This window comes from Citrus sinensis, chromosome 1, assembly GCF_022201045.2.
Source record: "Citrus sinensis cultivar Valencia sweet orange chromosome 1, DVS_A1.0, whole genome shotgun sequence".
In the NCBI taxonomy this organism is placed as follows: Eukaryota; Viridiplantae; Streptophyta; class Magnoliopsida; order Sapindales; family Rutaceae; genus Citrus; species Citrus sinensis.
The window spans coordinates 5,486,279-5,537,670 of NC_068556.1; the positions used below are offsets into that span (position 1 = coordinate 5,486,279).

The following is a 51,392-nucleotide window of genomic DNA, read 5'->3' on the forward strand; positions in this document are numbered from 1 at the left end:
ACGCACTCTTGTCGTTATTTAACCACGTTTTCCTTTTCGGCACAAGCTTCTAGGTTGGCTGCCCGACTGCTCAAATTCGACTTATCTTCCTCTCGTCGTTGTCTCACTCACCATATTAAAAAAATAAAAAGAATTGCTAACACTGTACTTGAACTTAGTGGCGAGTATTAAAGTCGCCAAACTGACACGTTTTTGTAATTACGTAGAGATCCTTACTTCTTCAGAGTTTTTAAATCATTCTTATCCGTTGCAGTTTGCGAGAAAGATTACGTTCAGAGCCGACATTCTAGTAGCAAATGGTAAGCATATGGGAGCCAGGTTTGGTACCAATGAATAGCGTCGACAATATATTACAATACAATTAATATACAAGTAAAAAGTTCAACAATTGTCAACTTATACAGTAGGATTAGGTCTTATCCCGCTAATCAGCTGCAGATGAACTGCTACGTGAGTTTTGCCTAACCGTTATAAGAAATATTTATTTACCATTGTTATCTATTATTAACCCCTCGTTTTTATTCAGAAATCGCATCTTGTTTACGTTTTAAGGTGGTAATATTTGTCGAGTAGCCTCTCAGTGTATTCTCCAAATGTAAGAGCACCATTTGATGGTATCACCTGAAATGAGTCACAGGAATATGGTTAGTTAAATTACAACCACATTCACCTAACACATTCATACTACATTGATAGTCATTGAGGCCTTGACCTACTGGTGGGCTTTTTTCCTCAACAAAGCTGAGTTTAGAGACTCAAAATATTTTTCTTATTACACATGTGATTAGCAATAGATATCTCTCTAAATATTAGTACGGGTAGATGTAGACCTCTAAGTTATAAAACAATTTTTATGGTAATATATCTAAATACAAATGTGAGTAGTAGTAGATATCTCTCTAAATATTAGTAGGAGTAGATGAGGACCTCCAAGCAATAATACATTCATATGGTAATATATCTAAATTGGTTATATTATTGTAGATCATAACCAATCGAAAATATATATATACATTCATAGGTCTTATTAGCAAAAATGAAGCTAGCTACACCATTTTCTTTTAAATGAATGGGGAGGACTCAATAATGGAGGAAGAACAGAGGGAGGGGAGGGGGATGACAGATGAACTACTTCTATCACCTCAGTATATTTCTATAGAGTTTTCAGATAGCAAAGACGGGCCAAACATTCTCAGACCGTCATAAAGGTATAGGGTTTTGACACATACCTCTTTATGAATATGTGCATCCTCTGGAAAATTAAGCTTTTCGTCCCTGTAAAACGAAAGTCTCAAAAATGAGAATTTTAAAAGAAAATACAATCTATAATGCTGTTTTCTCCCATAAAAATTATACTGGCATAAGTGAGGCTAAAAAAATATGTATTATACAAATCAACTTTGTGAATAAACCTACCAGTCAGGTTGCATAAATAATGCAAATGTTGATCGGTCAATACCAGAGGCCTCCTCTCCTCTTGGCGCCTACCAGAAAGCAAGAAATATTATCACAGAATATGGCAATGGAAACGGGATCTAAAATTTAGAACATAAGAAATTTATAGGTGTATCATGATTGTGCCCATAGAAGTTAAACCATTGGCAAAACTTAGATTATGCCTACACACTCTGTAATGAACTTAACTTTGTTGAAGCTATCATTTTGGAAAACATAGTTAAACCTGAGAATATGCAACCTCCCTAAACAGTAAATCAAGTCTGTCTTAAGTCAAAGCACCGGTCCACTGAAAAGAATCAAAGTTCAATACCTTAGAGATAGACTGGTTTATATAAGCTTCAATGTATCAATTCAAGAAAGAAAGGACTCCATAAAACATCTTACATATTATTGGCCTGCTAATTATAAAAATTTTGACATGACAAATATCACATCTACATCAAGAGTGGATTTGAGGACAAAATAAGACCTTACAAGACAAACCAAATTTACATTGTTTGAGTCAGTTTTATGACAGTATATGCATGGTATGGTGAAAATTTTCCAAAATCTTCCCGAAACACAAAATGAATTATAGAAAGTACCCGGACACAGTGAGGTGTTGCACAAAGATAACTTCTTGACAGTATTTCAGTGGTTTCCCCAATTTGGTATGCTATCTCATCTTCTCTAAAGACAACCTTACGGGCAAACAGAACACAAGTTACAATGAAATAGCAAATATATACTTCTAAAGCATATAGCAAAAAAATATTTGAGTTCAATAACTGATAAGAAGGTTGCAATCAACTTATTACAGAGCATCATTCATTTGCTATGAAGAAAACTATGAAACAAGCCAAAGGCGATGTCGATTATCATTAATCCTTTTTATGCATTATTCGAATATCATGATCAAGAATGTATACTTTGACAATTTGATCAGTCCGAGTTCTTATATATAGGCCAGCAGCACTATCAGGGCAAGGTATTACTGTACCGTCTTTCGTAAACATGCCACAGGTCAGACCTGCATATTGAATTGGAAAGATAGATACAAATTGTAAGAAAAGGCAATCTTAAAATTGATATTTCAATACAAAATGAAATTTAAAATTAAAGGCTAGACAAAATCAATGAACTGATTTCTGTGCTGGAGTGGGGAAAACAATACTTTGAGAAATTGCACATTCCTAACTACACATCAATATTGACACAAATTTTGCCAAGATAAATTGCAGGGAGAAATATTAAGTGACATATAAAGGACATGTTTTTAGTGACATTATTATGTTTATGCAATGGAAACCAGTAAATACAGCATCATCATCAAAACCATGAACATTGTAACTTTTGCAAGTACGCAGGGGGTCAGGAAGTTAGAATTCCACAAAAAAATTATCATCGAGCTTGCCCGTGCACTGAGGCAAGAAAGAATGATTAGGGGACCAGAAAAATTCATTACCTGTCAGTGAAGCATGGTCTGTGTGCCATCCACACCAAGAGGACATCGAGTCACCATCTCGGATACAATTGCTGCAAGTCACAGAACTCGTTATAATCATCTGTGGATGCCATAAAAAATTGATTAAATATTGAGAAACAAATACAAAAATACTTTGCTATGTACAGTTGCTTTTTCTTTTTCTTTTGGCAGCTAATAACAAAAAATGTCTTTTATCCTAAACAATAAGTATAGGTCATAGTTATGACAAAAATAAAGGGCTGGAATTCACATGAATCATGCTTAATTACCATGGCTGCTAACTAGGCCAAAATTATCATGACAAGATCAACAGAAAGATAAACGTAGAAGAACTGTCAGATGCGCAATGTTATATGTGTCATTCCATATACCTGAAAGATGATTGCTTATTCATAAAAAATTGTCCAAATAGAAAATGCAAAAATTGAAGAATCCCAACCTAATCTGGTATTAGCCATTGTGCCCACCAATTAGACTTACATCTGAATGATGCTCAGATTTATCACTATAAATACCAAAGCTTGCAGAATCTTGAATGCTTAAGTGATAACCAGTAGGCTTTTTCTTTTTTTTTTACTCTTTTTAATAAGAATTACCATATGTTTGCTTTATATATTGCCTTGGGATGATAATGTCCATCAACAAATTGATATCCAGTTCCATCCATATAGACATGTAGATCTTCTTACTCTGTACCAGAATATCTGTGGAAAGTAAGTAGAATAAATTCAAGACCCAAAGTTTTACACTCTAGGCTCTGGTTTGGTTAAGTCATATAATTTTCGGAGAATACCACATGTACCAAAAGCAACCCTGTCAAGTAAACTCCTCTATTTACATTTCAATTAAACCACATAATTGATCTATACAGGGAAAACTGATAGAATTACCTCTGCTGTGCAGGAAAATAATAAAGAAGACGGCCTTTGTGACACCGGGAGTGAAGAAGTATTTGTTCAAGGCCCTCATTCTCTTTCATTTTCATTCCTTTAGATACTGCTCAAGTGCTCATAAAAAAATATTGTAAGGGTCTTATTCAGCCACATATACATAAATAATTCTAGACTCCGAAAAAGTTGAAACTATTTACTTTTAAGGAATGAAGCATGCATCAACAATATAGTTAGTTGAGACTCATGAATCCTCATTCTAAATCCAGTGAGAAACATTTCCCAAAACTAAGAAAATTATTTTTCTACTTCCAAGAAATCCTTTGAATACTTCTGCAGAATGGTAAGTACTTTTCAGGGCAAAAAGACATGTACCCATAGTCAGCTGTTAGTATAACATATCTAAAATAGAGTCTAGAAATCACAATAATCATTTCCAAAGTATGTAAAAGCCAGAGTGTCATGCCTAAGGAATTTACCATATTGGTCGCAGTGATATGCCAACATCAACCCAACATCTACAATCAGCTTTCCAAGGGCTTTGAAAGCTAGACACCAACAATTAACCTTCAGTAAATGTAGAAAATAATTGAAAAGTGAACTTGAAAAATAAATAAATGAATAAAAAATCCAAAATAGATGAAAACTGTGAAAGGAACACAAGAAGATGGGAGCGGAAAACAAGTGTAGCACCAAACAATAATTACACTCCCACTTATAGCTTCATTTTCAAAAAAATTGGCAGAGACTCATACCAAAAGATTAGATTACTCTGAAAATATGCTCATATAAAGGAAAAAAAATGAAACCAATATCTGCTTCAAAAATTGGCTGAACCTACTGTCAGTTTAAAACAACTATTCCGATATAGAATAGAAGTTGACAACATGAAAAAAGTGTAGACTGCATACAAAGAAGTTTCTTCCCTGCAGTACACACTTGCGCTCACACAAAGACACAAAAATAGAGAATCATAAATTTGTATAACTGTTTAAATACAAGCTCTCAGATCATGAATCCAAGAATCACATAACTATGATAAACAAACCTCTCAAAAGACAATTTCCAGCAAGCAGAATAAGTCTCTCTTAAAAGCCAATAAAGGAATATAGTAATATTTTGTGAGCATACCCACTTCAAGTTCTGGTAGTGCACTATGAGGCCATATATTCGAACCACAATATGATGGATACCTAAAAGACAGAGAACGGGAAATAAATAAAGCAACAAACCACATCAAGATTTTGCATATCTAATCTAAATATGCGCAAATGAACATAAGATGCATATAACACAGATCTTTCAAAAGTAAAAAAATCATCCCAGCAAATGTATTATTGTCTTCCACAGACTGTATCATATGAAGATAGATATAATAAAAAATTTTGTTATCCACTTTATCCACACACTAACAATCAATTTTGCCATCCATAAAATCTCCAGGAACAAGGGAATGACAGTCAACACTACAAGCACTTGAAATGCTGTTAATATCTCTTACCTTTCGATTAAATGAGTCTCTGTTGTAGGCACATCTAACAATGGATTCGCATAGAAGGAGCCCTTCAACATATCTGCACAAGATTAGAATTAAAGAGGTTAAGACCCTACTTGCAGGCATAAGCTGACATCATGAGAAATATAAAAACTAATCATAGTAAGGCATAGAACACCAACACTTCCTAATAATATGTATCAACATGAACCACATCCAAAGGCAGGGGCAGAACAAGCCAATCTTGGCTGGAGGGGCCAAAGAATTTTTTCAAGCCTATAAAATAGGTATTTTATTAATATATGTTTATTTTAATATAAAATATTGAGTATTAAACTTTTTTTTTTTTTTTACAGGGGCCATGGCCCATGCCAGTCCCTTAATAGATCCGCCCGGACCGCCCCTGTCCAAAGGTAAACAAAGCCGATGTGTCATTATAACTGCAATCACGTCTAGCTGCCAGTGTTCAATCCATTTTATGTTTCAAATTCCTCAAAACTTCAAATGACTCCATCCCTCCATGTCCAAACTTAGGAACTCCCACTCTATTCAATCATTTACATAAATATCATGGGAACATGAATCCTGAAAAATATACAGACTGCTCATATTATGCTGTATTTTATTGATTGCAATAATCATGCATCACAACAGGTGAAATATCTCAAGATTGAAATCAGCTTGGCCTGTGTTAGAACAAGATGACCAAACTCAAGAACCTGCATTCAAAAATTTCCATTAGAAATAATAGGGTCTTCTTTATAACATGAAAGCATACCAGGGTTCCCGGATTCAAGCTTCTCTTTACCATGACTCCATCCGAAGTTGTACCTACAAACAGAGAGTGAAAAGAAGAAACAAAGAGTTAGAGCACCTCATATACTGTGAGATTATGAACTTGGAAATATATTTCAATTCCAATGCAAGAATACCAAGCCTTCCACAAACAAAATCACCAGAAAAAAGGTTCTAGTTATTCATGATAAACACAGCATTTCCATGGGCTGCAGGCCATGCTAAGTATTGCTGTTAACAGCTTTAGGTAGGATTTAAGGAAAATATACTGTTCTTTTTTCATCAAATAGTAAATACGGGACATGACCAAAAATAAATAAAATGAGGAAAGAGATACTTAGGTAGGACCATGCTAATCATCTACACCATCAAAAGACCTAATGATCGCAGAGGATAAATGGGTAAACTCCATCACCTGAGTTATGTAGCATATGATGCACTCATGAGGACATAACCATGTGAAGACAGCATTATTCTATTAGTGAGTAGAACTCTGAATGGCATTATCATATGTGTCAGGACCTTCTGGAATCAATGAAGAGTTCAACTGACATAATACCCTTCGAGTATGAAATGAAACCGTTAAGTACCAATAAGGTGAAAGTTTATCTTTTCCAAACAAGCCTAAGGAACCCAATCAGTATAAAGGGAATAGAGGTATAATAAGATCCTTCCCACATAAGTTTAGAGCTACCCAGAGCAATTTAACAAACCTCTATGCTAAGTGGAGGCCAAATACACATCCAAAGCAACCAAAATAAGCCATCAAAGGGAATAAAGTAAATAAAAGAAGATGAACAGTGAAATCAAACAACAATACAGGAGTTATTGGAAAGTAGAATCAGACCTACTGTGATGATCTTCAAGATCCTTTTTCACATCTTCGGGAAGGTTAGCTAATCTGATAAAACAGAATCTTGTGAACAACTTATGTAAAGTTTCTTAGTCCTAAATAATATCTACCCGCAAGCTCAACCTGAGCATTGAAAATCTAGTTTGAATCTTATACCTAGGTGCAAGATGCAGGAGATTTTGACGCAGTGAAGAAAATCCAGGAACCTAAAACAAAAACAGGTCAACTTCAAACAGGTAATACGAGCATATTGAAAGCAAAATGACTGACTAATTCCTGAGCAAAGACACTAGTTGTCCAAATTTCAAATGCAAAGACACATACAAAATACATAAATATAGAGGGGGAAAAAAAGAGTTTCAAAAATGGGAACGGGACTTCATCAAGCTTGCTACTTCATTTTTTGTTACACATTGCCACAGGTTTCATCATATTCAAAAGTTCTATTCGTTATACCATACTTGGCAATGAAACCATACAAAGCCAATGGGCATCTTAGTTCCAATTATGTACTTAAAGTTCACATGTCCACAAAAACTTGGGCATTGTGGATGGTTGTTCGCCAATCATAGCTTTTGAAGTTGGGTAAAGACAAATTGGTAATATAAAATTTTCATCAAACAGCTGTGGGTTAAAATCAACTTAGCTTTCAAAAGTCAAAATGAAATTAAAATGTTTACCAGACACTAAAGCTACTTTGCTTTGAAAGCACAGCTGTTAAACGACAATACCAAATGGAGCCTTAAATGACCTATTAATCTTCCAACATTTTTTTACAAGTTAACACAGAGTGACAGTAATTCTCAGGATATATCAAATTCAGTTATCGCTATAATGATATCTCCTAAAATTTCAGTATCACTTATTTGTCAGCCAAACAGAACATTGAAAGACTAAAATATGATCAGGTATATACATATGTGCAAGTGCAACAAAATGGACAAATATATATGAAAAGAAAAAATAGAAAATTCAACTGCAAAAATTATTTCATACGTCTGTAACAGATAGAATTCCGAGACCGTTGGGACCAAACCCTTGTTCAATCTTCATCGACAAGTCAGCATTCTTGTCCTGTTTCAATCAATTCAAACAACCGCCAGTAAATTTCAAACACGTGTGTTTCACACTCGTATACGCAACGAGAACTAAGGTCTGAAGGTGAGCGAGGGACACAGAGACTTTACCTTGAGCTCCGAGTACGAAATTGTGACGGTTCTGAGAGTGGGGGAAACGGCTGCGGACGCGCAAGTCATCTTCTGACACGTAATCCGGTGGGAAGCACTGCGATTGGAGGGCGGGGCAAGGATGAATTGAGTGCCGAAATGAGTTTTATAGACAAGCGACCCTGAGAGAATCGGATTCATGCGCGAAGTGAGTGTGATGGTCAATTCAAATGAGATGAAAACAAAAGGAAAAACACAAGCAAAAGGAATAAAATAGCAAGCGGTGTGGTTTTGGCTCTTCGCGTTTGTTCTTTAAATTGATTATCGGCCGGCCCAAACCTTTTACGTGAGTTGCGTAAGTCGTTCCTATTCGCCGTCGTTCCCGCTAAACATTACAAATTTATAATTCCCCGCAATTAAAATTACAAAAAAAATTCACAAAAAGACAAGGAAAAAGTGATTTATACTGTTAAAGCTATTATTTTAATATAAAAACTATCATCTAATTCCCTAACTTTTCTTCTTTTAGTGTGATACCAAAAAAATAATAAATAAATTTCGGATTATCCTTAATTATCTATAAGTTACCTTTTATTTTTAAAAGCTTTAAATTATTTTACTTTTTGTTTTAAAAATAAAGAGCAAATAATTGTATATTGACAAAAATTATTTTGTCTTCTTAACAAAAAGTATGCCATATTTAAATTTAAAAAGTAAATAAGTGAATTAAAAATAGCCAACTTCAATATAATAATTCTTTTATTCATTATACGAGAGAAATTTCAACTTGGTTCCTCGTGTTTTTTATACCAATTTACAATCTTTACCAATTGAATTAATAAGTAGAATGACATATGTGTCACGATATAAAAATGAAATAATTTTTTTTATGATTGGATTGACATATTCTGACTTATTAATAATCTTATATTTAATATTTTTTATGTTGAACTATTTATTAGTGTCATATATGTTTTCTCAATTCATTTATGACCAATTTAACAACAATTTCATTATATTTATTATGTATTAAATCCATCTTTATTTTTTTCGGTAGAAAAATGACTGAACAACTTTTTAACCTCTTTTTACTTAGCTTTTAATTATTTAATTCCTAAAAAAATAGACATAATTTCTTATTAAGTTAAGTATATATTGCAGGTCGAATTCGAATCTAAGACTCAAGACTTTTTTTTTTTTTTTGATAAGTAAAACTCAAGACTTTAAAGTTTAAATCTTATGAAAACCGCTTTTTATTTTCTGCTAAAACTAAACAATAACTCCTACTCAACATTACATTTTAAAAAATACAAGTACACACATTAGAAAAAAAAAAAAAAGAACCATGAATGCTAAATCTCAATCACATCAAGGAAGAAAAATGATGAGATGTGATTATATGAACGGTTGAACATGCTCGCAATTCACATAATTTATGTAATTTATTTATTTTTTATTGCTTTTTATTAGAATATACTACAGACGTGGACACTTAAAGTGATGGTTGCCTTATATTTTATTATTTGAATATGTAGTTTATCCAAGTATTTATTTCAATTGAAAAATAATATTATTTCGAAACGGTTTTAGTTCTCAAGTTTTGTTCTAAATTCACACCCCTCTCTCTTGCTGAAAACTCAATGGCGTGCAACTTTCACCACCTCACCCAAACTATCCGACTCTCTTTCCCACCTCTTCACAATTTCAAAGCTTCTGATGCTTTTACGAATAAGAGTTTAATCACCACATTTCCAGTACGTTTCTCTTTTCACAGCTCAGCAAAATTAACTACTTCTATTCGCTCTTTACGAGTCGATACCCCTAGCATTAGCTACAGAAGCAGCTGTACCTTCACTTGGGACGACGTCTTTCGAGTTTCTCAACCAGAATATTCCCCTGACGATTCTTCCGATCTCCGTGGCTACTTCGAGAAAATCAAAATCTGCAATCGTGGCTCAGTTACTATCTCAAATTCCTCATTAAACAAATAAATTTTGTAACCTTTATTTTGCTCCACTTATTTCATTTTCTTATCTTTTTAATTATTATTATTATTTTGTTTTAGGAAATGCAATCCGAGTTTTTTCCTTTTATCATCGAGGACCAAGTTGCTGGTTACACACATAATCGGTACAATTTCTCTATCCTCATAATACAAAGTAGATTATGTCTATTTATTGTTAGGACTTAGTTACGGTGTAATTGTGGTACCGTATAATAATTATTTTCATCCATTAAATATAATTATTATATTTAAAAGTAAGAGATTAAATGGCCGAAAATAACTGTGGTATGATATTACAGTTGCACCATAGCTGCTGTTAAGGATTTTAAATTCTGAATAATTTTTTTTTAAAGAAATTATCATTGCATCATCTTTATTTTACAATATATTCATTCAACTATTACAAAATTTTAATATATTTTCTATACCACCTTTCTTTTTAAAATTTGTATCAATTAGTCATTTTTGTATTAACACCGTTAAATAATTTTAATAAAATGACAAGTTTATCCCTAAATAAATTTTAAAAAATATTTTATTTTATAAAAACTTTGAAAAATAAAAAAATTGTAATTATAGAAATACCCTAATTTAATAAAAATAAATTCTAAAATTAGAATTTTTACTTTTTATAAAAATTATTTTAATATAAAATAATTGCAAAAGTTTGGAATTTAATAAAAATATCCTAAATTTTTAAAATTTTGGGATTTATTTTTTAATAAGTAAATTCAGTTATTTTAATAAAATTTTGTAACGTTATAATTTTTAATAAATAAATTTAATTTTTTATTAAACTTTTATAAAATCTAAATTTAATAAAAATCAACTGAGTACCTTTATTTGAGATTTATTTTTATTAAATTTAGAGGTATTTTTATAATTATAAATTTTTTTATTTTTCAAAGTTTTATAAAATAAAATAATTTTTTAATTTATTTAAAAATAAAATTATTTAACAGTATTAATACAAAAATGACTAATTAATACTATTTAAAAAAAAAAGATAATGCAGAAAACATTAGACTTGGCAAAACCCTCGATCCGGTCCGGGTTTGGTACTGCCCAGGGCCAGATCGGATGAGTAAAACAGCTGCCCGGACACGGGTTTAAGCCCGATTTTTATGTGCGGGCTAGGTTCAAGCCGGAACCTCCAAGGCCCTGGTTTTTTATCTGGTCTTCTAAGCCTGCATGTGAATTAACATATAATATATACTAATGTAAATACAAATTTTACAAAAATAATAAATAAAATTTACTTCAATCTACTTTTTATTACCTACATTCATTTAATTTCTAAGCTGAACTCATTCAATATATATAAAAAAAAATTAAATTCAACAACACAATAATCACTAAATAAATTTAAATAACATCTAATATATCATAAGTTCATAATTATGATACCAATTACCAATACAACATATAAAAATCTTAAAATATTCAACATCTCAAAAAATAGTTCATAAAAAAATCAAAATACTAACAACTCAAAAAATAGTTCATAAAACAGTCAAAATACTCTCATGTGAAATACTCGAGCATAGCATATTAACATTCAAAAAAAAAAATGATAAATACCAAATAATCATAATAATTTCATCATCTTTTTAACTAAATCGGAAAATTATATGAAAGGCAAAATTAAGAAGCAAAAAATCAATAGCCGGGGTTGTGGCTGATCAGCTGATGGTAAGAGTGATGGTGGTTGTGACGACCAACGGGCTGACGACGGTGGAGGTCGAACAACTCACTGTTGTTGGAGATGGAGCAACCGAACAAAGCCGCGTGCCAAGCCAAGTCGGCGACCGAGAAGAGATGATCCCGACGGGTGACGGTGGGTGGTGGTTATTGTTGGGTTGGAGTGTTGGAGGCGTGAGCTACGTGGCAGCACTGCTGCTTAAGCTTTTCAAACTGTCGATGGGGATTAGGGAATTAGGGATTTGGCAATTTGGATTGGGTACTTGGGTATCTAGGCTTTTGGTATTGAGCCCGGAACCGTGCTCGGAAATGTTCTAGTTTGAGAATTTCATGCCCGAATTCGTTTTTTTTTAGTGTATGCGGTTTGGGTTTTGTTTGGACCGGATTAGCTGAGTCTGGTCTGAATCCAGCCTGAGTGGATTTTTTTGACACTTTTAAAAAATATGTTAAAATTTTATGGTGATTAAATGAATATAAGGTAAAATAAAGTTGGTATACTTTTTTTTCCCGTTTTTGAATCTGAGCAGTTTCGCTAGTCACCTAAGGAAATACGACGACGTATTCATTTACTCTGGGAACAACGGAGGTCGATTTGGCAGTCACGTGAAGTTAAACTCAAAGCTGAAAACAGCCGATGAGAGGACGAGAGTTGTTGGAGAAGTGATTAAATGCTTGGCCGAAGAAGAATTGATTCCAGATATACAAAATGAGGTACTGCTAGCTTTACTTTTGATGCTTATATAGGAATTGAATAGATTTTCTTTCACTTTTGAATACATGCTTTGTGCTTCTGACTATGTCCATATAATGTGTAATTTCTAACTGATATTTGATTTTTTTGAGATTGATTCATTTTGGATTTCATTGGTTTATAATCAGCTCTATCCTGTAGCGTCAACCTTTGGTTCTCCGATCTTCTTCTCGCTGGATCGTGCCGCTGCTCCTTACTTTGGGATAAAGGTGAGTTCATGACTTTTGCTTTGCATCAATGATCTTGTATTATTTTTTGTGGAAAAGAAGCTTAGACATGTTGTGCATAAAGTTTGAGATACAATAAGTTATTGATTATGAGATGTTTATTGTGGATATGATCACACGAAACAGTTGTCTTATTGAGTGTCTATGATTGGATCTAGTCACCGTCATACTTTGTCTATTTTATTACTTTGTATATTACTTTGCTTTCTGGTAAATGAATGAATAATAATTTATTTGGCTATTGATGGTTATATGGCTGATCCTTTCTTCCTGAATTTGAAAATAGGCTTATGCAGTTCCCTTGAATGGTTATGTTGAAAAAGATGGGCAAAAATTTCTGTGGATTGGAAAACGAAGTCAAGTCAAATCTACTTATCCAGGAATGCTTGATATTCTAGCTGGTGGAGGATTGGTTTGTAATAGTAACCTTTCATTGCTTTTCTTAGGTTTATAGTATTGGATTCTTCTTTTGAATTGTATTGAGTTTATTTTAGTTTCGAAAAACACTAAAGTTGTCAGCTGATTCTCCCAAGTCCTTTTTGTGATCGGACAAAAGTGCCAAACATGTATTGCATTGGTAGGGCACAGCTGGATCCTCATATACTTGAAATTCACTGATGACCTTCATTTGAAATTGGAATAGGTTGCTTACTAAGAAATAGATTAATAAGGTTTTTCTTCAGCAGATGACTCCAATATGACTGCAGTTGATTATTGTAACAAGATTGGCTTCTGAAGTGCTACTAAGGCTTAAAAATCAATTAGTTCTTAGAAATTCTCAAAATAGTAGGAAGAAGGCACGACATTACCCAATGGTTGTTTGTCATTCTGATTTAGCTTTATGCTTTGCTTCTAGAATAAGAGGGAAGAGGCAAAAGGTCATTCTGAAAAATGCCATTTCTATGGTGCCATTTATAAAGCATGCAAGCAAAAACGTAGGGGGCAAGAGAAACTTTGCGGACATTTGTTTCTTGGTTATTTTTCGGTTGGACTGATTTATCTCTTTACTAGCTATATATGTTTTAAAGTTTAAACTGAGTGGTTTGGGCAGCTTGGAAATATTTGTCCATGTTAGTCTGTAATGAGAAAATGATCTTGAAAAGCCTTTAGTGAACATGGAAACTTGAGCTCAGAACAAATATCACATGGGCAGCAAACCCTGTGCAATTGGAAAACATTAGGCGTTCCTCCTTGTTGCAATACTTGGAGATTCCAGTTCAGTTGCTGCAATTGGACAATAGAATTTATAATAGTGAAAACCAAGGATTCATTTCATTTAAAAATGTGTTCTCTAATCTTTATGCTCAGTTATCCGAGCCAACTCTTCATCTATATAATTGTGATGGTGATTGCAGCCCCATGGTATTGCTTGTGGGGAGAATATTATCAAGGAATGTGAAGAGGAAGCGGGAATCCCTAGATCCATATCCAATAGGTAAGCTTTCCTCATGCCATATTGATTCTAAATTTTAGGATTAATTGCATTAACTATATTATATTGGCTAAAAATGTGAACTTTGCTAAAGTTCCACTCCACATGTCAACATTCTGATTAAACCATGGTTCTTTTGTGGATGATTGGTTGTACTAATGGGTCCAGATATACATCTTTCACAGAGCTAGACCAGTGGGAGCTGTTTCCTATACGGACATTAATGGGTTTAGTTACAAAAGAGATGTTATATTTTGTTACGATTTGAAGCTACCTGAAGATTTTGTTCCTATGAATCAAGGTAACTGTATTAAAGCTTGATCACACTGACGCTCATTTTCTTCCTTCGTGAGAATAAGGTATAAAAGCAATGTTTCTTGATCTACAAACTAATTTTAGCATTCCTACTGTTAAATATTTGTACATTTCAATCTATAACATACATCTGCTGCAGTTTTAGAAGAGAATTATATCTATTCATTGTAATAGCTTTTATTAAACATGTTGCAGACGGAGAGGTAGAAAGCTTCCAGTTGATGCCTGTGGCACATGTTGCAAATGTCATACGGAGAACAGAGTTCTTCAAGCCAAATTGCTCCCTAGCCATCATTGATTTCTTGTTTCGACATGGGTATTAGCACTTTTCTTGATTGCTTCTTGTATCTCTCTCAGTTTGAGACTTTCAGTAATCAGTTAAAAAGATTAAAATAAATAAAGAAAGAAATAAAACTAGCATATGTGACAGCCATATAATAAATAAATAAATAGAAAGCATAATCACTTCTTTCTTTCTTTTTTTATTAACTGTCAAGTTGTGGCAATGGTTGCTGCTTTTCTTATGATAGTGGACTCTTCTGCCCTGTAGAAATGATAAAAGCAATGGTGTGTAATTGTAATGAATCTTAAATGTTTGCTCTCCACTACTGATATTCCCATGTGTTTCTCTTTAGTTTTAGGAATCTTTTAGATGTCTTTGGGTTTTCTTTTTCATGATTTCATACATTTATCATTTATGCTGATTAAAATTGTTACATATTAGGCTTGGCAAATTGCTCCAGGATTTTATTTCTGACACTCATATGCACTTCCAACAATTTCAATGAATCTCGAGATATGTCTTTGATTTTTCTTGTAATGTCCATACATTGATGCTGGTTGATATTAGATATATTTGATGGGATTCATGCTCAAAAGGCGTTGTTGTAGTTCCTTCTTTGCTATTATGAAAAATTCAGCTATAGCATATCAGTCCATCCCAGTTTGATTCTAATCTTTTACCATAATGCTGCAACTTGTAGGTACATTCGTCCTGAATATTTTGGATACTTGGATCTACTACAGAGTTTGAGAAGGGGAGACTTCTCCTAATTATTTGTCTTCGTGCCTGTCTTTTTTCTTTTTCTTTTTTAATCCTCCAAATATATTGGATTGACTGAATGACAACTGGTGTTAATTAAAAGCGTTATTTTCCTGTCGCGAAAGAGATAATTTGGGCATTATACGATGTGAAATCATAGTTCTTAAAATGAGACTTCTGAATGAAACTAAACACATAATATGTAATTTAGGGTTTGAAAAAAAAAAACTGGAATTTACCCCGGTTATACCCGGAATCTTGGCTATTAATCTAGTTATGCCCTCATATTTCGAAATTATCATAATATGCCTTTAGAGATGAGTAATGTCTAAATTACCCTCAAATATCTCCACTTTGTCATTGAATTTCTTCTCCGTTGGCCGCAATAGCTTCATCGAGATTACCCTTATCAAGCAGAATGATTTATGTCTTGTTGGTGGTGACCTAAACAATAAGTATAGGTCATTGTTATGACGAAAATAAAGGGCCAGAATTCACATGAATAATGCTTAATTACCATGGCTGCTAACTAGGCCAAAACTTCATGACAAGATCAACAGAAAGATAAACATAGAAGAACTGTCGGATGCGCAATACTATAAGTGTCATTCCATATACCTGAAAGATGATTGCCTATTCATAAAAAATTGTCCAAATAGAAAATGCAAAAATTGAAGAATCCCAACCTAATCTGGTATTAGCCATTGTGCGCACCAATTAGACTTACGTCTGAATGATGCTCAGATTTATCACTATAAATACCAAAGCTTACAGAATCTTGGATGCTTAAGTGATAACCAGTAGGCTCTTTTTTTTTCTTTTTTTTTTAATAAGATTTACTAAATGTTTGCTTTACATATTGCCATGGGATGATAATATCCATCAACAAACTGATATCCAGTTCCATCCATATGGACATGTAGATCTTCTTACTCTGTACCAGAATATCTGTGGAAAGTGAGTAGAATAAATTCAAGACCCAAAGTTTTACTCTCTAGGCTCTGGTTTGGTTTTCTTTTTTTTTTTTTTTTTAATACTGTTATACAGGACTGTAGGTATTATAATTAATATTTACAAACAGATTTTACAATTGGGACCTTCTTCGTGGCATGTACTCCTCTGAAGCGCTGCCCAAATTCTTCAAATCCTCTCAAATATTCGAGGGTTATCCACTCTACTCACATTTCGTGAGGAATAGACTGGCTCCACTCAATTATTTGATAATTGAGGAAAGATTGTAAATAAGCTCCATAAATACTTTTATGGAGGCTCGAACCCTTGCACTCATTATTTTAAGTGCAAAGGTTCTCCCATTGAACCAAAGGCCCATTGGTAGGCTCTGGTTTGGTTAAGTCATATAATTTCAGAGAATACCACATGTACCAAAAGCAACACTGTCAAGTAAACTGCTCTATTTACATTTCAGTTAAACCACATAATTGATCTACACAGGGAAAATTGATAGAATTACCTCTGCTGTGCAGGAAAATAATAAAGAAGACGGCCTTTGTGACACCGAGAGCGAAGAAGTATTTGTTCAAGGCCCTCATTCTCTTTCATTTTCATTCCTTTACATACTGCTCAAGTGCTCATAAAAAATATTGTAAGGGTCTTATTCAGCCACATATACATGAATAATTCTAGATTGTGAAAAAGTTGAAACTATTTACTTTTAAGGAATGAAGCATGCATCAACAATATAGTTAGTTGAGACTCATGAATCCTCATTCTAAATCCAGTGAGAAACATTTCCCAAAACTAAGAAAATTATTTTTCTACTTCCAAGAAATCCTGTGAATACTTCTACAGAATGATAAGTATTTTTCAGGGCAAAAAGACATGCACCCATAGTCAGCTGTTAGTATGACATATCTAAAATAGAGCCTAGAAATCACAATAATAATTTCCAAAGTATGTAAAAGCCAGAGTGTCATGCCTAAGGAATTTACCATATTGGTCGCAGTAATATGCCAACATCAACCGGACATCTACAATCAGCTTTCCAAGGGCTTTGAAAGCTAGACACCAACAATTAACCTCCAGTAAATGTAGAAAATAATTGAAAAGTGAATTTGAAAAATAAATAAATGAATAAAAAATCCAACATAGACGAAAACTGTGAAAGGAACACAAGAAGATGAGAGTGGAAGACAAGTGTAGCACCAAACAAGAATTTCACTCCCACTTATAGCTTCATTTTCAAAAAAATTGGCAGAGACTCGTACCAAAAGATTAGATTACTCTGAAAATATGCTCATATAAAGGAAAAATAACGAAACCAATATTTGCTTCAAAAATCGGCTGAAACTACTGTCAGTTTAAAACAACTATTCCGATATAGAATAGAAGTTGACAATGTAAAAAAAGTGTAGACTGCATACAAAGAAGTTTCTTCCCTGCAGTACACACTTGCGCTCACACAAAGACACAAAAATAGAGAAGCATAAATTTGTTTAACTGTTTAAATACAAGCTCTCAGATCATGAATCCAAGAAATCACATAACTATGATAAACAAACCTCTCAAGAGACAATTTCCAGCAAGCAGAACAAGTCTCTCTTAAAAGCCAATGAAGGAATAGAGTAATATTTTGTGAGCATACCCACTTCAAGTTCGGGCAGTGCACTATGAGGCCATATATTCGAACCACAATATGATGGATACCTAAAAGACAGAGAATGAGAAATAAATAAAGCAACTAACCACATCCAGATTTTGCATATCTAATCTAAATATGAGCAAATGAACATAGGATGTATATAACACATATCTGTCAAAAGTAAAAAAATCATCCCAGCAAATATATTATAGTCTTCCAAACAATGTATCATATGAAGATAGATATAACACAAATTTTTGTTATCCACTTTATCCACACACTAACAATCAATTTTGCCAGCCATAAAATCTCCAGGAACAAGGGAATGACAGTCAACACTACGAGCACTTGAAATGCTGTTAATATCTTTTACCTTTGGATTAAATGGGTCTCTGTTGTAGGCACGTCTAACAATGGATTCGCATAGAAGGAGCCCTTCAACATATCTGCACAAGATTAGAATTAAAAAGGTTAAGACCCTACTTGCGGGCATAAACTGACATCATGAGAAATATAAAAAATAATCATAGTAAGGCATAGAACACCAACACTTCCTAATAATATGTATCAACATGAACCATATCCGAAGGTAAACAAAGATAATATTGCATTATAACTGCAGTCATGTCTAGCTGCCAGTGTTCAATCCATTTTATGTTTCAAAATTCCTCAAAACTTCAAATGACTCCATCCCTCCATGTCCAAACATAGGAACTCCCACTCTATTCAATCATTTACATAAATATCATGGGAACGTGAATTCTGAAAAATATACAGACTGCTCATATTATGCCGTATTTTATTGATTGCAATAATCATGCATCACAACAGGTGAAATGTCTCAAGATTGAAATCAGATTGGCCTGTGTTAGAACAAGATGACCAAACTCAAGAACCTACATCCGAAGTTGTACCTACAGACAGAGAGTGAGCGGAAGAAACAAAGAGTTAAAGCACCTCATATACTGTGAGATTATGAACTTGGAAATATATTTCAATTCCAATGCAAGAAGTGAGTGTGATGGTCAATTCAAATGAGATGAAAACAAAAGGAAAAACACAAGCAAAAGGAATAAAATAGCAAGCGGTGTGGTTTTGGCTCTTCGCGTTTGTTCTTTAAATTGATTATCGGCCGGCCGAAACCTTTTACGTGAGTTGCGTAAGTCGTTCGTATTCGCCGTCGTTCCCGCTAAACATTACAAATTTATAATTCCCCGCAATTAAAATTACAAAAAAATATTCACAAAAAGACAAGAAAAAAGTGATTTATACAGTTAAAGCTATTATTTTAATATAAAAACTATCATCTAATTCCCTAACTTTTCTTCTTTTAGTGTAATACCAAAAAAATATATAAATTTCGGATTATCCTTGATTATCTTTAAGTTACCTTTTACATTTAAAAGCTTTAAATTATTTTACTTTTTGTTTTAAAAATAAAGAGCAAATAATTGTATATTGACAAAAATTATTTTGTCTTCTTAACAAAAAGTATGCCATATTTAGATTTAAAAGTAAATAAGTGATTTAAAAATAGCAATTTTAATATAATAATTCTTTTATTCATTATACGAGAGAAATTTCAGCTTGATTCCTCGTGTCTGTTATGCTAATTTACGATCTTTACTAGTTGAACTAATTAGTAGAATGGCAATGTGTGTCATGATATAAAAATGAAATAAATTTTTAGGTTATTATCATTTTACTACTTCAAAAATTGCCAAATATCAAATGATTATAACAAATATTGTCTCCTATCATTTTCCTATTATATTTTTATAAAAATATCAGTTTACTACTTTTTCGTTACAACAAACATCATTTTACTACTTTTCCATTACAACCATTAGTTGACCAAACAAAATACCAATTTTACCCTTCATGATTAAAAATAATAATAAGACAAATTTGTAATCCATATAACATAATTCCATTAAAAAGAATTATGTTGGTATTATATATTCATTTTAATAAATATATTACAAATTTATTTTGTAAATAAATTTCAAGTATTTTTTTTTTAATCATGAAAGGTGAAATTGGTATTTTGTTAGTCAACTAACGGTTATAACAAAAAAAGTAGTAAAATGATATTTTTATAAAGATATAGTAAGAAAATGATAGGAGATAATACTTGTTTTAGTCATTTGATATTTGACAATTTTTGAAGTAGTGAAATGATAATAACCCTAAATTTTTTTTTATGATTGAATTGATATAATCTGACTTATTAATAATCTTATATTTAATATTATTTGTGTTGAATTGTTTATTGGTGTCATATATGTTTCTCAATTCATTTTATAACCAATTTAACAATAATTTTGATATATTTATTATGTATTAAATTCATCTTTATTTTTTAGTTGAAAAATGACCGAACAACTTTTTAGCCTCTTTTTACTTAGTTTTTAGTTATTTGATTCCTAAAAAAATAGGCGTAAATGTTATATTTTGATTCTACCCATCCCTAGGTTTTTCTTTCTTATTAAGGGGCAAAACTATCTTACCCCCGATGTACCGAACACCATTTTGGTATTTTCTTTAGCAGTCCCTATAGTTTTTTGTAAATAATAAAAACTATAAGTTTTAAAAATTTTATACAATAAGCCCAAATTAAAATATAATAATTTCAAATTTCTGAAAAATTTATTTGCCATTTTCTTCAACAATCCCTATTGTTTTCTGTAAATAATAAAAACTATAAGTTTTAATAATTTTATGTAATAAACCCAATTAAAATATAATAACTTTAAAATTCTAAAAAAAAATTATCTCTCTATCTTCTTCTCAATCAATTTTAAATTTAATTTTCATTCTTTATAATTTTAAATTTAAGTAATAGAATAAATATTATATAATTTATTTGTTTTTATATTAAATAAACAATTGATCAACTTCATACGTGGGATAAAGTATAAGTAATTTTACATAATCTCAAATTTACTCATAGAATTTTATTATTTTGAAAATATTATTTATAAACTCTATAATAAATTTAAATGACTATCCAGACATTTATTTAATATTTATTTATTTTTCATTTTAATATTGTTAAAATTTATATAAACCTTATCTAATTTTATGTTACACTAAATACAAAATAGTATTATTAAATATAATTGGTATTTTAAGTACATGGAAGTGGAGAGTATTTTAGCAAGTTAAAATAATCCATCCATATTTTTAATATATAAATATGTTCGTTTACTGAATTACTTTTGATAATAAAATATTTAATGGACCAATGTGTCAAAATTTAAAAATTAAACTTTTCTTATTCTTTTAGTAAACATAAGGGACCACATCGTTAATAACCAAATGATAACATCTTAGCCATTAGAATAGCCTTTGCAACTTATGGGTTGGATCAAATAATTGGATCAAAAAGACAAAAAAAAAAAAAAGGTATGAAACAACAGTTGTATTGTAATTGGACCCTAACTTAAGCATATATTGAAAGTCGAATTCAACTCTAAGACTAAGACACTTTTTTTTAGGAGAACTATTACTCATGATATCTACAACCATACAAATTATTGAGACTAGTTTACATGAACTTCAATATGACACCGCTAAGATTTTCTTAACCCTCTTAAATATTCTAGAGACGTTCAACTCCCCTCTTGAGAGAAAAACTGTCTTCACTCAATCTCTGGAGTTCAAAGGAATAATATTTAAATTAAACTCATGCAATACGTCTGCGGGAGTGACTCTAACCACTTGGGCCAAGTCCTAATGGTTCTAAGACTAAGACTTTAAATCTTAGGAAAATAGTTTTTTTATGCACATACTCAACCCTACATTTTAAAAAGCACAACTATACATATTTTTTTTTAGGAGAACTATTGCTCATGATATCTACAACCATACAAATTACTAAGATCAGTTTACATGAACTTTTATATGACACCGCTCAGATTTTTTTAACTATTTTAAATATTCGAGGGACGTCTAACTCCCCTCCTGAGAGAAAAACTGTCTTCACTCAAGCTCTAAAATTCAAAATAATGATATTTAAATTAAACTCCTGCAATAACGTCTGCGGGGGGCTCAAACCACTTCCCTCACACTTGCGAGGGAGTGACTCTAACCACTTGGGCCAAGTCCTAATGGTTCTAAGACTAAGACTTTAAGTCTTAGGAAAATAACTTTTTATAAGCCCACTCAACACTACATTTTAAAAAGCACAACTATACCCATTTAAAAAAAAAAAAACATTAACCATTAATACTAAATCTCAGTGACATATACGATCAAGGAAGAAAAATGATGGGATGTGATTATATGAACAGTTGAACATGTTCGTAATTGACATGATCTGTGTCACTCATTTATATGTTATTGCTTTCTACTATAATATACTACAAATGCGTAGACTTGAAGTGATGGTTGCCTTATATTTTATTATTTCAATATGTAGTTTATTCAAGTTTTCAAGTTTTGTTTTAAATTCACACCCCCTCTCTCATTCTTCTCTCTCTGTGTGTTGCTGAACCCTCAATGGCGAGCAACGTTCAGCACCTCACCCAAACAATCCGACTCTCTTTCCCATCTCTTCACAATTTCAAAGCTTCTGATGCTTTTACGAATAAGAGTTTAATTACCACATTTCCAGTGCGTTTCTCTTTTCACAGCTCAGCAAAATTAACTACTTCTATTCGCTCTTTACCAGTCGCTACCGCTAGCATTAGCTACAGAAGCAGCTGTACCTTCACTTGGGACGACGTCGTTCGAGTTTCTCAACCAGAATATTCCCCTGACGATTCTTCCGATCTCCGTGGCTACTTCGAAAAAATCAAAATCTGCAATCGTGGCTCAGTTACTATTTCAAGTTCCTCATCAAACAAATAAATTTTGTAACCTTTATTTTGCTGCACTTAATTCATTTTCTTATCTTTTAATTATTATTATTTTTAAGGAAATGCAATCCGAGTTTTTTCCTTTTATCATCGAGGACCAAGTTGTTGGTTACACACATAATCGGTACAATTTCTTTATCCTCATAATAGAAAATAGATTATGTCTATTTATTCCTGTTAGGGATTTTAAATTCTGAACAAATTTTTTTTCTTTTTTGATTCATTTTTTAATATGAGCAGTTTCGCTAGCCACCTGAGGAAATACGACGACGTATTCATATACTCTGAAAACAACGGAGGTCGATTTGGCAGTCACCTGAAGTTAAATTCAAAGCTGAAAACAGCCGATGAGAGGACGAGAGTTGTCGGAGAAGTGATTAAATGCTTGGGCGAAGAAGATTTGATTCCAGGTATACGGAATGAGGTACTGCTAGCTTTACTTTTGATGTTTATATAGGAACTGAATCGATTCTCTTTCACTTTTGAATATATGCTTCGTGCTTGTGACTATGTCCATATGATGTGTAATTTGTAATTGATTTTTTTGAGATTGATTCATTTTGGATTTCATTGGCTTATAATCAGCTCTATCCTGTAACATCAACCTTTGGTTCTCCGATCTTTTTCTCGCTGGAACGCGCCGCTGCTCCTTACTTTGGAATAAAGGTGAGTTCATGACTTTTGCTTTGGATCAAGGATACTTGTGCATAAAGTTAGAGATACAATAAGTTAGTGATCATGAGATGTTTATTGCAGATATGATCACATGAAACAGTTGTGTCTTGTTAAGTGTCTATGTTTGGATCTACTCACCGTCGAACTTTGTCTATTTTATTACTTTGCTTTCTGGTAATAGACTGAATGATAATTTACTTGGCTATTGATGGTTATATTGCTGTTCCTTTCTTCCTGAATTTGAAAATAGGCTTATGGAGTTCACATGAATGGTTATGTTGAAAAAGACGGGCAAAAATTTCTATGGATTGGAAAACGAAGTCAAGTCAAACCTACTTATCCAGGAATGCTTGATCATCTAGTTGCTGGAGGATTGGTATGTAATAATAACCTTTCATTGCTTTTCTTTGGTTGATAGTATTGGATTCTTCTTTTGAATTGCATTGAGTTTACTTTTGTTTTGAAAAAAGGACAGTCGTCAGCTGATTCTCCTAAGTCCTTTTTGTGATTGGAAAAAGTGCCAAACATGTATTGCATGAGTAGGGCACAGCTGGATCCTCATATACTTGAAGTTCACTGATGACCTTCATTTGAAATTGGAATAGGTTGCTTACTAAAAAATAGATTAATAAGGTTTTTCTTCAGCAGTGGACTCCAATATGACTGCAGTTGATTAAGATTGACTTCTGAAGTGCTACTAAGGCTTAAGAATCAATTAGTCCTTAGAAATTCTCAAAATAGTAGGAAGAAGGAACAACATTATCCAAGGGCTGTTTGTCATTCTGATGTAGCATAAAAGAATAAGAGGGAAGAGGCAAAAGGTCATTCTGAAAAATGCCATTTCTATGGTGCCATTTGTAAAACATGCAAGCAAAAATGTAGGGGGCAAGAGAAACTTTGCAGGCATTTTTTTCTGTTATTTTTCAGTTGGACTGATTTATCTCTTTACTAGTTATATATGTTTTCAAGTTTAAACTGAGTGGTTTGGGCAGCTGGCAAATATTTGTCCATGTTAGTCTGTAATGAGAAAATGATCTTGAAAAGCCTTTAGTGAACCATGGAAACTTGAGCTCAGAACAAATATCACGTGGGCAACAAACCTTGTGCAATTGGAAAACATTAGGTGTTCTTCCTCGTTGCAAGATCATTTGTTTCTGTTATTTTTCGGTTGGACTGATTTATCTCTTTACTAGTTATATATGTTTTCAAGTTTAAACTGAGTGGTTTGGGCAGCTGGCAAATATTTGTCCATGTTAGTCTGTAATGAGAAAATGATCTTGACAAGCCTTTAATGAACCATGGAAACTTGAGCTCAGAACAAATATCACGTGGGCAACAAACCTTGTGCAATTGGAAAACATTAGGTGTTCTTCCTTGTTGCAATACTTGGAGATTCCAGTTCAGTTACTGCAATTGGAGAAAGAATTTATAATAATGAAAACTATGGATTCATTTCATTTAAAAATGTTTTCTCTAATCTTTATGCTCAGTTATCTGAACCAACTCTTCATCTATATAATCATGATGGTGATTGCAGCCCCATGGTATTGCTTGTGGGGAGAATATAATCAAGGAATGTGAAGAGGAAGCGGGAATACCTAGATCCATATCCAATAGGTAAGCTGTCCCCATGCCACATTGATTCTAAATTTGAGTACTAATTGTATTTAACTATATTATATTGGCTAAAAATGTGAGCCTTGCTAAAGTTCCACTCCACATGTTAAAATTCTGATTAAACCATGCTTCTTTTATGGATGATTGGTTGTACTAATGGGTCCAGATATACATCTTTCACAGAGCTAGACCAGTGGGAGCTGTTTCCTATATGGACATTAATGGGTTTAGTTACAAAAGAGACGTTCTGTTTTGCTACGATTTGAAGCTACCTGAAGATTTTGTTCCTAAGAATCAAGGTAACTGTATTAAAGCTTGATCTCATTGATGCCCATTTTCTTCCCTAGTGAGAATAAGGTATAAAAGCAATATTTCTTGAGCTGCAAACTAGTATTAGCATTCCTACTGTTAAATATTTATACATTTCAATCTATAACATACAGCTGCTGCAGTTTTAGAAGAGAATTATATCTATTCATTGTAATAGCTTTATTGAACATGTTGCAGACGGAGAGGTAGAAAGCTTCCAGTTGATCCCTGTGGCACATGTTGCAAATGTCATAAGGAGGACAGAGTTCTTCAAGCCAAATTGCTCCCTAGTCATCATTGATTTCTTGTTTCGACATGGGTATTAGCACTTTTCTTGATTGCTTCTTGTAACTCTCTCAGTTTGACACTTTCAGTAATCAGTTAAAAAGATTAAAATAAATAAATAAATAGAAAGCATAATCACTTCTTTTTTAAAAAATTTTTTATTAACTGTCAATTTGTGGAATGGGTTCTGTTTTTCTTATGATAGTGGACTCTTCTGCCCTGTAGAAATGATAAAAGCAACGGTGTGTAATTGTAATGAATCTTAAATGCTTGCTCTCTACTACTAATATTCCCGTGTGCTTCTCTTTAGTTTTGGGAATCTTTTAGATGTCTTTGGGTTTTCTTTTTCATGATTTCATACATTTATCGTTTATGCTGATTAAAATTGTTACATATTAGGCTTGGCAAATTGCTCCAGGATTTTATTTTTGACACTCATATGCACTTCCAACGATTTCAATGAATCTCGAGATATGTCCTTGATTTTTCTTGTAATGTCCATACATTGATGCTGGTTGATATTAGATAGATTTGAAGGGATTCATGCTCAAAGGCCTTGTTGTAGTTCCTCCTTTACCATTATGAAAAACTCAGCTGTAGCATATCAATCCATCCCAGTTTGATTCTAATCTTTTACCATAATGCTGCAACTTGCAGGTACATTTGTCCGGAATATTTTGGATACTTGGATCTACTACAGAGTTTGAGAAGCGGGGATTGCTCCTAATTATTTGTCTCCGTGCCTATCTTCTTTTTCTATTTTTTTTAATCCTCCAAATAAATTGGATTGTCTGAATGACGACTGGTGTTAATGAAAAGCTTTATTTTCCTGTCGCGAAAGAGATAATTTGGGTATTACATCAATTGGTTTTAAGATACAGGTTCCTGCGTAAAGATTGAGATATGGTGAAATCACAGTTCTTAAAATGAGACTTCTGAAGGAAACTAAACATATAATTTGCAGTTAAGGGTTTAAAAAGAAGGAAAAAGAAAAAGGATTGGGCGGCGCTCTCATTAGTTTCCCATCACCCACGATTTGGGCCCTATTTGATATTCAGGTTGAGCTTTAAAGGCCGAAACACTAAGGGCAGGCCGGCCCGCCCAGCCCACTTGCCATGCCTGTGGTGCTATTGAGAGAAAAGAAAATCGGTTATCAAGAACAAAAGGCCGCGCAATTAACTGGTGGAATTTTATTTTTACCCAATATTCTTCTGCACTTCAAGACGAATCGAGAGAAAACTAGACAAGAAAACAGTAGGATACCTTAACCGTGCCAAATGGATAAGCATTTGTCTAATGCATAATTATTATATTTCTTGAAGATGTAATTTTTTTTTTCCAGTAATAGATATCTAGGATCCACTTGCTTAAGATGTAAATATTGATCGATAGATATCTATGTTCCAGGCGCGTACTAGGACTGCTCTGTATTAGAGCCTCACACTTTCAATTCTTCAACTCCTGTGCCCAGTGGTTCAAATAAAGCTTCAACTTCACTTTGGTTGACTTCCTCCAAGCTTGCTGGGTTCCACTTAGGATTCTGCCAAAAACATGATAATCCACTGAGAAAACTCCATGCGCATTACCATTATGGGCCTCAACAAGTTTATCCCCTACTATGCATTACCATTACAGGCCTCCATAAATTTATGGACTACTATGTGTTTATGTAATTTAGTTAACACCTATTTAATGATATTTGGAACCTGTTAAGCTTTAGAACGGGAGAAGCATTCTATAAAGGGAAAGATTATTTGCACCATTAGCTAGTATCCTCCTAATTTCATCGATGGAAAGGGATGCAGAATCAGTTCAAAAATTTTATTCAAGTTTTAATTGACTAAGAACCTGATCCTTGTCCACCAAGACTGCTCGAACACCTTCAGCAAAATCACTTCGCAAAGAAGATCTTAAGGCAACTCGATATTCATATTTCATTACCCCGCTTAGCTGAATGGGAACCAAGTGCAGAAGGAAATATATGTTACTTTTGACTGTTTCACCTTTATAGGAGGAAATCACGGAGTAGAACAAACCAAAAAGATGAAAAATAGAATTCCAACTTACCTTTGATAATTCATTGTCAGTTTTTCCATGTGCTGATGCAACTTTAGAGAAGTACTTTTGTGTTAAGCAAAGAGAAAATGGAGCACCTTTCCCCATTCCTTGAAGGGCCTCATCAGCCCATTGTGCCACTGAAGGAAGACAAATGGAATCAGAACTGTGGTGAACATCAATACAAACCTAATCAACCCAGTATAATCAATGCCACTTTAACATCGACCAAAAAATTTCTGAGGACACCGATGTCACTTATTATGTTGTTCTCATTTCCATAGACAAAACGGCTAAATAGCTTACCTGAAGTCTCGGCACTTGATTGATGTTTCTTTAGCTCTTCAATTATCTGCCTAACTGACTTTTCTGAACTGAAGCATGAAGTAATTTGAGGCAAAAGAAGCTTCAGTGGGGCTTCACCCTCAGGGTCACTGCTATATTTTGCCAAAAGTGCTACAATATCCTGATGCGGATCTTCGGAACTGTAACACCAATAATCATTTTGACCTTTTAGTGGCAAATGGAAATCTAAAAATTGCAACAATACGCAGATGTTTTGATAAAAAAACATGAATATATCCCAGATCCAGAAAGTAAATACATTACAAAATTCACTTTGTTAGAACAATTTAGCTTTATACAATAGAGAAACAATGTTCTAGACCTACCACCTACCATGAGAACACTCAGCAAGAACAATACAAAACTAAAAACTTCACAGAGTGATGGATCTCTTATTACCTCACCATTGCTAAAATAAAGGATATCAATAACTGGAATTTGTTTTAATTTAAGCAATCCAAGCACTAAATGTGGATTGATTTCCATTGAAACAAAAGATGGAATATAAGATAGAAAGATAATTAAAGACATACAAGGTAACTGCCAAAAGGGCCTCCTTCAGTGAACCTAAATTCCCCGATGGCACATAATCCGTTCCAAGTCCAGCAAAGAGTGCATCAGAAGGTGTGGAAATTCTCTTTCCCGTCATACCAAGATAAGCACCTGCAATATTTTAGGATTTCAAGTGACTGAACATTCAACAACAGAGCATCAACTAGAGTCACTAGACAATCAGTTTTCTGGAAGAAAGACGAGAAAGAAATCCAGCATGAATGGAGAGGTCCTAATAAATTCACAGAGGCCAAGGTCTCACCCAAACAAGCCAAAATCCCACCCCATTTTTTAGAGCAATTTTTGAAAAAAAGGGAGAAAAGCTAATTAAAACGACTTGCTCACTAGCTAGATATTATCCACTTTGGGCTTCACACATTTGTCCTTCACCCTCATATTTTTGTTCTTGGTATGGGTCCAATCCCACCTGAAAGACCGCTTTCTAGTTTAAGGAAGGTCACCCCTTCTAAGCTCATTACTCAGATCCTCCCAAGCAATGTGGGATGAAACAGTTATGTCAAATGAATTATTAAGGCAACAAAGATATAAGTTTGAAATATTTAGATGAGATGGTCAGATAACAGGTTGGAAGGTAGGAATACATTTAACGTGATGGAAATGCAAAATTGATTTTCAAACTGAGAAAGAATTAGGGGGTTCAAGGAAATTAGAATAGAGGCAATCCCTATGTTAGTCCCCGACCAAAAAAAAAAGGACAATTTACGACAAATAGAGAAAAAAATATCACATTGTTAGGAGATAAAAATCTTAATGAAGAAAGATTCGAAAGTAGCTCGCCTATGATCCCACATCCAATCTAAATAACTAAGAAACCATACGATACATGCAAATTCAATATCAGGCAACAAAAGAAATCTATATGCACCATTCAGATAAGAATAACCATACCAACAGATCCTCCTCCAGGACCTTTTGCTGCTATGTATGAAAATCCAACATCCGGGAACAAGCCAATTCCATTTTCTGGCATGGCTAGAAGAGTTTTCTGAGAAGTATTTATTTAAAAAAAAAGAGCTAAAATGAAAAACTAGTACAGCTTTTAAAAAATGAAATTGACACCACTGTCGACATGTCAACACCATTCATACCTCTGTTACAATTCTGTAGCGACCATGACCGGATATGCCGATTCCAAAACCCATTGTTACACCATCCATTAAGCTTATGTATGGTTTCTTGTACTCAGAAATTTTGCATATTAGAGAATACTCTGCAGTGAACACCTGAGAGAAAATGCACCACAATGAGGCGTATTAAGTTAATTTAATGGAACATATTAAAAAAAAGAGGTTAACATAACATAACAAACTAATTAAGGAGACAGAATAGCAAGCAAACACAAGCCTAAAAAGTCAATTTATGCAAAACCACACACAGTATAAAATGAAACTTGATAAACAATGAGATTGAATCCACGTATTAAGAATGAAATGCATGCATCAAAAATATAAATCTATTAAACTGGTAGACACAAATTGCCTGAAACAAGTCAATGATCCGAATATAACATTTATGCATATGCATGTCAAATTTCAAATAGTCTTATTATCTCATTTAAGAAGAAAAAATACATTAATTCAATGTAAAACTTTAAATCAACAAAAAACATAAAACCATATTTTGATCCTCCTACAAAAACCCAATATTCATCCGAGAGTCTAAAAGCATGTTACATCAGTCTTATGTTATACATAAATGATAAAAAAATAAATAAAAATTCTGCCATTCAAAATTCGAATATAATTATGTCAGGTATCATCAAATAAATTTCTCTTAAAAGAATTTCCACGTCTTATTTTAGGAATACACCTAGGGATACGACATTAAGAGCTGATAATGACTGATTGCAACTGTAAGTGGTTCAAGGGAGATTGACTGCAGGTAACAGTGTTATTTGGAAAAGATGAGATATTGGAATCGAAGCAACAATGATAGGAAAAATAGTTATTTTGAACTTGACTATATTTTTAACAAAGCAAAAATGTGTTAATGGCTTGATGATTTATGGTTAGAAGGACTCTAGAAGACCTCAATCATTTCTGACAGTTGATTTTGGGTTGTGGACTGTAAGTGGTTCAAGGGAGATTGACCACAGATAACGGCGTTATTTGGAAAAGACGAGATATTGGAATCGAAGCAAATATGAAAAATAGTTATTTTGAACTTGACCATATTTTCAACAAAGCAAAAATGTGTTAATGGTTTGATGATTTATAGTTAGAAGGACGCTAGAAGACCTCAATCATTTCTGACAGTTGATTTTGGGTTGAGATCTCCTTCACATCACCACCTGCAGATAAACTAAGATCTAGGTTATGAACTAGACAGGCATTGAACGAGTCAAGTTATAACAGTAGCATAATAAAAAGAACAGCAAAGCAACATTAAAAAAGAATGAAAAGAAGATAAAAAAAAAAAAAAAAGAATGGTGAGCAACAGTTCATTTAAAACAATCAACAACTGTATCTAGCAAGCAAGGGATATTCATAACAAAAGACATGCATTTTAAGGGAACCTTTGGTACAAGAGGTGTGTTCCTGTCTTTTTGAATTTCAGCAACAACCCCCTTGATGTCCATTCCTGCATTTGCCATTAATGGTTACCTTCAAAACCTGCCGTAGCTCTGAATAGCAGATAGCCCAAAAAAATGTATATGTATGCATGCGGACCAATTCACATGCATTTGTAGAATAGCATCAAGCTAACTGAAGCTTAGAAAAGTCCTTTAATAGAAAATGATTAAATAAATGACTGAAAGAAGCTGTCTAAAAGGAAACTTATTTTCGCTAATTACCAGCACAGAAGGCACGGGGCCCACTGCCCTCAATGAGCACACACTTTACCCTTGGATCTGATTCCCATTCGTCAAGAAAACTTTTGTATTTTATGTCCATATCTGCATCACCGAAAGCCTACAAGTTAAAGTAAACAACTAGAGAAAAGCATCAAAGAACACAAGCTAATAGTACATAATTAAACAAAAAAGAGTTACAAATTAGCATACAGTCTGAAATATTTCTGAAATCCAAAAAATTCGCAAGAAGCTTTAATTTTCTACAGAAGATTTTGCATGAATAACGTAAAGTTGTTTAAAACCTCACATCAAAAATTGGTCTCATCCAAAGTCCAACTCAGATAATAAAAAAAGTTAGGAAATTCAACCAAAACTCTTCAACTGAAAATTACCAGCCCTACTAAAGAGTAACAAAAATACAGTCAGTCTTATCATTCTTCTAATGATCTACATTATTCACACTTTTCATTTCAGAACAGAATGACCAGTATTACCCAGGAGCCCCGGGGGGGGGGGGGGGGGGGTGAGATGGGAATGAATCTCGCCTCAGTTAACACATGCATTTAATTAAATCACCGGTTGAAAAATCGAATCATATTCCATATTTGGAAACACATCATTCTTTTCACCCAGTAAATAAGAACCAGCACCGGTCAACATAGTAGAGTAGCAACAGAGAGTTAAAAAAGAAAATTTAAAAAAAAAAAAAGAATATCACCACAGTTAACACATGCATTGGAATAAACCATTGGTTGAAAAAATGAATCACACTTTCATTTTCGGAAACACATCATTGATTTCACTCAATAAATAAGAACTAGCACCAGTCCACATAGTAGACTTAAAACTTTTTTCCTGTGGCACTTTAAAGAATCTCTTCATTCTTGAAATTATTCATTTATTTTACCCAGTAAATATATTATCAAGTAACAAATACATATAGTATATCACACAATTTTTCACAAGTCACATTTGTATCCAAGTTTAAATTCTGGTGTTTAAAAACTAGAATTTTGCCACATGGAAAAATCTCTCTTATTTTCTGTTCAACAATTTTCAGCGCGTACCTTAATTATGTACTAATGGAAATTATTAATTTAGCCTACTATTCTAAGTCGGACCTAAAAATGTTATCTTATAGAGCATTAATTTATATAGGTTATATTGTACGGATAAATAAATAATACTCTAATTTCAAAAAATTTTAAAAGCTTAAGTTACTACATAGTATTGATCGCCCTTAACATACTAAGAAAATCAGTAATTACAATTAATTAAAGTATTGATGATTGATTACACACGGCATCGCAAAGTAAAGCACGCCATTTCACGAATAAAAAAAAAAAAGCGACAAAGTAGAAATGACCACTGAGCAAATCTTATAAAAGGAAAAAAGGAATGACCTAGATTCATGGCGTTGAGAGCTTTGGGACGATCCAGAGTGATGACAGCGACGCCGTTTGGATGAACATTTCCTTTGACGAACTCTTCGGCGCCGGCTGCAGCCATGGTCGCAAACGTTCTGGAATTACCAGAGGTTTGTGGATTGCAGAAAGATAATCTGATGAAACGACACGTTGATTGGTGTCGTTGAGAGCGAGTGATTGTCGTTTGGTTAAAGAGTAGAGTTGATGATTTGGTAAAGATTTGGGAGACTGAGAGTGAGAGTGATAAGCTTCGCATGTTAAATTTTGTGAAACTGTTACTCCCTGAGTAAATGATAGTTTTGGTTGGCGTTGACTGTTGATTGCCCGTCAGATTCTTTTTCCTGTTAAAATTCGTATAAAATCCTTATTTATTTGAGGGTGAGGCGTTGTTTAAATTCATTATAATATTTATTCAATTTTATTCCTCAATAAAATTGTTGATGCGAGATTCCGGTTCTCCTCGTTCTACGATCAGGATCTCTGCTCGATCAACTTCGTCACGACCAGGAGGTCTCCTCGCCAGGCTTCTTCTCCAGAGGTCCCTGCGTACACAGATAAGTCAGAGTACGCCGGTTGTTTTTCCGGCGCAAACCCTCCGACGCTCAAGTCAGATATGAAGGTTCGGGAAAAGCTTGCCACAGGTCTTATGGCGTTTTTTGTGGTTTTCTCTTCTTTTTAGGTTTTTCCTCTTCTAATCTCCAGAATGCCAACCCCTTTACCTTCGTTGGCTACCTTTTTATAGGCTTCCTCTGAATCTCAGTCTTCCGCTCTTTTCGAGACGGTATGGGACTCCAACTGCTGCGTTATGGGCAAAACATGGGATCTAGCGTGTTACGCCACGGTTCAGGGGAAAGCGTGGCTGCCATGGCTCTGTGAGACCTTGCGTGTTACGCCACGGTTCTGGGGAAAGTGTGGCTGTCATGGTTCTGTGAGATCTTGCGTGTTACGTCGCGGTTCTGGGGAAAGCGTGGCTGTTGTGCCTAGATTCTCGTGCTGGAGAGCACGTCTTGCCAACTGCCGTCGACCGGGTCTCCTCGCCTCTCGATCTCTAGCCGGAATGGCCTTATGCCTCTTATAGGAAATTGGCCTCGCGGACGACAACATCGTGGACGAGCAGGATATTTCTGCTCCTGTTCTTCCACGCACCAGGCTTTAACGGAACACACCGGTTCGCAGAACTCCGCCATCAGATATCTGCTCGTCATTCCTGGTCCCTTCGACGCATTTATCCCAAACAGCATCCCTCCCAAACACCGGTCCCCCAGTTTCTGGTGTTGGGTAATGTAGTGGACCAGCAGTAGAAACTCGATAGTACTCGCTCGCGTGGGATTGGAAAAGGCTGCCAGGAGTCATGTCGCATTTAATTGCGGACGAGGTGACGTGGCAGAAATCCCCCCCTCCATTTGAATTTCAAACCGACGGTTACGAGATCCTCGGGATTCGGCGCAGTTATATGCTGGCAACCCAAGAGTCCGTCCTCATTTGGAAAGCCAAATCCTCTCGAACGGCATATTCACCATTCACTTTGTCTCCGTCTACGTCTCTGTTTCTCCGGCAAAGAAGTTCCGGCACGAAGCCCCCCCCTCCTTGCCTTTCTCCGATTGAAGCGGTACTTCAGGTATTACTTCTCTCTCATCGGTCTCGAATAGTTTGTAGATAACTTCTTTTTTCTTTCGCTTGGGTAGTAGTTGGTGGTGTTGTGGTTAGAGTTTAGGGAATGTCGAAAGGCAAAGAGAAGGTCGTTGAGGTTGATGACGACGAGTTGGACTTCCTGCCTAGTCTGCTCACCAATCCCGCCTTTGACCCCGAGGTCCCCTTAGAGCCTGTTAGGCCTAGTGTCAGGACTAGTGCTAGGAGCATGTCTCCCCAAACGACCTCTACAAGCGGGAGTAATGGTGAGGATGGATCTTCTGACTCCGAGGATACTTTGAGTGAGGGTCGAGGAGATGATTCTGGTGAGGCGTCCCCATCGGGGGCGCCGCGACCAGAGGGGAGGAGTACAATAGGAGGTAGAGCCCTATCGCGGGATTATGCTATTGATTACATGACGTGCACGACCACGTTTGATGAGCTCGAGGACCTCCGGCTGAGGTATAGCATTCCTGGCGAGATACCTCTCAAGGTCCCGGGAAAGAAGGATGCTCCCAGCCGGCCTCCTAGGGGATATGTTACCCTGTATCTGGACAGCTTTAAGTACGGGCTGAGGTGTCCCTTGCAACCTTACTTTGCCCGGATACTTAACGGGCTAAATCTAGCTCCTGGTCAGCTGAATTCCAACGGGTGGAGAGTGCTCTCTGGTCTGTTCATATTGTGGGACAGATGTTGCCAAAGCGAGCCCACGGTTGATGAGGTGAAGCACCTGTACCAGCTAAAGAGCAGCCCCAAAGATGCCGGCTGGTACTACTTCCAATCTAGCACCAAGAGCAGGAAACCTATAACCGACCTCCCTACTGGTGGTGGTGGGAATTGGAAGAGAAAGTTCTTTTTTGCTGGGGGTCCTTGGGGTCAGGTCGCACAAATGGACGGGAAGGATTATCGGGTCCCACCCCGTTTCACGGTCCCAGGTTGCCTGCTCGCTCCAGATGCCTTGTATCCATAATTGTTCTTGTTTCATTGGCTTGTTTCTAACCAAGTGTCTGTTTATGTTGTAGTTTCTTGGGGCGTTCATTTCCCACTCCGACCCGGCCCGCTCAAACGGGTTGAGGCTGTGCTAGTCAATTCCTGCTCGAGCCGGGAACTGATATCCACATACAACTTGCTCGAGTCTCGCTTGATACTTCCTGGCCATAGGATGGAGGACGCTGTGATTGGGGCTCTGACCCGAAAACGTTCTCGACCTCCGACCACGAAGAGGGACGAGAGTAAGGATGCCCCTACCGCGAAGCGGGCCAACATCGTGCAGCAGGCCCCACCCTTGAAGATTTTACCTCCGGCTCCTGTAGAAGTCGGGGAAGCTAGTGGAGTAGCCACAGATCCTGCTACCTCTTCTCCTCCTGTCGGGCCTCGACCTCGCTTACCGGACAGCCGAGCAGAACATCTGGTCCCTTACCTCAATGAGTTAACTAAATCCGTGAGCAAGAGGGACCTGGAGGCCTTTGACGGCCGCACCTTGGGTGAGTTGGTGGGGGCCATGCAGCATAGCGCTTTCCACCTCAGCTGCATGACCACCTATTACAAGGCTAAGGTTGGCCGCTACGACCGGAAGATGAAGGAGGATATCCAATCGGCGACGAACAGAGCTGACGTTGCCGAGAAGAAAGCAGGGGAGCTGAATCTCGAGAATCTGAAGCTGATAGAGCAAGAATCACTTGCTCAAGCAAAAGCCATTACCCTCGAGGAGGAGTTTACCAAGGTCAAGGAGGATCTGCAAAGGCAGAAGGCTATGTATGAGGCTCAGCTCGAGTCTCTCCGTGACTCCCACCGAGCTCAGGTCGAGAACTTGGAGAGGGAGGCCGACAACCAGTACGACCAGGGACTTCGGCATTCCTATCGTTGCATCATGGCCGTCCTCGGGAAGCAACACCCTGACCTCAAGATGGATGACCTTGCAGCTGGCGTTGCTCCGCATATGGATGAGGAGGCGGCCAAGGAAGATGCCGAGGGGGTGGAGCCGATCGTGATTGAGGAGGAAAACTCTCCTCCTCGTGGAGTCCCTGCTGAAGTTGGCGAGGCGAGCACCCCCCCGGACGCAACTGGCGATACCCCCCCCCGCACCTGAGGAGGTCCAGCCAACCGATGCTGCTCGGCTCACAGATCCGCCGTCTTTTTGATATATTTCTTTTGTTGTAATGGACAATGTTCATGAAGATTATCCCCTCTGTTAATCATTAACCAATTAATAAGGATATTTTTTGATTACTTTCTTGTGTTGTAATTATGAGTTAATTTTTGTTTGAGAATCTGCTTGTCTCTGTCTAGACGAGCGGATTCCGGCTTGGCTCATGGTTTTTGCCACATGCCTCCGAAGATTCTTCAATGCTTGGGATTCGGCTCGCCTTCTCGTGGTCGAGCAGATCCTGGTATGCTTGGGGATTCTGCTCGCCATCTCGTGGTCGAGCAGATCCTGGTATGCTTGGGGATTCTGCTCGCCTTCGCGTGGCCGAGCAGATCCTGGCATGCTTGGCTTCTGTCTCGCCATAAGACAGGCTCTGAGACTTGGCGAGCCTTTGCATGCCTTAGGATTTTCTTTAAACGTTTGGATTCTGCTGCCTTCTCGTGGCCGAGCAGATCCCGGCATGCTTGGCTTCTGTCTCGCCATAAGACAGGCTCTGAGACTTGGCGAGCCTTTGCATGCCTTAGGATTTTCTTTAAACGATTTGGATTCTGCTGCCTTCTCGTGGCCGAGCAGATCCTGGCATGCTTGGCTTCTGTCTCGCCATAAGACAGGCTCTGAGACTTGGCGAGCCTTTGCATGCCTTAGGATTTTCTTTAAACGATTTGGATTCTGCTGCCTTCTCGTGGCCGAGCAGATCCCGGCATGCTTGGCTTCTGTCTCGCCATAAGACTAGGGATGGCAATGGGGAGGGGAGGGGAGGGGACCAATCTCCCCATACCCATCCCCGATATTTTGCATATGTCCCCGTCCCCTCCCCGTCCCCGTCAGAATTACTTGAGAGAATCCCCATCCCCTCCCCGAATAATAACAGGGGATCCCCGAGGGTCCCCGGTCCCCGAATAACTAATAGTCTAATACATTATTTTTATTTTCGATTTTAAATTAATCATATTAAAATAAAAAATTCAGATAAAAATAAAGTTCAAAATATATCTTACATTAATATTGATCCATTACAAAGTCACATTCAAAATATAAATTATTAAAATAATTATAAAACAATGAAAATAATATAAGTAAAGTAACTTATAAGTGCAAATATTAATAACTGTATAATATAATCACAATGTAAAATAAACTCATATTGTTATTGTAAGCTCGTAACCAACTTTGACAGCACATTAAGGCCTCCAATGTGCTTGGATGAAGTTTGTTACGGTGTGGGCTCACAACTCTACCACCGGTGCTAAAAGCTGATTCAGAAGCAACTGTTGTAATTGGAATTGCCAAAATATCTCTAGCAATTCGAGCTAATGTAGGATACCTATTAGCATTTAATAATATAAATATTTTGATATTTATTATTTTTAACAATATTTATAATTTTGTTATTTATTTATTAGTAATTTTAAAAATAAAAATAAAATTAAAAATTAAAATGGGGAAATGGGTAGGGGATGGGGATTCCACCTCATCCCCGTCCCCTCCCCGAATAAAAAATTGGGTAAAAAATTTTCCCCGTCCCCTCCCCGAATAAAAAATTGGGTATAAAATTATCCCCATACCCTCCCCGAATGGGGAAAATCCCCGAGGGTACCCGTCCCCGTGGGGATTTTTGCCATCCCTACATAAGACAGGCTCTGAGACTTGGCGAGCCTTTGCATGCCTTAGGATTTTCTTTAAACGATTTGGATTCTGCTGCCTTCTCGTGGCCGAGCAGATCCCGGCATGCTTGGCTTCTGTCTCGCCATAAGACAGGCTCTGAGACTTGGCGAGCCTTTGCATGCCTTAGGATTTTCTTTAAACGATTTGGATTCTGCTGCCTTCTCGTGGCCGAGCAGATCCCGGCATGCTTGGCTTCTGTCTCGCCATAAGACAGGCTCTGAGACTTGGCGAGCCTTTGCATGCCTTAGGATTTTTTCGGTTTCAAGCGAATGAAATTCGTCGACGTTCCATTAATGGCAGGATTTGACTTACATGAAATTGTTCGGACATAAAACATAAAAATAAAAGATAAACAGCATGAGCAGAAATTGCTTTAAAATGTGAGCAAGTCTTACTGGAAGTATTTTCGGAGGTGTGCTGCGTTCCATGGGCGTTTCACTTCGTGGCTGTCCGCGCGAACCAGCTTGTAAGCTCCGGGCCCCGCTATCTGCTTGACTCTATACGGCCCTTCCCAATTCGGTCCCAGCACTCCTTGAGTCGAATCTTTGGTGCTCTAATTCACTCTTCTCAGTACCCAGTCTCCGACCCTGAATTGCCGTATGTTCACCTTCTGGTTATAATACCGAGCAACCCTCTATTGGTAAGTGACTGATCGCTCGGCTGCTTGTTCCCTCCTCTCCATTAGCAGATCAAGATTCAAACATATCTGCTCGTCGTTCTCCTGTTCATTGAAATAATCTGTCCGGTGTGTGGTCGTTCCTACCTCAGTCGGTACGACCGCTTCATGTCCGAAAGCCAAAGCGAACGGTGTCTCCCCAGTTGCGGTTTTGTGGGTTGTTCTGTATGCCCATAGCACACCTGACAGCTCGTCAACCCACGCACCCTTTTTTGCTCCGAGCCTGGTTTTCAGAAGCCTCTTGACTGTCTTGTTGGCTGCCTCTACTTGTCCATTCGATTGAGGGTGAGCAGGCGAGCAATACTTCAGCTCTATCCCGAGATTCTGGCAGAAATCCCTGAAGCTGTGATTATCGAACTGCCTGCCATTATCCGTTACCAAGGCATATAGGATCCCGTATGGACAGACCAGGTTTCTCCACACGAAGTCTGTTGTTTTCTTCTCTGTGATCCTGCTAAGGGCTTCTACCTCTATCCACTTCGTGAAGTAATCTATAGCAACTATTGCATGTGTTGCTGCTCCTCGTCCCTTTGGCAATGGGCCGATCAGATCAATTCCCCATTGAGCAAATGGCCAAGGGGAGGCCATGGAGGTGAGCTTCTCTGGTGGTTGGTTAGAGAAATTTGCAAAACTCTGGCAGCTTGCACAGCTCCTGGTCTTCCTTTGCGCATCCTGGTGCATCGTCGGCCAGAAATATCCCTGCCTTAGAACTTTGTGGGCCAGGGACCTCCCGCCAGAATGATTTCCGCAAATTCCTTCATGTACTTCCCTCAGCACGTAATCTGCGTCGTCATCGTCCAAACACCGAAGGAACGGTAATGTATATCCTCGCCGATACAGTACCCCATCGATCATCGTGTATCTCGAGGCCTGAGCTCTAATCTTCCGAGCTCGTAGCTTATCTGGTGGTAAGACCCCGTCTCTAAGGTATGAAACTATCGGGTCCCTCCACGAGCCTTTTTGTTCTATCCGCAACACCCCCAAATTTTGCTCGATACTCGGGCGAGACTTCACTTCTAGGGGGACCGACTTTGGCATTTTTGGGTCGGCTACGGCTGCCATCCTAGCCAAAATGTCTGCTCGACTATTCTGCTCCCTGGGGATTTGTATCACCTCCACTGCTTCGAACTTCCCCATCATCTGCCTGACTATCCTTAGGTACTGTTCCATCTTCTCCTCTCTTGTTTGGAATCTTTCACTGACATGATTCACAACCAGCTGGGAATCAGTTCTGATCTTAACTCTGTCTGCTTTCACGGCCCTAGCCAATTCCAGACCTGCTATCAAGGCTTCATATTCTGCCTGGTTATTTGTGGCTGCAAATTCCAACTTTACGGCATAAGAGATCTCCTCCCCCTCTGGGCCTTCCAGGACAATCCCTGCTCCTGAACCCCGCTCTCCTGATGACCCATCCACAGATATCTGCCATACTTGAGTTTCGTCGTTGCCTATATCTGCATCTTGCTGATCCAAGCATACTTCGGGCTCCGCGAACTCAGCTACGAAATCGGCCATTGCCTGGGCCTTTATCGCCGCGCGGGGTTTATAGTCTATGTCGAATTCGCTCAGCTCTACAGTCCACTTGACGAGCCGACCAGAGGCATCTGGCTTGTGCAGAATTTGACGCAATGGCTGGTTGGTTATTACCGAGACCGGGAATGCTTGAAAGTACGGCCTCAACTTCCGAGCAGCAACCACAAGGGCCAGTGCCCATTTCTCCAACGTTGGGTATCTGGTCTCAGCGTCGAGCAGGGCCTTGCTGGTGTAGTATATCGGATACTGAATTCCTTCTTCCTCTCTCACCAGAACGGAACTGGCGGCCCGATCAGATACCGCCAAATACAGATTCAACTTGTCCCCATCCCTCGGTGTGGACAGTAGCGGAGCTTGCTGCAAGTAATGCTTCAAGTTCCGGAAGGCTTCCTCGCATTCTGGGGTCCATTCCGTTTTCTTTCCCCTCCTTATCACTTGAAAGAATGGCTGACACTTATCTGTAGCCTTGGATATGAATCTGCTCAACGCCGCCAACCTCCCCGTGAGGCTCTGCATCTCCTTCAGGTTTCGAGGAGACGTCATTTGCACAATCGCCTGGATCTTCTCGGGATTTGCTTCAATCCCCCTATGGCTCACCATGAATCCCAGGAATTTCCCTGACTCGACCCCAAAAGCACACTTCTCCGGGTTGAGCTTCATCTTATACTTCCTCAAAAGCTCGAACGTCTCCTCGAGATGTCTGACATGTTCCTTCGGGATTTTGGACTTGGTGATCATGTCGTCCACGTACACCTCCATGGTTTTCCCGATCAAGGGCTTAAAGACTTTATTCACCAGCCTTTGATAGGTGGCCCCAGCATTCTTGAGACCGAATGGCATCACCCTGTAACAGAACAGACCTTGGTTAGTGATGAAAGCCGTGCTCTCCTCATCCGGCTCGTACATGGGGATCTGGTTGTATCCCGAGAATGCGTCCATGAAGCTAAGCAGACCATGTCCAGCCGTTGAATCTACTAGCTGATCGATCTTTGGTAAAGGGAAGCTGTCTTTTGGGCACGCCTTATTGAGGTCTGTGAAATCCACACACATCCTCCACTTGCCGTTTGCCTTCTTTACCAACACCACATTTGATATCCACTCTGGGTAATTGACTTCCCGAATGAACCCTGCTCTCAGAAGCTTCTCCACCTCATCATTTACAGCCTCATACCTCTCCTGGTTGAAGCACCTCCTCTTCTGCCTTACTGCCCGAGCACCGTTCTTTATTGCCAGCCTATGACATGCTACCTCTGGGTCAATCCCTGGCATGTCCTCATGTGTCCAGGCAAACACGTCAGCATGAGCCTGTAAGCATTTCACCAACTCCTGCTTTTGCTCTCCCTCAAGTCTCGACCCGATTCTGATCGTCTTTCCCGGGTTCTCTGGTCCCATGCTTACTGTTTCCAGATCCTCTACGGGTTCTTGTCTGCCAGTCTTGTTTTCCACTCGGGTATCGAGGGATGTTATCTGCATCGCCTCCCTTGCTGCCGAGGAGTAGCAGCTTCTTGCGATCCTCTGGTCTCCTCGTACCACTCCGACTACCCCATTCACCCGGTACTTCAGAGCCAGATAATGGTTGGACAACACCGCTTTGCTCATCCTTAAAAATGGCCGACCTAGGATCATCTGGTAAGGACCTTCCTCATCCACTACGACGAAGTCCAGTATCATTGTTCTTTCTGTCGGGGGGCTCCCAATTGTGATAGGCAGTTCGACCACGCCCAGAGGGACCAGCTTCCCTCCTCCGAACCCCTTCAAGGAGGTGTTGGTGTATTCCAACTTCCGGTCGGCTATTCCCATCTCTTCCAAAGTTGACTTAAATAGCACATCAACTGAGCTCCCCGTATCAACCAGTATCCGGTCAAACTTCTTGCTAGCGACCGTAGCCTTGATGACTAAAGCATCCTCGTGGGGGTATAGAATCCCTTCCTCATCCTCATCCGTCCACATGATTGGCACTTGCCTGACCCTTGTTCGTTTGGCTGCTGGGGTGTTGAAGAGTATCTCTTTACTGGTCATGGCGTATCTGGCATAATTTTTTCTCGATCTGTTCGAATCTCCGGCCAACGTTGGGCCCCCAGCTATCACCCTTACTGCGGGCGGCTCGCGTCTCAAGATTCCATCACTCTGCTCCCCTTCATCTGTTGTGGCCACCATCGGGAAAGTCCCATCCATAAACTCGTCCAGGTACCGATTTCTCACCAAATCTTCGACCTGGGTCTTGAGATCTCTACACTCTGCTGTGGTATGGCCATGGGTGCCATGGAACTTACAATAACGTCCTCTATCCCTCCTGTTGGGTAGCTTTGTTATTGGTGTAGGGAGGTGCAGCAACCCTCGATCCTTTATGGCCTCGTACACCTCATCCAGGGGCATCTTCAGGGGAGTGTACCGCCCATAGTCCTGGTTCTGGTCGACCAGATGCACTGCTCTTTCTCTGTTTGCCCCACTGTGAGTTGGGGGCGGTGGGAGTGCTTCTGGTCTGCTCGTCCTGCTACCGTGGGAATGTTGATGAAGATCACCGGATGCCGAATCATGTCTTCTCCAAGGCTCCCTAGCTGGGGAACGAGGAGGTGGCGCCCTGCTGCGCTGATATTGTGGCGGCCTCTGATGAGGCTGGTAAGCAATTACCCTACCTCCTGCTCCACTACCGGAGATCTGGTGGTCCCTCCTCCTGATCGGCCCATTGGTTGGTAATGCTTTCTTCTTTTTCCTCCCTAACCCTTCCAACTAGTCTGTCTTGATCCGTGCAGCCTTCTCCTCCTCAATCTCGATGTCTCTTTTAGCCTGTTCGTATGCGGCTGCATACGTTTGAATAGCTGGGCTTCTCAAATTGTACCACAGCCTTCCTATCTTCACCCCTTCTTTCAGTCCCCTTAACGCCTGAGGGTGGTTGAAGGCTCCCAAGTCGAGGACAGCCCGATGAAACCTCTTGATGAATTCCCGAAGGGTTTCTTGCTCCCCCTGTTTCATGCTCTTCAGCTCCATCATGTCATCTTCCGGTGACATTGCCCCACTAAACTGCTCTGCGAATTCCTGGCACATCTGCTCGAAGGTTTTTATGCTGCCCCGAGGAAGTTTCCTGTACCATTCTCGTGCACGTCCCTCAAGGGATAGTGGGAACACCCTGCACCTTTGGGATGGAGATAATCCCTGTACCCCCGTTATGTCATTGAAGCGCTCTATGTGCATCAGCGGGTCAGTTCTTCCCGAGTATCTGAGGTCGGGGAGGCGGAAATCTCTCGGAATAACTGCCCTCATGATCTCTGCTGCGAGCGGTGATTCCCCGTCCAGCATTATCCTCCAACCAGGGGCTCTGTTCCTCCCTTGCATGTCGTCAATTATTTGCGCTAGCCTTCGCACTTCCTCCTCCAGCTGTCCTGCGCGACCAGGGTCACGTGCTGCAGCTTGATCCCGCTCTCGCTCTACATCATGCAAGTGTTGCCTCAGTTCTGTTTCCTCTGCATTCACCGCCCCGTCGCCCCCGTCACAAGTCTGTCTTACCGGGGACTGCTCTCTTTCTCTATGAAATTCTCCCCGCAGAGGTACGTTACCTCTCTCACCACCAAATCTCCCAGCGGTTTGACTTCTCTCCGCACTATCGGTACCTGGTGCCGCTCCACCGCCTCTCACCCTTCCCTCTTGGGTTACCCTTCGCTCGTTCCGCAGCTCATGCAGGATGGTTGTCAAGGTTTCCATCTGCTTTTCCATTCGTTCCATCCGGTCGAACATGACTTTTTCCCGTGCTTCGCTGATTACCTCCCTCAGCGTCACGGAATCGTTAAGCCTCATGTCACCCCCTTGTGCGCTACTTCCTCCTATCTCCATTGCCTTTCGCTTACTCCACCCCTCTTCTTGCTATCGACAGAAGCTTTTTGCTCTGGGTCCCCACAGACGGCGCCAAAATGTTGATGCGAGATTCCGGTTCTCCTCGTTCTACGATCAGGATCTCTGCTCGATCAACTTCGTCACGACCAGGAGGTCTCCTCGCCAGGCTTCTTCTCCAGAGGTCCCTGCGTACACAGATAAGTCAGAGTACGCCGGTTGTTTTCCCGGCGCAAACCCTCCGACGCTCAAGTCAGATATGAAGGTTCGGGAAAAGCTTGCCACAGGTCTTATGGCGTTTTTTGTGGTTTTCTCTTCTTTTTAGGTTTTTCCTCTTCTAATCTCCAGAATGCCAACTCCTTTACCTTCGTTGGCTACCTTTTTATAGGCTTCCTCTGAATCTCAGTCTTCCGCTCTTTTCGAGACGGTATGGGACTCCAACTGCTGCGTTATGGGCAAAACATGGGATCTAGCGTGTTACGCCACGGTTCAGGGGAAAGCGTGGCTACCATGGCTCTGTGAGACCTTGCGTGTTACGCCACGGTTCTGGGGAAAGTGTGGCTGTCATGGTTCTGTGAGATCTTGCGTGTTACGTCGCGGTTCTGGGGAAAGCGTGGCTGTTGTGCCTAGATTCTCGTGCTGGAGAGCACGTCTTGCCAACTGCCGTCGACCGGGTCTCCTCGCCTCTCGATCTCTAGCCGGAATGGCCTTATGCCTCTTATAGGAAATTGGCCTCGCGGACGACAACATCGTGGACGAGCAGGATATTTTTGCTCCTGTTCTTCCACGCACCAGGCTTTAACGGAACACATCGGTTCGCAGAACTCCGCCATCAGATATCTGCTCGTCATTCCTGGTCCCTTCGACGCATTTATCCCAAACAGTATCCCTCCCAAACAAAAATGATCTACAAAATTTTAAGATTTATCTTTCACTGAATAAAACATCTCTATGCTAAATATAAAATATTCCTTTTATATATGCTTGAAAAGTGAAAATCTATTGTTCACGCTTGTTTTTCACTAATTTAAAAATTAAATAAATGGGACAATATAAAGAATAAAATACATAGAATTTATATGATTTAGCGCTTGCCTTATATACACTAGATTTAAAAAAAACAACCTTTACTATTCAATAATAATTACATTAAAAAAATTTTTTTTAGCTATTTGCCTCTAAAGTTTTGCTTGCCCATTATGCATTAAGGACTTTCTATTTACAATACAATTTTTAAATATTTTAAGTCGTTGATATTCCTTATTGTAATCTGCTTCCACTAATTAATTAGAGTTTAATTCAGAGTCTATATTTATTTCATTCTCAAAGTTAGTCTCTACAGCTTCTAGTTTTTTTTTTTTTGGTTCACCGTCACTTTATCTTGTATCATCATACTTTATTTTAATTAATTATTTTAACTTTTCATGCTCCATATTCAATTGCCATCAATTGGTAAAACAATTGAAATCGTTGGAATCATGAGGCCAGGAAGGTTTCTTTGTTTCCAAAGAATATACATGCCTATCATGGCACGAACCAGGTTCAATAGAAAAGGAATACACTTAAAATTGCTAAGTATATACCTAAGAAAATGGTGGAAAGAAAAGTCTGACACCATGCGTAAAAAAATTAGGATGCATGGTGACAACTTCTAGAGGAGGATGACTAGGTTTGTCGCTTCCTCCATCCCTTTCCAAAGAAATGGAACGAGGTATACCATAAGAGATCCGAGGAGATTTGAGTTTCATTTCACCCATACGATTAACCTCTTCATCTATGCACCACCCAATAGAAATGGGAGGAAGAAAATAAAAAGAAGTGGGGGCAAAATTTACGAGTGGTTTGAGTAACCTAACTTTAAGAAGAGATAGAAAGAAAGTTGGTTGTTGAATATGAGAAAAAATGACCAATTTATATAAGTGAGAATTAGCTTGATTGGTGGGTATAAGAGGTAGCAACCAATACATATAACTGAAGAGATGGCTTTTTTAAGCTTTGAAAATCAAGTTCCAAGAGAGTTAAGGAGCAACTGTTATCGAGAAAAGTGAAATATGCAGAGCCATGTACAGAAGTGAAGCATACATAGTCATACACAAGAGTGAAGCATGGAAAGCCATGTGCAAAGGTGAAGCTTGCAGAGCCATGCATAAAAGTGAAGCATGTATAGCCATGCACAAGAGTGAAGCACAAAAAGGCATCCACAAGAGTGAAGCGTGCAAAGTCATGCACAAAAGTGGAGCATGGAGCATGAAAGAAAAAGTGAAGCATGCAAAGTCATGCATAAAAGTGGAGTATAAAGCATGAAGCATGAAAAATCAAATAATTAATTAAAATGGAGTTTGCGTCTACAAGATAAAGTGATGGTGAACAAAAAAAGAAAAGAAAAAAATCTAGAAGCTTCAAAGACCAATTTTGAGAAGAAGATAAATATAGGCTCCGAATCAAACTATAATTAAGTGGTGGAAACATATCAAAATAAAGAGATGTCAACAACTTAAAATATTGAAAAATTGCATTATAAATAAAAAGTCCTTAATGCATAATGGACAAACAAAAATCAAGAGGCAAATAGCTAAAAAAAAAATTATTGTAATTACTATTGAATAATGAAGGTTGCTCTTTTAACTCTCGTGGCTATAGGACAAGTGTTGAACCTCGTAAATTTTCTGTGTTTTTTTTTCTTTATATCGTCCTGTTTATTTAATTTTATAGTTGACCAAAAGCAAGCATTAACATTAATCATTAGAATATTCTTTAAAAAGTAAAAACCTATCATTAGTTAAGTGATGGTAGAATTTTCAATAGTTCATAAAAAATTGAGATACAAAAATTTCTTTTACTACAAATTTATTGTATGAAATTAATTTTTTCTGACAATTTCCACACTGTACTAACAAGCGACAAAAACAATTTGAAATAATTTGCGATTTGGGTCACTATTTTTCAATAGCAAAGCACGATTAGTGGATGCAACAAATGATTGATCATGATAATTTTTAGGTAGAAGATAATTTTGTGGGTTTGTGAAAAATTAAACGGTGGGCGTTGAGATAATTTTTATTTTGTTTTTTAAGTTGTCTTATTTTTAAGTAACTTTACCTTAGGATATTTAAGTAATAAAATTTTTAATTAAACTACGGGTTTATAAATAATTTTGTAGTTTTAAATAACTTCACTTTCATTTTGATTATAAACATTTTAATATCATAAATACCCTTATTTGTTCAAGCCCATTTATTTTTTTTTCCAATTTTCTCACTCGTAAAACAAAAATGAAGTCTCCTAAGACAATCTAAAGTCTAACACTTTGATTAGCAATGATAGAAGATTTGTAAATTTAAAAAAAAATATAAATTAACTAAACTTCCATTCATCAGCTTACTCGGCCATACATACTTTGTAACCAGCGCGTTAAGAGGAAATAGGAGAAAGCAGGCCGCCTTTTTCAGTGGGGCTATTTGAACACACCAAACTACTCACTAAACCCACTTTTGAAAATAATTTTTTATAATTAAAATACCCCTCAATTAAATTAAAATTATGGACATTAAAATATAATAAAAAATATTTTTTTTACTCTTTTAAACCCATCTTTACATTCAACATAATTTTGTTAAACCCTAATCATATTTTTATTATATCCTAATCGACTAGAGGTGTGATTCTTCTTTCAAGCCACATATTTTTGTTAACTAGGCACGTGTGATTAGATTCAAGGTAACAAATTTGGTGGTTATATCTTTATTTGTATTTGAAGGAAAGCTAAAATGAACATGGAATCCAATTGTAAATCATTTCTAGAAACTTTTGAAATATTTTTATATTTAATGATTGAAAGATGAAATTCATTTTGATTATTGGAAATCGATTATTTCATCGATGATAGAATCTCCCATCTCTCTGCATATTTGCCCTTTTGTTTGTTGGAAGTAATTCCATTCTTCTGTTGTGCTGGAGAAATCCAAATTGATCATGTAGGCAGCATTTGTAGCATCTTCCTATTGCTTCCCCAGCGAACATAGTTGCCTGCTAATGATGTTTGCAAGCTCTTCCAAACTCAAAAATTTGTGCAGATGCTTCTATCTTTTGTAGTTTCTAACATTTATGATAATGGTTTTCTTCATGCAATCGAACAACAGCCTCTTGCTCGGCAGCAAGACTTTGATTTTATTATTATTATAAAAATTTAATGGGTTTAGTAAGTAAAAATACTATTATTAGGTATTTAAGTGGGTTTATCGAGTAAAATTTAAAATTTCAAAATTTGATGGTGGGTTTATGTAGTAAATGAGTTTAGTAAGTAGTTTAGTGAGTTCAAATAACCCCATCCTAGTTATGATGATGAATTCAACGGAGCCAGCCAGCTTATTGTTAAGATATTGGATAGTTGAGTTTTGGTCACAAGCTCTTCAAATTTTTACTTTTTTCAACACGATAATAGTATTTGAGATTAGATGATTGTATTATCTATAATGTATTTAAAAAATTTTCCAATTAGAGATTGTTTCTTGAATCATGCCCTTCTCTTATGCAGGTGAGAGAAATATTAATTGAGTTTAAATGGAATTATATGTTTGTCCTTAAAATGTAATTATATGAGGAAAGGGCCTTATGAAGATAATGGAGGGTTGTTTGGCAAGAGAAATAAAACATAAAATAAACCCTCACCATTGAATTTTTTTTTTTTTTGAAATGGATCATTGCTTAATTATTTAACAAAAACTAAATTCAGCACTAAATCGTAATCTTTTTTAAATTCATTACTGACCTAATTTTGGAGTGAATCTATTGACATCCCTTCATTATCCTTTTAAAACCCCCTTAAATAAAATATTCGAGGATAAAAAGAATTAAAACGCACTTAGATTTTTTTCTAACAAATTACTTGCATTCATAAGCAATCTTTTTTTTGTCACCTACCACTTCCTAATTCCTTGAAATAGTATATAGTTTTTTTCTATTTGTTATTGATTAAATATTTTTGTATTTAAGAGTGCTTTCAAATTATATTTTAAAATATTTATAATTTAAGTTAATGATTGACAAACAAAAATTCATCCTCCAAACAGTCTTATAATTTGTGTTTAGGATGACAACAAGATTGCAAAAGGAAAAAAAAAAGCATAATACTTTTTGAGTTTTTAACAATAAAAGATTATATTAAAAACTAGAAGAACGTATTTTTTTTAAAAAAAAAGATATTTTTGAGATAAAATAAAAATAACTGGAAAAAAGGGGTTTTTTGAGATGATTAGAGGGTGTCAATAGTCCAACTCTTAATTTTAAAGCACAATTTGTTTAAACTGAAGCCCACGGGCTTCTGATTGATCTCCTCATCAAGATGGTAAAAGATACATGTATTTACCAATACTTCAGAAAATGAGAGATTTTCTATGGAGCAGATAGCACAACCATTTCATATATGGGGGTTTTTTTTTTTTTTTTAAATAATCTTTTCTTATAATTACCTTGAAGGACCCCCCCCCCCCCCCCTCTTTTCAGTAGCACAACAATAGAAAGGATGGGATGAAAAATAATTTTATCAAATTCGATTCATGTATTCTCATGCGACTGGAAAAAATTTCCTTTGGCTTGGAGTTTTCAACAAACTCGTTTATGACGTTAGATTTATGACATATTTTTCATATGAAACTATTTACGAAGAGTTTTGCTAAATTTGGCCGAAATTTATAGGAGCCTCTGTAGGTCACTACAATTTTTTTTTGTTTTGTTTTAAATTAGTAAACAATGATTATGGCATGTTAAATAATCATGTTGGTTACACGAGGTCTTTTTACATTTAAAAAAAGAAAGTACGTATGAAAGTTGACAAATAAACGAGTCAAATTTGTGTTGACTCAAATTTAACATTACATGAGGGGCAAATCTACTCTTGGCTTAGTGCAGTGTGCAGGCAATCAACCCACTAAAATGTAATTTTTCCTTAGATTTTATTGAATTAAGTATTAAAATTGTGTTAATTTAAGGGAAAAATATGTTTCAGAGCAGCAATTTTATGAACAACTATTTTTACTGGAGAGTCAATTTTGTTTATCACACGTGTGACAGAATCGAAAATAATTACAGATTTTTTATTTTTTATTTTAAATCTTCTCACCCGTAGTTTATCTTCCCTGTCTGCCAACTATCGAATCCTCTTTTTCACGTCCCTGATAAAATATCCATTTTAAAATGCTTCCCATTACTGTGTCTAATCAACTACAAGTCTACAAGTAAGTTTAAAGCTTTGAGGACAAAATTCTTTTTCGTTCATTTACAAGTTTATCGATTTGGATATTTTATTTCAAATGATTTTTGTTTATATGTCGCCTCTTTTGAGACAATTTCCTGAATCGGCTGCTGCCTCTACTACCATAGGGAATCCTTAAATAGCCAAGCATAACACAACGGTCATTCTTTGCCATAAAGTCAATACTTTTGAGCCTCTTCTATGTTTTGACTTTTTTCTTTTAATTCTTTGTGAAAAAAAAATTAGTATCCGTATTTTGCTATGTAACCAATATATATACATATAATTATGTAAAATCATTTCGTAAAATACAGATGCCTGAAGAAAAACTTTATATCCTTCTTGTTTCCTAAAGTGGTTTAGCCAGATGTTGCAGTGTAGATTCTTCATTATTGATTCCAAATGTTTGTAAAAAAATTATCACCAAAAAATCAAAGAATGTTGACCTTATGGAGAGCAGCGTCCATCTTTAAGAGTATAATGGGATGAAGTTAAATAATTTGATGTACATTCTCCAAGTACTAATTAATCT

The 51,392-nt window shown here is 36.9% G+C and overlaps 4 protein-coding genes across 24 annotated transcripts; 2 read left to right on the forward strand and 2 right to left on the reverse strand.

Moving 5' to 3' along the window:
* Positions 1-319: 319 nt before the first annotated feature.
* Positions 320-19,431, reverse strand: LOC102623333 (hypothetical protein). 9 transcript variants are annotated; one of them, XM_006475673.4, is made up of 16 exons: positions 19,338-19,431; positions 8,144-8,304; positions 7,953-8,030; positions 7,113-7,162; positions 6,951-7,004; positions 6,087-6,139; positions 5,315-5,387; positions 4,945-5,006; positions 4,293-4,361; positions 3,814-3,919; positions 2,903-2,973; positions 2,367-2,467; positions 2,043-2,138; positions 1,417-1,484; positions 1,230-1,275; positions 320-621 (listed from the first exon to the last, which is right to left on the reverse strand). In XM_006475673.4, exons 2-16 carry the CDS (start codon positions 8,210-8,212, stop codon positions 541-543), a joined length of 1,077 nt encoding a protein of 358 aa, XP_006475736.1. In that variant the 5' UTR covers positions 8,213-8,304; positions 19,338-19,431; the 3' UTR covers positions 320-540. The 9 variants fall into 9 exon arrangements, 8 of the variants coding, with proteins under 8 accessions (XP_006475736.1, XP_006475732.1, XP_006475730.1 ...); XM_006475669.4 differs by lacking the exon at positions 19,338-19,431 and adding an exon at positions 8,462-8,605; XM_006475667.4 differs by lacking the exon at positions 19,338-19,431 and having other exon boundaries at positions 8,144-8,461.
* LOC102624767 (nudix hydrolase 20, chloroplastic-like) lies at positions 9,694-26,789 on the forward strand. Of its 10 annotated transcripts, none has more exons than XM_052439970.1 (9): positions 9,694-10,080; positions 23,116-23,180; positions 23,297-23,480; positions 23,642-23,722; positions 23,982-24,107; positions 25,269-25,348; positions 25,532-25,647; positions 25,856-25,976; positions 26,600-26,789. In XM_052439970.1, the coding sequence occupies exons 1-9, from the start codon at positions 9,763-9,765 to the stop codon at positions 26,667-26,669; spliced, it is 1,161 nt and encodes a 386-aa protein (XP_052295930.1). In that variant the 5' UTR covers positions 9,694-9,762; the 3' UTR covers positions 26,670-26,789. The 10 variants fall into 10 exon arrangements, 6 of the variants coding, with proteins under 6 accessions (XP_052295930.1, XP_052295936.1, XP_015385042.1 ...); XR_008054184.1 differs by lacking the exons at positions 23,116-23,180; positions 23,297-23,480; positions 23,642-23,722; ... (3 more) ...; positions 25,856-25,976; positions 26,600-26,789 and adding exons at positions 10,188-10,252; positions 12,356-12,539; positions 12,708-12,788; ... (3 more) ...; positions 14,749-14,869; positions 15,537-15,564 and having other exon boundaries at positions 9,695-10,080; XR_008054183.1 differs by lacking the exons at positions 23,116-23,180; positions 23,297-23,480; positions 23,642-23,722; ... (3 more) ...; positions 25,856-25,976; positions 26,600-26,789 and adding exons at positions 10,188-10,252; positions 12,356-12,539; positions 12,708-12,788; ... (3 more) ...; positions 14,749-14,869; positions 15,537-15,564 and having other exon boundaries at positions 9,697-10,080.
* A 318-nt stretch (positions 26,790-27,107) lies between these two features.
* Positions 27,108-33,498, reverse strand: LOC102625612 (3-hydroxyisobutyryl-CoA hydrolase-like protein 3, mitochondrial). 4 transcript variants are annotated; one of them, XM_052439948.1, is made up of 11 exons: positions 33,113-33,494; positions 31,710-31,811; positions 31,418-31,495; positions 31,153-31,205; positions 30,004-30,138; positions 29,804-29,900; positions 28,876-29,005; positions 28,304-28,482; positions 28,010-28,137; positions 27,791-27,892; positions 27,108-27,482 (listed from the first exon to the last, which is right to left on the reverse strand). In XM_052439948.1, the coding sequence occupies exons 1-11, from the start codon at positions 33,390-33,392 to the stop codon at positions 27,381-27,383; spliced, it is 1,386 nt and encodes a 461-aa protein (XP_052295908.1). In that variant the 5' UTR covers positions 33,393-33,494; the 3' UTR covers positions 27,108-27,380. The 4 variants fall into 4 exon arrangements, with proteins under 4 accessions (XP_052295908.1, XP_052295918.1, XP_006475741.1 ...); XM_052439958.1 differs by lacking the exon at positions 27,791-27,892 and having other exon boundaries at positions 33,113-33,498; XM_006475678.4 differs by lacking the exon at positions 31,418-31,495 and having other exon boundaries at positions 33,113-33,495.
* Positions 33,499-34,853: 1,355 nt separating this feature from the next.
* Positions 34,854-36,854, forward strand: LOC127901420 (uncharacterized). The gene is made up of 3 exons (XM_052438685.1): positions 34,854-35,433; positions 35,788-36,566; positions 36,654-36,854. Exons 1-3 carry the CDS (start codon positions 34,854-34,856, stop codon positions 36,852-36,854), a joined length of 1,560 nt encoding a protein of 519 aa, XP_052294645.1.
* Positions 36,855-51,392: the final 14,538 nt, after the last annotated feature.

What these genes read in the sequence shown, in the direction of transcription:
- LOC102623333 (XM_006475667.4), bottom strand. Translation starts at nt 8,323, where the DNA reads ATGAATCCGATTCTCTCAGGGTCGCTTGTCTATAAAACTCATTTCGGC. An exon ending in TTTCGTACTCGGAGCTCAAG is followed by an intron (nt 8,031 to 8,143) that starts GTAAAGTCTCTG and finishes TGATTGAAACAG; the next exon opens with GACAAGAATGCTGACTTGTC. An exon ending in GCTTGAATCCGGGAACCCTG is followed by an intron (nt 5,388 to 6,086) that starts GTATGCTTTCAT and finishes AATCTTGTGCAG; the next exon opens with ATATGTTGAAGGGCTCCTTC.
- LOC102624767 (XM_052439970.1), top strand. Translation starts at nt 9,763, where the DNA reads ATGGCGTGCAACTTTCACCACCTCACCCAAACTATCCGACTCTCTTTC. An exon ending in TTCCAGGTATACGGAATGAG is followed by an intron (nt 23,481 to 23,641) that starts GTACTGCTAGCT and finishes GCTTATAATCAG; the next exon opens with CTCTATCCTGTAACATCAAC. An exon ending in CCTAGATCCATATCCAATAG is followed by an intron (nt 25,349 to 25,531) that starts GTAAGCTGTCCC and finishes CATCTTTCACAG; the next exon opens with AGCTAGACCAGTGGGAGCTG.
- LOC102625612 (XM_052439948.1), bottom strand. Translation starts at nt 33,392, where the DNA reads ATGCGAAGCTTATCACTCTCACTCTCAGTCTCCCAAATCTTTACCAAA. An exon ending in GCCCCGTGCCTTCTGTGCTG is followed by an intron (nt 31,496 to 31,709) that starts GTAATTAGCGAA and finishes TGGCAAATGCAG; the next exon opens with GAATGGACATCAAGGGGGTT. An exon ending in TCTTGGTGGACAAGGATCAG is followed by an intron (nt 27,483 to 27,790) that starts GTTCTTAGTCAA and finishes TGTTTTTGGCAG; the next exon opens with AATCCTAAGTGGAACCCAGC.
- LOC127901420 (XM_052438685.1), top strand. Translation starts at nt 34,854, where the DNA reads ATGTCGAAAGGCAAAGAGAAGGTCGTTGAGGTTGATGACGACGAGTTG. An exon ending in CGGGTGGAGAGTGCTCTCTG is followed by an intron (nt 35,434 to 35,787) that starts GTCTGTTCATAT and finishes TTTATGTTGTAG; the next exon opens with TTTCTTGGGGCGTTCATTTC. An exon ending in GTGACTCCCACCGAGCTCAG is followed by an intron (nt 36,567 to 36,653) that starts GTCGAGAACTTG and finishes GTCCTCGGGAAG; the next exon opens with CAACACCCTGACCTCAAGAT.